The following is a 72,089-nucleotide window of genomic DNA, read 5'->3' on the forward strand; positions in this document are numbered from 1 at the left end:
GGATTGTCTGCATAGACTGAAAACGTCTGAGCTTTTTGATACGCACTTTTAAATTTTGCAAGCGAACTTCGGTTCCTTGATCGTATAGCATACCACTAGACAAATAAATGCAGGACATAGAAGTCTTGGTTTCACTTCACTTTTTCCGTACCTTAGTATTGGCCATTGATCACATGTGCCGAATGATTATCGCGAGCCGCTGAAATTCATATTTCGTGGAATAGAACACGGTGCGCCACCTCGTGGAAAACTGACGAAATATATTTTTGATTGCGAAGGTCATGTCGGTTTAAATGCATAGTTGTGCGCTGAAGGTGGCAAGCTGCCAGCTGTCAGAAAAAATCTTCAAAACGGCAGTGCCGCTTCTCAAACGTGGCGCCCTGCACACATAGGTCACGGAAACAATGACGGTATCCAAAGCCCGAATCGAGAGCCTGTACTGCTTATTTTTGGATGACAGCAGCAGCGAGAAATATAGATGTTGATTTATCAATTGATTTTGACTTTGATAGTAACGTTTCATTTTACATACGAGGAATATCAAGATGTACTGCTGAGTGAGAGCGGTTTTACCTTTACAGGTTCTATTGAGCGCAGGCACACGCTTTAATTCGACAGGAAGCCTTAGATACTGCGAAAACAGAGAATATATTATACAATAAGTGCTATGACAAACCCAAGCTGTAACGCAAAAAAATGCTTTCTGCGGGACACATGGTGTCTAGTACGTGCGTTTCCTGACTATTTGCTCTCACTCTTCTGTATGGTACAGGCGCCATGAAAAAGAGATGGAGTGATTAAGCAGGCGAGCTGGTTGATGTTACAATTCTTTGAAAAACTGGAGACAACGGACGACGAAAAAGGGGACAACAAAATAAATGTCTCAATTGAGACGTTTTGTGTGTTGTCCCCTTTTACGTCTTCCGTCGACTCCGGTTTTTTAAAAAAAAATGTATATATAAAAAATAGCTTGCTGATAGACTACAATATGGCGGCGATAACAAGATTGCTCTAACCTACAGAAACGGTGGCCGTGGGTATGGGACACACATTGTTTATCTAGGATTTCTGCCTCTAATTGTCGGGATTGACAAAATCAAAAATGTGCCAAACGTTTTTTTTGTTTTTTTTGTTTTTAGAAAAAGTTGCGTTTTAAATTTAAACTTATTACACTTTTCAACCCCACTCATTTAAGTTTTGTTTTCTTCCAAAGACTGGGAAATTGTTTGCATTTTATTCTGTTATCAGGCACCGTACGTTTATAAGATACGAAAAAATATTGTGTCAATCTGTACCGAAATTGTCCTTCTTTCCTATGGCAAGGAAGTATTTTTAAGTGCAGCAAATGTCGTGATTATGGCGCAACATTTGCCATTTAGCTTTTTTACTTAAGTTTTTTCGTACAATCATTGTAAAGTGACGTACTGATGTGTACTGGACAATTACTATACTGAACAATATATGGCATACCGGAGTATAATGGGTAGTCTTTATACTGCTCACACCCTGGTATACTGGACAATCGTTACAGTCACAGGACAACCATTACAAAGTGTCATACTGTGGTATATCGTTTTCTGAATGGTTACTGTACCAACCAGGGTACCTTCCTGATGACCCAAGTCGCTGTCCGGGACATGCTGAGCGGAGGAGTGACGGAAGGAGTGGTGGTCAACATCGCCAGCTTAGCGGCCAAGACAGGCAGCCGAGGACTCTGCAGTTACGTCGCCTCCAAGGCCGGCATTGTCGGCCTGACAAAAACAGTGGCCCTGGATCTCGCCGACAAGGGAATTCGGTGCAACGTTGTGCTCCCGGGATTCACTGACACTCCAGTTACAAGGTTCTTGACCGAGCAGGAGAAGCAGGGAATTCTCGCCCAGATTCCACTCGCTCGCTCCGCCCTGCCGCGCGAGGTTGCTGAGGTGGTCGCTTTTCTCTGCTCGCCCGAGAGCTCTTACATGACTGGCGCTGCTGTTGATGTGTCTGGCGGCTGCGGATTGTAATTTTGGCTTCGGAAGCTCCAGCGATTAATTGAATAAAAAATATACAAAGGCATGCCTAATATTATAGTGACTTCGATTGGGCTTTCGGTGCTGTTTTCTTACAATGTACCTATTTTAAGTGACTTTCCGGAAGAAAACTTTTTCAAGACTCACAGCAGCAGCCTACATTTCAGTGGGAGACCCTAGATAGAAAATCTTAGCAAGACTGGATTTCTTGTTGGAACTCGGAAATCCTCTTTGCATAGAAATGTCTGCAGAATGAATTTCAGGTTTCCAGCAAGAAATCCAGTTAGATTTTCTGTTCCATAATCCAGTTAGCGAAAAGTTATACTGTTTTTTTTTTTTTCTCGGTAGAGCTCACACTTTGATTTCCGGGGGGCTCGTTTCAAAATCGAATTACCAGCTTCACTCCATTTATTTAGTGTGTTAATACAGCCATGTCATCGTAATACGGACGACTATCTTCGAGAATTCTCTGTGTGAGTCGTCCATAATAACGACTCAAGGTCAAGTTGGCACAAAAATAAACAGCAAGCGTGGCTACAAGACACTTTTTTTTTTTTGCATCAGAGTCCGTGGGAGCCTCTGGCTCCCTTTCCCTGATCCGGCCTTCGGGCCGCGGGCGCGACGTCGGGAGCCACCTGGCTTCCGACCGGAGCGTGCCTTATCGTGGCAAGGAGGGGCAGCCATCTTGGTCGTCTACTCTCGCCACTCCTCCGTACGAGGCTGGAGCCGCCAGCGAGGAAAAGAGAGAGAGAGCGTGTCCTCTGGCCGCTCGGAGAAGGGACTTTTCCGCTGGACTTGAAACTGTTCGGATGTGCGGCCACGCGCTCTGCTGCCCCACCTCCGTCCAGGCTCTCGGGAAAGTGCGGCAAGGTAAGGACACCCTCCCCCTTGCCGATACTAGTCTTTTTATCTTTGTATTTAACCGGAGCCAATAAACCCCGGGTGTCCCTCTATTCTGCGTGTCCGTGTACTCCCTTCGTGAGTCCAGGCTAGCAGGTGCAGCCAGCAGTCGAACCCGGCGTAGCGGTGACTCTGATCCGCTTCGATGTGTTGGTTTCGCGGTCGGCCTCCTATCCAGACGCCTCGTGCCCCCTTGAGACCTCCACAAGTCTCAATTGGAGGTTACATGTTTCTTGTTTAAACTGAGCAGAAGACTGTTCAATTAAGTTTTATGCTTCCGCTTCATGCCGGACGAAGGTTTACACCCTTATAACTAATAAGTTGCGAGGAAAAATCTCTGCCCTTAATTTTCTGCCCAAGTGGCACGCAAAACCTATGAATGTTCCGGAGGTTTATCATATCTGGCCGTGAAGCGCATACGGAAAGAAAGGCAATGGACTCTTGACCGACAAACCCTCAAAAAACCGAATCCTTGTTCTGGTCCCGGGTCTTATCTTCTTACACTAGTTGAGCTCACGCGTTGGTCACGGCAACAACGGTACATGTCCGTCACGCGTTCTGAGTGCGTCTTCTTTCTTTTGGATAACGGAACCAGCAAAGTCATCGCAAACTTAGTAAAACCTTGATTAACTCGTTATTTTTTTTATTTTTGCGTTTGTACACAGTCTTTAGTGAGCTTCTGTCCATAAGAACGAGGCAAGACGGTGTTTATTTGCGCAGTTCATAGCATTACGAGTAATAGCGCGATCGAAGGCATAAAGACAGGCAAACAAAACAAAGACTGTTTTTGTATCCTTAGTTATTACGTATTAATTAGGTACGCGTCGAGTCCAAGATATCCAAGTCCCCAAAAATATAAAAATCGCCGCAATAAAATTATACTAGTATCATTCTTATACGATTTTTCTTGGCTCCACCTTGTCCCGGGTCATTTTGACCAGGACTTTTTTGAAGGATCACGTGGTTTTTTTAGAAAATCTTATATGCGGTTACCCGAAATTTTCGTCCATACAGCGAGGTGTTGTTATTAATGGGGTCAATAGTAAAAAAAGTAATTACTGTACTCTTGTGTTCTATCGCTGAACACACATGAGTGTTGCCAGGTTGTGGGTACAAAGATCATGTTTCGTATGTTTGCACCCTCCATGTGGTGCATCACTTTCTCCTAAATATTAGTAGTAATAAAAATAGTAACGAATATTTTGCCTTAAAAGACAACCTATTTAGAACTCGTGAGAACTGGACCATGTTTAACCACGACACACCAACAGATATAACACTTCTGATGTTAGCCTGAGACTGAGGCAGGAAAAGAGGAAGTTTCAAAGTAGAAAAAAAAAAAAAGGAACAGTCGAGGATACGTCTCTATCGCCTCGACTGTTCCTTTTTCTTCTACTTTGAAACTTCCTCTTTTCCTGCCTCATATTTTTCATATTCCTTCGATCATTGTTGCGGGGCGCCAAGGACGTTCATGCATACGCTTGATCGAATGTAGCGCCATCGCAGATACCATGAGCATGACTGCGCCACGTATAACAATATCCACTAGCCTGGAAACGCGGCCATTACCAACTCGGTGTTTGCTTGTATTGCGGTCGTTCTATTTTCATGCACCCGTTTACACCTATGCAAAGGCTGTTTTACGATGCAACAAAAACGTAGGGCAGTTCCGCCGCATACGCTTTCAAATAAGGCTGCGCTAGGTTATCGGGTGAAGCGCTGGATATCAAGTTCATTCTGGTGCAGGTGGTGTAGATGAGTCGAATTTTGAAACCTGGCAGGGATCGTTGCTATGGTAACCATCGCGCCGTGTCACTTTTTTCCAACTTTGGCCAATAAACGGCGGGAATTATTCGGGGTCACCTATAGAACGAGGAAAAGAAAACTATATTTTTCTGCGTGCGCAAGTCTTTATTTTAAAGATGAAACAAATCGAAAGTCAAAGTGACTCTCAACTCTCACGCCGTCGTTCGAGTGTCGTCTCTGGGGACAACCTAGCTTCCCGTTGGGTTCTCTTTTAAAAAGCCGCAGCCGCGTCTTTCCTCGATTATTGACTTTTCAAGGATCAAGGGCTGTTTTTACTCCAATGTCGACGAACGCAACGCCCGCCAGCGCAGATCGACGTTCGTCGGCCACTCCGCTACGTCACGCCGCACCGAGAGGCGCCCGAGCGACCATGTTCCTCCAGCGCGGTGCAGCGCGCCCGAGGAACTGCCCCAATTTGCGCATGCGCGTCGCCGTGGCAACGGCATCGTATCAACACTGCATTTTCGCTTCCTGGTCCGTACCAATCCTTCAATCATGCAATCGGTCGGTCATAGCTCAGCGGTCGGTGTGTTTCGTCCACGTCATATAGTTAAGCTTGAAAACAGCGATTCAGGACAGTGGTGTTAGCAGTTCGAAAACAAGCGAATGATGGGGATAACGAGTGGAAATCATTTATTTTCTCCAAAACTTCACACCATAGTTGGCGGAAGATTAAAAAAAAAAAAAAATCACGATGTCGCGGGGGTTGAAGCTATGCGCATGGCAAGTTCGTCTGCTTCATGCGCTGCGGTGGCACTGACGTCAGAATAACGCCGAGCTCTGATTGGCTCTGATAGAGGGATAGTGTGTAGACCTCAATGCTTGCTGCCTTCAGGTCTACCCACTATCCTTCCGATCGGAGCCAGTCAGAGTTCGGCGTTCTGACGTCACCGCTACCCCCTGCGCAAGAAGCAGACGAACTTGCCCTCCGCACAGTCTCTTGGCAGGTTCGCCGGGGTCGTTCCAAGTGACTCGAAGATTCCGGTGATTCCGCAGGATGCTTCGTTGAAATATTCGCTCGATATTCCGCAACGGCTTTATTCTAACCGATTTTCAGTGTGTTATCATAGTAGACTTTCACGTTGACTCAATAAACTGGCACCGAAGAGAGCGGACGATGAATAAATTGCGCAGCGTACGCGTTCAAAACTTTAGCGCACTTTGCAGAAAACATACAAACCATAGAGGATTGACTCTCCTTTTCATCGACAAACGCTACTATCGTTTACAAACTGAAACACCCGTGTTGAAAATTCATGGTCAGCTAAATAAATAGTAGGTTTCACTGGGTACGCCGTTCCCGTTCATTCACGGCTCTGTTACTATCGGGAACGGCTGCCGGTCCGTATACGACTAGCACATGATCCTATATATCACACAGATTAGTTCATCATTAATTCTAATTACCTCTACCTTTTGGCGCTTCATCGAACTTCCAGCTTTTTCAGGCACTTTATCACCACCAGCTCGTTAGGTCTTGTCAAACGTTACTAGAACCGCTCAGTTGGGAAAATGCCATAGTTTCTCTGAAAAAGTGGCGCCGATCCTTATTTCAGTACCGAGCTAATGGCGATCGCAACGCTGCCACTTCTCCCGCAGCGGCCACTCCGTGTACTGCACGGCAATACTTACTGGTTCCGTCGAGTCACGGAAGAGCCGGTGGCGCCATTTTGCAGGGCCATCTTACAGTAGCCATATAACGCAACTTTCAAGTTTCAACTTGTAGCTAAAGGGTGGCGCAGTTGTCGTATTTAGCTCGGTCTCAGTGGACTCCAGTTTGCGAGTTTCCCAACTGAGTGTTTTCGTAACGTTGTTCTTTCCTAACGAGACTCGGGGGTAGCGCATCCTCGGAGCAGTCCATGTCCATGGACACACTCGCCCGGTCGAGCTCGCGAACGTTAAATACGCTCACCAAAGCAGGGACACGATAACAGCACACGACACACGGCAACAGCGGCAGGCCCACATCCCAGAAATTAGCATCTCGCACACCCCGACTAGCCCTGACGATCCCGACAACCGGATTCTCGAATGGGGCGCTCGCACGAGTGCTTTTGGGATAGCCACCGTCGTCTGCCTGCTTTCGTCCGTCGTGAGCTACGCTGAGGTGCGCTGGGCTACGCTGCGCTACTTCACAATGCGCATGACGACGGAGCATAGACCCCTGTTCGCAGCCAGCGACGGCCAACGCGATCGGGCGCGTGTGCTCGTCGACGTTACGACGGAGTATAAGCAGACCCTTAGCATCGCGGAAAGTCGCGACGAGCGATCAACTCAAAAGGCGGTCCGGCACGGGGCTCCCGGCGAGTGAGACAGCGGAGGAACACAGGTTTTGTTGACTCCCGCATGTAAGTACTAATTGCACAAACGCGTTTTAATATGAAGCTCATCCAGTCCGAAAGATAGAAGGGTGTGGGGATCAAACCCAGGATGGCCTGCAGTACCCCAGGGAAGTGCCACCGTAGTTCCCGCGACAGCCACAGGCGGCTCTAAATCGGCGAATAAATGTTGTTGTTTTCTTTTTTTCTTTTCGATTACATTACGGGTAATGGTTTTTCGGGGAAGGTTGCGCGCTTTTCCTCACGTGAGCAAAGATAAGCGATATAAAAAATACAAACTGGAAATTGTTTCAATGTTGAAATCATTGTACTACTGCAGTAAGGGGCCCTGCAACAACTTTTTCAGTTTTTTTTTTTTTTTGTTTTCTTGTTTGCACCGAACCTGAGCGCACTGAATATGGGAACTTAGTAACTTTTTCTTTCCTAAAATTTTCTTTATTTTAGAAGTTATAGGCACATTAAAATTACAAAAACCAGCAAAAAATAACCTCCTTCATGACGTCATTGGTCCTCTGTCCCCCCCTTTTCCCGCGACCGCGCACCGCCGTGACTGGAGAAAGGGAGGAGGGAGGGAAAAACGGGGAAAGGATCACGAGAGAGCCGCCTGGGAACGGGGCAGCTCTCTCTCCTCGACTGACCAGATTACGTAGAAGTCAATTGTTCATGTTGTTAGTCGGATGGCTGTGATGTCTTTGGAGATGTAAGCGGTGTATATGACAGAAAAGTTTAGTGTGTACGATTATTGCGGAGCGCCGTTGCTTGGGGTGTTGCCTTATTCTGTCTGTGAGTGCAAAGCCAATGTTCCTGTCTTTGTGGTAGTAGCTAGGGTTCTCGGAGAAGTGAAAATGAAATCTGTATCTTCCTTGTTGTATGAGTTATTTCTACTACACCGTGCCTACCGCGACGCACCGACTGATACTACACGTTTGTTTGCTTGAGATCCTGACTCTTGCGACGTTCGTTTGGCACTTCATGCAATGCACCAAGTCCCACTGCTTTACACCGGCTGCGGCGTTAACAGCGTTGACCTTGTTTTATTTTATGCCACTTAGTTTCTTTTTGTTCTTCGTGTATTACATCCTGTTCACGTTTATGAGGAATACTGAGCATGTGAAGTTCCTTTCCCCTGACCGCCATCGCCAAATACATCGCTGCGGATTGCAAGCCGCAAGCATCCCTAACCTGCGTCTACGAATACCAATTGAAATGGTCCTACATGCTAACCGATGAATAAGAGCATGCGCGGTGAACTATGGGCTTAAGTATGGCGTCCAGCGAAATATCACATTTACAATACCTACTTGTCTCGTTTGGCCATGTTTCCATCGGATGCGTGACTGAAAATATGCACCGACACGCCGACGAGATTTTGCTTTTGGTAGATACACATACCTGAATGCAGTTTCTGTCTGCGTGTTTTAGATAGCAAAGATATTTCACATACGACGACATTCAAAACCTGGTGTAGGAAGCCATAACATGGTAGACGAATTATGTTTGCCAGTATCCGCGTCGCTATATTTATCTGCACCAGCCTACACCTGTGCAAAAGCTGTTTCGCAGTGCAGAAATACGAAGAATGTCGCATTCTACGAATGTTAAAAAAACACTGCGCTCCTAAATCGAGTCGGGGGATGTACACCGAGTGAAGGAGGATGCAGGTGCATTTTATATGAATCGAACGAGCCCAGTGTTTTCACTTGACTCGTTTTGAAATTAGCAGCAGTAGTTTTGATACAGCAGCGCCCTTAGCGACAACCTCAAACACTCTTGTCGGTCATTTAACGCTCGAGCTGCTTGAACTAGAACTGTGACCGGGTGTCACAAGCTTCCAGTGGTTCCGACAGAGGATATCAGTGCACAAAATTAAATTTCAAGCACCCCCAAAAAATATGGAAATGAGCTCACAGGGATGTCCTTTACGCGAACGCTTGGCTGTGGTGACCGGAGGCGGGGGAAATCTTGGCAAGGCAATCTGCGACGCCTTAGCAGAGAAAGGTGCTCATGTGATCGTCGCTGACATCGATTTGGCAAAGGCTGAAGCCGTGCTCACTACTCTTCCAGGTTTGTATTTCTAATTCACTTAGTAGGTTTAGATGGAGATTCTTGGATAGTGTCCAAATGAAGTTAAAGACTTCGTGCTTAAGGAAGGAGAAGAATAAATGTAAACTTATACGTTACGAAATTTACGGAGAAAGGTCCGCCAATGACGAGGCTGAAAATATGTTTAGACCTAAAAAAAGATGGCATCTGATGCGGCGCTGTGTATGACGATTGAAGTGACTCGGTGTAACAGCGCAGACTACTTCCTAGCTCTAAACATACTTTCAGCTTCGTCATTCATCAAGCTTTTTTTGCAGATTCCAGTGATTGGCTCTTCCAAGTTCAAACAAACGGGGTTTTTTTTGTTTTTCTTTACGATATATCGTAGAATAGTCGAGAGCAACAAATGATGGTAAGCGGAGTCCAGTTCGTCTGCTTCTTTTGCAGGGGTTGTGCGGATGTCAGAACGCCGAGATTTTATTGGCTCTGATAGAAATATTGTGTAGGCCTCAAGGCAGCCTGCTTTGACGTCTACCCCTGTCCTTCAATCAGAGCCAACCAGAGTTCTGCTTTCTGATGTCACCCCAACACCTGCAAAAGAAGCAGACAAACTTGCGTTCCGCATACACACCGAGCTACCTGAAAAAAAATAGAAAAAAGTAGTGGGGAGCGAAGACAGGTGGCAGCAGGTAGTTTTCTGGGATGCTTATATTCAGAAATGTCATAAGAAAATTAAATATTTGATGGAATGTGAAGTCACATAATGTTTTGTTTGTAGTTGTTCTCTATGAGCTTCTCCTTGTTTCATGTTTCGTTTGATACCGTAACTTACCCATGTATTTTCAGCTGTGCGCGACGGTCAGAGACACGTTGCAATGCAAGTTGATATTGCTGACTCAACATCAGTGCAAAACCTCTTTTCGTCACTGAAGCAATTACACGGTTCCCCCGTCAGCGTTCTGGTGAACTGCGCCGCCATCTTTGGCAGTGGCACCTCCATTCTTGATACAAGCGAGGAGAGTTTTAATCGAGTCGTCGATGTTAACCTCAAGGTAAGCTAAAACGCTTGACTGTTCTGAAAACTGCACTGAAGATTAAAAAAAAAAAAGAGTTCCTTAACGAAAAAAGGCAAGGACAGTTTGTTACCAACTTTATTACGTTAGCTTACTCACGTACGACGCTCTTGGCGACCCAGAGACTAATTGTTTTAGGAATAGCATTCGCGAATACTTCTTGCACGTCTCGAATTCAGAGATCGAGTGCGCTATGTATGTATACTTGTGAATTCTTTGGTATCTGTATGTTGAGAGAGTATTTCTTCTGAAGGACAGCCCGTTGCCCTTTTGAAAGCGTTGGGGTAAATAACTTTGTTAGAAAAGATATCATTTCGAAAGAGAGAAAAAAAAAGAAGAAACATATTGCTGTCTTTTGAAGCACGTCCTTTCCTCAGTAGGTGATGCGAATTATTTTAACCACTGATGTTATGAAATTACACTCGGTACGCTTAATCCTGACTACCTACATAAATAAATTCCAAAATGCGACACAAGCGTACCCATTGTGCAACATACTTTGCAACATAGTGCGCGATTTTTAGTTTCTCTACTTTTGGGTGGAGCCGAACTAAAAGCTAACGTGTTTGCAAAGTTTTCAGTAAGGTTGATTTTCGAATCTGAAATCTAAAAGCTTTTATTGAAAGCTCGTTTTGGCGAGCAGTTACAACCATGAAAGCAAAAATATATATTTATTTGCAAAAAAATTACCTCCATTCAGCACATCGTGCAATTACTCATGTCAAAGGTTTGGTATCGTATATAAAAATATATTTTAGGCTGGCACAACGTAAAAACGTAAAATAATGCGCTAAATATCTGAGGTTGTGGATCTAGATTCTTAACATCTGCACGTGAACTCAGCTTTTTGACTGTGTGGTATATAATCATACCAAAGGTTTCAGAGAACACTAAAAAAGGTTTAAGCAGCAGATGGTGCTATTAAAAAGCATGGAATATTTTCTTTTATTACCTCTGAGGATAGTGCTATCAGAAACCATGGAATGCTTTCTAATAGACTTTCCTATTCCCAAAAACGTGTGCATCCGTCCGTTCGTTCGTTCGTTAGTGCGTTTCCTGGTAAATTTAGCGTCGAAATTGACGTCCTGTGATATCATGGCGTAGCGTGCCAGCACGACTTTACATTGTGACGTCACATTACGTGACCATTCCGCGTTACGTCAGGTAACGTGTGGTCATGTCGCCACGTCAATTACGTCGCTAATATACGAAAACGAAAGAGGGACACAGGAGATTAAACAGACGACACAGCACGTGTCGTCTGCCGTGTCTGCTATGTAAAACTCTTTAAATTTAGCGTAACAATGCACGTGAAGTTACGGCATCGTATCACGTGTCCGTAAACCGTATCGCCACGCCAAGGCGTCAAGTCTGTGCATCACGTAAATTTATCCGCAAACGTGACGTCACGTGACATCAGAGACTCAAGTACGCTGACCAGCTTTCTGCCAGCGAAATACGGGACACACAAGGCAGGGGGAGGGGGGGATGGCGGTAGAGGAAATTTACACACACACAACGAACCGTCGCTCTGTTAATACATTTATTATCCTGTGCTGTCTATGTACCTGCAAGTTCTATTCCAGCAATTAAGCTCAAACAATTTTCACTCCCCGTGGTATATTTTTTGTGTCAAATATCCTATTAAATACGTCGGGGTTGAAAACATAAAAAATCAATAGTATCAGAACTCAATGCATCAAATGGAAATAAGAAATAGTAAATCTTTTTTCGGGTTATTTTTTCCCGTCAACGCTCACTTTTATCAACATGGTCCTACACAAAGTTTTAACATCATGTTCTTTTTTGACCGTTGTGAATGTCTTCACTAAGAAAAAAGAAATATACAGCAATTTTGTTTTTGCAAGGACACAGTGATTTGCAGATAATTACAATATTTTATCGTCAAAGCTTTGGCGAGAAATTTTTCTTAAAGTATTTTGCTACCAAGAGCAGAGGTACAGCGGCGCCTGCGCGACGGTTTTCCTGCAAGAACGACAGTCACTTCCCGCAATGCTCGGATAGAAAATGGCGTATCATTTTGAATCACACGATTACCAGCGACCTCCGCGCTTCTCCGTGCCCCGTTGTTCGGCAGCACCATGATTTGCGGAGTGAATCTTAGGACCGTGTGAAATGAGGGACATTTTGAAGATTTGGTTATTTCTTGCGGGACCCGGGACACGAGCCCTCAATGCGGGACAGTCTTGCGAGTCGCGGGACGGTTGGTCGCCCTAGTCTCAAGTTGTTCTGTCACGTTCTACCATGGCCTCCCGTGACCCCGATTTTCCCCACTCGATTCAATGGGGACATCTTCAGCAACACGCTTTTAACTGCCGAAGCAACAGCGTAATTTCGTCTAGACAAACTTTGGGCGAACGCTTATTTTACACTGGTTAGTTTCCATACCCTATGGGATCATGATGCAAAAGTCGATGGAGATTTTGTATCCTTTTGTTTCTTTTTCATCTCTTTATTACTAATGATAAGCATTATGAAGTGGAATCAAATCTATAGTTTTTTAAATGATTTGCGTATAAACCAGGGTACCTTCCTGATGACCCAAGCTGCTGCCCGAGACATGCTGGCCGGAGAGGTTACTCAAGGGGTAGTGGTCAACATTTCCAGCCTGGTCGCCAAGACGGGCTTCAAAGGACGCTACGGTTACGTCGCCTCCAAGGCCGGTATTGTTGGTCTTACCAAAACGGTGGCCTTGGATCTCGCCGACAAAGGAATTCGGTGCAATGCAGTGCTTCCTGGAATGATCCACAGTCCCGTTCCGAGGGTTTCAGAATTCTTTACAAAAGAGCGGCGACAGAAAATGTTGTTCTGGCTTCCACTTGGTCGCTTCGCTCAGCCTCGTGAGGTCGCTGACGTGGTTGCTTTTCTCTGCTCGCCAGAGAGCTCGTATATGACAGGAGCCGCAATTGAAGTGGCTGGTGGATCCAGCTCGTGATTGAAGCTGCGGAAGCTGCACCTTTTGATTGAATAAAAATGTTACGAAGAAATAACTAAATTTATTGTCCTTTAGAGACGTTCTACTACTTTAAATACTTTTCTTATCGCTCAGAATTATTTAGTAATATCGTGAAAAGAATGTCCTGTGCGCATCAAAATGGCGACGGACGTTGCGCTTAAAAACTTTCCTGAGAAAGGTTTAAAATATTGTTGGCTGCTGAGCTGAGACTTCTAAGAGATTCATTTTAAATTCTGATTATCAGCTTCACTTCCTTGGTGCGATATATGAGCACTATCTTACGTGGTATCAATCAACTGATATCTTGCACTGAAGAGACACAATTGAATATGCTTTCGAGTTGTTATTCTTCGACAATACTTGGAACATATTGTCGGGTGCCTTCGCCTAACGTTTTGTGTAAACTAAATGGGCAGGTGGATACCGTGAATGATCTTTTTTTTTTATATAGTTACTCGAGCATACTTGTGGAACACTGAGCACTGGCATGCAAACACTTGATGGAATTCAGTGATATTGTATATTTCATGAGCATAACTACAGCGCCACGTGTAATGAAATTGACTAGTTTAGAATAACGGCCATAACAAGCGACAAGGACGGTGTTTCCTAATATTGGGCTCGTTCTATTTTCACGCGTGGAAGGCGTGAAAATAGAGCGAGCCCGTGTACACCTGTGCAAAATGCGTTTTACGATGCAGCAATAACGTAGGGCGTTGCAGCCTCCGCGTTTACTTTCTGATAGGATTCGCTCGTTGCTCGAGTGAAGCGGTATACTGGAGTACAGACTTGTGCTTGCGGTGTAGGGGTATCAAACTTGTGAAAATTGGCAGCTACCGCTACTAAGGTAACCATCACGCCGTGCCAGTTTTAATCGTGTTTGTGTTTGCCGATTAACGCTAGAGTTGCTTGCGATACACGTGCAACCGTGTGGAAGGCGCTCCCAGTGGTTCCCAGCGGAGATATCCCGACATAGATTAAAAATACTAGCCCCTAAAAAATGACGACGAGGTTCCAGATATTTTCGTTCCACGCACACTCGACCGTTGTGACTGGGGGCGCACGAAATGTCGGCAAGGCAGTCTGGAATGCCTTAGCTTCGAAAGAAGCTTAAAGGGTAACTGCAAAGAAAAAAAGTTTTTTTTAAACAACCTAATTGGAACAAGCATGTCAAAAAACAATTTTCCCGCGAGAAAAAACATTTTTTTTTACAGCAATATGTATTGCGTGAGACTGATTTTAGTTTGCGGCTATTTCACTCGTTTTAAATCTCGCGCCACGAAGTTGGGATTCCGTGACGTTGAATCCCAATCGGCTGCTATACTTCTCATTGGCTAAGAGTTTTATTGACAGCTTAGATCTTGGTTGTTAAACCTTTGTTATATGTTGCAATTTCCTTTTGAGCGACATATTTTTACGTTAAAGTAATAACCCATGCGATGAGAGTTATTATTCTTTACAAAAGGTTTACAAGACGGGCACTTCCGTTTGGATTGATACCATAACAAACAAAAGCTTCGCCATTCTTTCATGGCCGCCGAAGTCTCTGCTCCCGACCTGTACGCCTGTCTCGCCTACCTCGACTAATCGTTTCGCCTGAGTGATCAGTGTTTCGTGCTGACCCAGGTGCTTGAGTGATACTTCTTGAAGTGAAGTAGTGTGTGTTTAGCAGCTGTCGCGGGTGCTAGTGATAGCAAGCGACGCGGGGTTTTGGCTTTCATAGCGCGGTTCTTTCGTTTTCCTCTTGGTTTGCTTAGCGTGCTTTTATTTTTGTTTGTTTGTTTGTTTGCGCGTGCGAATGCTGACTTTCAGAGATGTCAGATGCCTGATCCGGACAGTGAGCTTTCTAGCAGCCATGCCGCCCTGAAAGGAATGCTATTTGGCTGGAGGCAATGGGGCGTTCGCGTGCGACAAACGTGTCCAGTTATGTTCTTGTCATATCGCTATGGAGGCCGTCGAGATTCGCACCGGGTGCCCCGGGTGCATCGAATGTCCGCGACCAGACACAGCTGTTACGTAAAAAACCTGGCACAGCCAGGTGATTACGTAATAGCTGCCCAGAGAAGCCGTCGGACGTCCGATTTCTGCGTTAGCCGACAGATTTTTTTTCTCGGCTTTCGAACCATCTTACGTAAAGTTGTTTGAATGAATGCGTACTGTTATCGTAAATCTTGGCTTGTGATCGCGGCTTTGTAGATTATCTTATTCATTTTGCTGGAGTGACGCAAACGACGGGCATAACAAAATCGGTTGCATATTTCGCATACTTTGCAAAAGCACTTCCCCAGTCACCTTGCGAAAAGCACAAAATAGGGAGTCCGCACAATCCCGACTTCCCGGTCGTTTACCTGCTTTAGAGGAATTTGTACCTGCTACTAGGTATGTCTACTGAAACTTGAAACTAGGGGCAGTGCCAGAGAGCAAAGAGACAAAGTTCGGAAAGCTTGCTCGCCCTCCCCAATTTCTGAACTTTCAAGTGATTATACCGTAATAAATGCACAACGCCTCTTCCCCCCTTCCCAAAAAAAGCGCTATGTTCACTATGTAAAAAATGGACTCAGTTCATGCATCTGTGGGCAGGTAGGAAATCTTGCCCAAATTTATTCACACCGCACGATGAGCACAACACGTCGCTTTGCAAACGCACTCCAACACGAAGCATAAAAAAGGCAGATTTACACTCTAAGAAAAAAAGGAGGAGAAAGGTAGCAACAGCGACTGTTCCTCAGAAGGGTTTGGATTTGGGCTAGTTGGTTGAACATGTTTAGGGGTTAAAAGCGCTAAAAACGACGGACGAGTAGGGGAGACACACACCACAGACTGTTCCTCCTTGTTGCGGACAAGTTGCCCAGAGAAGGGATGAACGGCAGTTCAGATGAAGAAAGGAGGGCGCGTCCCTTCTGTTCAGTTGGCGCAGGGGTAAAACATCGCGCTACTGACCAAGTGGTGAAAGGTTCAAACCCCAGAGGAGCGGTTTCTTTTTTTTTTTTCGTAAAGTTTTTGTTTTAATTTTTATTTACCAAAACACACATAAACAAACCCAGACCAATGAAAGGAAAATTGAAGTCCTTATTATTCACCGAGACGTTTTCCTCCTTCTCCAGGCAGGCCGGTGAAAGCTTTCGCCCTCCCGACTCATCTTCTTTCGGTTTCGTTTTTCGACCACGTCGCGCACGTTGTTTAATAAATTAATGTTGAGTTGATTGATCTTCAGCGGAAGCGAAGGCCGCTAGTAATTCCGTCTTCTAGTCCAAACCTGCAGAACATTTCGGTTGCATTGACGTTTTTACCACTAATTTCATCAAACGAGCTAACGAAGCCGCTAGAAACAGCGAAGTTCTGGAGCAGTGCCAGCAGCGCTACATACACTGGGTAAGACGGTCGTCTCCGATTTGCGGGACACACGCGGAACTACAGCAGCGAAACCACGAGGAACTGTGTCGACGTTTTCGACGTTATGGAAATCGCGGGAACTGCGTCCAAGGCAGGCAGGTTTTCCTGCCGGCTGCCTGGTGCCTTTCGTGCTGATTTCGGTTCTGTTGTTTCGTGCCGAGTGCCAACCGGCGTTCAACGTGATTCTGTATTTCTGCGTCTCAGCAACATCGTCAACGTGGTTCTGTATTTCTGCGTGTCAGCGACATCGTGATGGCAGTGTTGGCAGTGTTGTGGGTTGTGAACAGAAGACTGGAATTATCGCCGATGTGACCGTGTGTTCGCGTATCAGTGGTGTAACAACAAGATGAGATGACGTAAACTGTCGGGCATTGATGCCGCTGGTCGGGCCGTGATCGGAGGGGGCGGGGTGTCGCAGGATGACATTCCGCTTTACATTAAAGAGTTTAAGACGACTTCAGGGATTACGTGCAGTCGATCAACGTGTGGATAGTCATGTTGGAACTCTGGTCTGAACGGTAAGCTCCTATCGTACAGTGACCAATGTGACTGTCGGTCCCCGAGAGCGATTGCGCTCTGGAGAAAAGACTTAACAATACGAAAGTATGACGGAAAGTACGTATATTTACAATGGAAGTTTAGCATGAAAAAAAAAAACAGGTAAAATCGAAAAAAAAAACGCTATCCTTTATTTTACTGTTTAAATATATTACGGTTCCTGTAGAAACTGCCCTCCAAGTGGCGCGCTGCGATGAGCGCTAGAAGTTTTCGAGCTCGCAACGGCGTAGCTCCGTACACTTAACAGTTGCCGCAAGTCGCGGCTTTGACCGCATTCAAGTTGATCGAAAAGCGATTTCTCTGCTTGTGAAGCATCACTTCCAGCTGAGTGAATATCCGCTCTACAAAGATTAATCCAAGACGGCAATTGCAGCCGTGCGCGAACAGCAGAAATAGAAAAACAAACACTACAATATAAATACTGGCTACGAAGGGCCGTGCGGGAAAACAAACTCATGGCTTTTAACCACATCCCAAGCAGCACCAGAAAGTGAATTTCGATCGGCCGACGGTTGGCCAGTGTCTGGACAGCTTGGCCACTTTAAGTGCTTGGCCACCGGAGACATAAACAAGGCCGGCAAGGGTCCGGCCACAAACTAGCTGTTTTTAGCTTGTCCGCCGGAGACATAAACACTGCCGGCAAGCGCCTGGCCAGAAGTGCTCATTTTCAGCTTGGAGGCCGGAGACATAAACACGGCCGGCAAGTGTTCGGCCAGCAGTGGTGATTTTCAGCTTGGCCGCCGGGGACATAGACACGCCCGGCAAGTGTTTGGCCACAAGTGCTGATTTTCAGCTTGGCCGCCGGAGACATAAACACGGCCGGCAAGTGTTTGGCCAGTAGTGCTGGTTTTCAGCTTGGCCGCCGGAGACATAAACACGGCCGGCAAGTGTTTGGCCACCTGTGCTGATTTCCACCTTGGCCGCCGGAAACATAAACACGGCCGGCGAGTGTTTGGCCAGAAGTGCTGATTATCAGCTTGGCCGCCGTGGACATAAACATGGCCGACAAGTGTTCTGCCAAAAGTGCTGATTTTCAGTTTTGCCGCAGGGACACCGATAATCTAAACTTTCATCGCGTTGACGAAACTTTGTTATAACGACGGGCAGCGAGAGAAGCATCACGAGCGAGTGGTTGGCAGAATATTAGTGCGTGCATCGCGCGAACACTGTTAGCGCAAGCAAACGATCACCGTTTTATTCAGTTTTTTTTTTTTTCGTTAGACTTGAAAGGCTATTGTCTTAACTAGCACTGTCGTGTGATATGTTCATTTGGAACATTATACTAGAAGTGGGAAAATATTGTGCCCGTCGTTGTTCTATGAAAATAAAATACGAAAGCAGCGCCGACGTCATCTTCGCGTTAACTATACCGCTCTGTCGCCGCGCGGCACTCTTAGTGCGAATACCACATCCGCGATTTTTCGGTTACCGCTCCACATATTTACTTCCCAACTGCACTCGAAGAAAAAAAAGTTGTAGTCGGGTGCATCGGGCGCAGATGCTCCCCTTTCCTGGAAGACGCACCCTCCGTTACCCAGCCAGTGTACCTGTATACCGACCATAAGCCCTCTTCTCTACCTTAAAAACCTATAGGTGTATCAATGCACTCAGCTTAGTAAACCGCCACGCTAGCCATGCACCCCGATCAGCTTGTGCTTGAATCGGATAAGATTGGATATATCAGACTTTGTGTTTTGGAAGAGCCTAAAGAAGACGTCTCTCATATATTGATTAAACTTAAGCTAGTCTCAGTAATGTTTCATATAGGTGCTAGGATACTGATTTCCTGAGCCAAGGAAAGCTAAAAGCTTCGGTTAAAACCGCAACGGAAATGTTCAAAATCGAGCCACACGTAAAAGAAAAAGAAAATGAACATCTCGACCTAGATGTGCAGAACGCTGGTTTTGTTGTTAACAACGTGATTGTTGGCGGGTGGTGGGCAACGCCGTGACGCTATTGACGCCAGTGATGCTCGGCCGTACTACACAGTAAAAGTTTTTACACCTTTAAGGGTGTAAAATGGGTGTTGTAGCAGCTTACACCCTCGGCTACACCTTTTTAACTACCTAAAACTAGGAATACAACCTCATAATTTTACCGAAAAAGGTGCTGTTTCGTGTTACACCCTACATTTAGTGAAGAATGTGAGAAGGGTGTAGAAGAGGGTGCTAAAGAAATAATGTGAAATGGTTTTGGAAAGCTTATATATGGCTCTGTACATAATGTACAGGTAAGATTTCTGCTTGAAAAGCAACAGTTGTTAGCAGTATAGTTTCTTATAATGTCAGTTGTAATTCATGCAAATAGCTGATAATTAATTGCCTCTTTTGCATACAATTTTTATGTTTGAAAACAAAATTTTATATATGAGTTCATATTTAATTTTCTTACAAATCACTCCATGCTCAGAAATCGGAAAGTAGGGTGAAATGCTCTATACTAGCATTTTTTACAAATATTGATTGATGGATGTGTACAGTAAGGAAATCAGTTAGTCTCGAGTTTATATCTGGCAACATGAAATCAAAATATTGTGAAAATGTTTGACAAATATTCATGACATGCTGCTAGAACCTGTCTCATGACCATGTCAACCCGAGTAAAATATTCATTTGAGAATATGGTGACATGCACAAAAACTCACACACATAAAGAGGCAAATCCCATAATAAACCAGGCCGAGACATCCCATAAAAAATGGCCTATGGTCGTTTATGGGAAATTCAATGGGAGGATATCACCCCTGTAGCTTCGCATGGTCGGCCTTAAAAATTTATAGATACAGCTACAGCCAGCTATAGAAACGTTTAGGGCCCTGTGTCTAAAGTCTCAGGACTATGTTTCAATAACAACAACAACAATAATAATAATAATAATAATAATCAATAAGTTAGTGTTTTAACAGTGTCCAGGGACATCCAATTGTTCTTGCGGGCGCAGTGCAATAGAACGAACAAACAGACGCTTGCGCGCTCGCAGTCGCACACATACACGCGCGCTCGCAGTCGCACACATACACGCGCGCTCGCAGTCGCACACATACACGCGCGCTCGCAGTCGCACACATACACGCGCGCACGCACGTACACACGCATGCACACGCGCAAACCCACGCCCGCGCGCAGACGCACACGCACGCATAACCGGAAACGCACACGCGCATGCACGTGGACGCATCCACACGCGTGCGCACAAACACACGCACGCGCCTGCACACACGCACACGCAAACAATTACGACGAAGGAAGCGTTGCTTGAGTTAGTTTCGGTTTCGGTTTACAAAAAAAAGAAAAAACCTAAAGTTTAAATAAAACCTAAGATTTACTCACTTTTTGTAATGTTTTACATTATTATTTTAGTGAAATTCTTATTGTTACTAATATAATTTATTTTGCTTAGTATAGTTCTAAAAAAAATAGCAATAAATAAAAAGGAAAAGAGACTCTTGAAGACTGCGCAAGACCATCGCTATCGCAATCAGCTTCCGTTGGGCTCGTTTGAATGGTCGTTGAAATTCTAGAAGCTTCGGAAATCTCCTTTTTTTACGTTTTAGCCGTTTTAGTGGATATTTTAAATATCTTCCTTACGAATAGCGTGTTCAAGAATAACAATCGATGACTGAGAGCTGGGAGACGCTGCGTCTTGGCAACGCCCGTAAGTTCAGAACCGCCCATGCACGACTCGTGCAAACGCCGGTTAGCAACTTTCTTTTGTTTCTGCGAAGTGGGCTGCTGTTTCAAACTTTGTCGTGTACCGTGTGCTTGCTAAGCTATGCTTGATTCTAACTATGCTTCTGCCGTGTGTTATTTCGTTATTTGAAAAGGGCGTATCTTCTTCAAAACCTGTGGCTCGCTCCGCAGTGTGAGAAAGATTCCCGCGCGGCGGAACCTTGAGCATGTTCTTTGCGCCGTTGTGCGGCGCTCGTCCGATGACGCTTCTGCGGAGCGTTCAAGTGCCGCCTGACGGCAGTTCAAGCATTCAGTCGCCGTCCCGAAGTGTTACTCACAGTTCTGACATCTTGTCCTAACAGCCGCTCGCCACCCATTTGTTTCATAAAGCGGGAGCGAGAAAAACGTTAGAAGAGCGAGCATGCAGCATGATTTTTTGCATAAGCTAATGCCTGTGCGTAGAGACGCGCGGTCGCTTCGTCATTATTCCGAGGGTAAAAGCGCTAAAAACAACGGACAAACAACGCCCTGTGTTGTTTGTTTCTTTTACTTGTCCATTGTTTTTAGAGGTTTCACCCTCGGAAATTAGGTCTCTTCGTGTTTACCGAACCGGCACACTTTTTAAGTTTACGATTGTGGGATGCAAAAAATAAAAGGAGTTTAGATGTCACGTTTTTAGTAGTGGCGAAAGCCCTTACAAAAATCAGAGCAGCTAGAAAAAACAAAAACATGAAAAAAGGCGGAAAAAATTAAAGGGGCTCTCCGGAGCTTTCTGTGATCGTCTGTTTATGTTGTTATATTGCATAGTAGGTGCAAGTTAATATGTATACAAAGTTTTAGATTACAAAACCGTTTATTAAGCAGGTGGCAGAAGAAATATATCGGGACTATTTTCTCTTGGAAGACGATCCCCCATTCCCTGCCCATCGCTAAAACTTGACCAATGGAAATGCTGCATCTCGCGGTGAATGCGAACGTTATTATTGCAACACTTTTTAAGCTTGTTGTAAATTAGAGTTTGAGAAAAACGTAAACTGATTGTGGTGCGGGAAACATAGTCCGCAATTATCGCTCCAATACCAGCGAACTATATGTTTTCTCCCCGCAAGCTTGTTGCTAGTGGGCGATGCGTCGGCGCGTCGGCTTGTCTGCTTCCCGGGGCGTCTGCAGGCGTGCGTTTGCGGGACACATGTGCCTCTTTTCCGTGGATCCCGACTCCGAAGCCAGCTTTGCGATCCTTCCACGTCGACGAGTCAAACTTTTCCTTGTCATCTGTGGAATGCGACTGCGTATTGCAGTAGCAGCGCGACGGTGCGGTGCGACGAACGACGACTGCCGAGCACAAAGTCCGGGCCCCTTGACGACGGTCCGCGCGTATTCAAGAGATTCCTCCGCGGGTCGGCGGTCGGCCGCGTTGGTGACGCGCAGTGACGCCGGAATCCTTCGCTTGCTATTGGCTGACGCGTAAAGAGATGCCCCTCCCGTTTTCCGGGCTCATCTCAGAAAGGGGGGCGTGCCGTGGACTTTGATAGCAATTTTAGTAGAGAAATCCGCCGCGCATCACCGTAATTTTATGATTTTTAGGATCCTTAGGGCCTGTAGATTGAGTTACCGCCATAAATAGATCATCGCATAACGATCCGGAGGGCCCCTTTAACTAGTGTCAAACCTGAATATTTGATGGAGTTCAAAGACTACCACCGTACCAACTCGCCCGGTTATTCTGTCAAAGAATAATAGCCAATAGTAATAAACAAATAAATGCCAACTATTAATTGGTTACAAAGACGTAATTGGTCCAGTGCAGCCCTACGCTACTCTACTCTTTTGATGATATCAGGTAATGTTTAAATGTATAGGGCAGTTCATAGCAACCATTTATGTCCGACCCATTATATTGAGTTTTTTCTTTATATAAAAGTTATATGAAAAAAAGTGCTCTTCCTAAATTAAGCCGCACCACTGAATGTACGATAGCGTGTAACGTTTATGTATGTTCTCAGCGAAAGAAAAGGATGCATTAAAAAAGGCCAATCATTTTGTTTCCTCTCTGTTAGAGCTTCTTTCACGTACACGCAAAATGTGGGTGTCTACGTCTAAAAGAGTGGAATTGACATTTTCTGCAGGGCTGGAAGGCCTGACTCAGTTCGGCTAGCAGCTTGAAACCTATGGGAACCTGGGGAACTGAACCACAAGAGTGAGAGTGACACCCGCCTTGCACTTCCTGAGCGATGGCACCATGAGGAAGGGGGAGCTGCCCTAAAGTGAATGCAATAGCAGATGGCTCGTTCCAGTGAACTCCTATACAGATGATACCAAGCAGAAAATTATTAATAAATGTGTTATTAAAAACATCGAATGTGAATGGCACGGACTTGAAGGAGGAGATCAACACAGCGCTGTATTGTGTTCAGATCCTCTGTTCCCATATTCTTCATGATTTCTTTTCAATAATTGGCTACTAACTAGTCCAGTCATCACCACTAGTCAATAAAAGTATGCTGCTATTTATTATTATGCATTAACACTGTGCTTGCAGTTGAATCGTACAGTCATTTATTAATGGTCAAAAACAAAAAGGAGGGTGCAAGCTAGCTAAACAGGCTAAACACATAATTTATTAAAGACGGGTTCTCTGAAGTATGACACAAACGCAGAGAAGTATCAAACACAGCTGAGTATTAACGGGCAAAAAATGAATAGGCGACCCAAAAAAGAAAACGCAGGAGAAGACATGAAGTCAGTTTTTACAATTCCTCTTCTGCTTGCCACCACATTACAAAGGGAATTCCTTCCTGGGCCTTATAACGTTTTACTGTCCACAACCCCTGACATACCCAAGGACAGTAAACATAAAAAAGCAACCTACTAACATTTGGGTAAATGTGGTTGAACAAACAACAGGGAATGCCTTGAGCTTTCAACCTAGGAAAGAAAAAATTGCACAACATCAAGATTAAAAAAAAAAAAACAGACGGACGCATTACACCTGTTTCTAACAAAAATATAGGCCAAGAAGCTCCTTCCACTCAATGGCAAAACACAGGGAAGGCACTAATATATTTCTAGGTTTCATCATTGTTAGTGATTCTTTCAGTATACCCTTGTGGTCACTCTCTTTAGTCAAAATTGTTTCATCATCATCATTCATTAAATCATCATCACAGTTGTGTTCTTTAAAGGGGTACGGAAACAAAAATCGAAATATTCAAGTTTCGTTTGGAAGTGAATCAAGTATGAGGGATAATAACCGTAAATGATAATCGCACGTTTGTATTTTGAACGGCTGGCTATATTTTGCGTTCCAAACGGTGCACTCCAGCAAGCGCTCGAAGAGAAGCGAACGGAGAGCGCGATGCGTCAGGGGATATCCGGCGCAAACAAAAGCAGAAAGAAAAGATTCCCCGCGTTCGTGGAGTAGCAAGGCAGGCGTGGTTATCAGCTTTGCCCTTGGTGGCGCTGGCAGCGTTGTGGTGGTGTCAATAGCGTCAGCGCGTTACAACCGAGCCGTTCGAAGTACCCGTGGCGTGACGAGCGTGTGGCTGGCCCACGTGGGCTGGCCCAAGGAGCATGTAGCTTCCACAACACTGTCAGCTTAGGGCTCAACGGGATGGGGAAAGCAACTTTTGTTCGAGTTTTAAGCGACGGGCTAATCTTCTAGGGGGAGAATGGCTGTTTCCGGTTGCACGAACGAGGGTCCGAGAATGAGGGGAGTCCTTCCTTTCCGTCTTCTTGGACCGTTTGGTACAATGCGCGATTTGTGAGTTGAGCCAGATGCGCGTAGGAGACAAGTGATAAGCGAAGCGTGGGTTGCCTGCAATCCCCTGAGACGAACAAAACATGTCACTTGATCTCCAAACAGGAAAGCTTTACATGCTTCGTTTGTGGCAGACCATGATGTTCACAATGGTTCAGCCGTGCAGTGCGATGCTTGGGGCCACTGCTTGCTCACTTAGAGTTCGAGAAAGGGGGGTGCCGTAGCACTTCCCAATTGCCCACGGGGTTACCTGCAAGGAGCTCTTTTGTATTACTTCATGAAGTGAGTTGTGTTTAGTGTGACTCATTATTTCTTTATCACATGCCTCGTATGTGGTGATGTGGCAATCCCTCTAAGTGAAAAAAGTGTAAATGTGTTCAGTAAACATGATAAGCTGTAAATCATGTACAATGTACAAGTTCTGTTATGTGTATTGGATACATTCCAATGAAATGTTCACTGGGGTCTATACTTCATTTCACCCTTCGTCCGAGCTCGGCGGACGCCGAGCTCGGACGAAGGGTGAAATGAAGTATAGACCCCAGTGAACATTTCAGCCAATCCCACGTCGGGAGAGCGTCATGTGACCTTGTACTCCACATAACCAAAACGTCGCATGATACTCTCCCGGCGACAGATTGGCTGGGGTGGCCCAGCATCCACTGGGCCACCCCAGCAGGTGCCCATTTCATGCCAAGCACCCTTTACCAAGGGTGTTAGCAAGCACCCTTTATGAAGGGTGCTTGCCTGAACGCCATAAGGGTGTTAGCCCAGGGACAAACTGATTTACACCCTTAAATGTGTAAAAACTTTTACTGTGTACTCAAGGCTTCTCTTTCCCATTAGTGCCAGTAAGCTTGTGTAAACTGAAAAATATTGTAACTGAAGAGTAGAGAGTTTTAGTAGATCGCTCCCATGACTCCGATAACGATACCCGATACTCCGCCACCGCCTCCCTTGCGCATGCATAGTATCGTTATCGGGGCTATCGGAGGTATCGGAACGATCTACTAAAACTCTCCATTGTTGCACTGTCCCTTCCCCTAAAGTTACTTCTTTTTATTTTTTACTGCTGCACTACCGGGGGATCTTAATGGTGGGACAACATACCATCCCTGAACCCACGACGACTGGAATGGTGGTCGCAACCAGCGTCGTAAGACTTAGTACTCGAAAATGTCCAATAAATATTGAGCAGACTTGCAGCAGCTTCGCGTGTCATTACTATGTAAAAGTTTCTGGGGTTGAGTTCTCAAACTTGACCTCCCGAAACTCTTGACAGTCTTCTGAGGAACACCCAAATTTTCTGGCAGTCTGTGATAAATTATGTATTAAGTGTATAACTACAGCCACTTTTGGCCAGTGACTGGCCGGAAGTCAATGGCTAGTGGCTGGCCAAACGTGAATGGCCAGTGGCTGGCCGAAAGTGACTGGCCAAAGCTGAATGGCCATTCTCTGGCCTAAAGTGAATGGCCAGCCACTGGACAAAGGTGAATGGCCAGTCACTGGCCTAAAGTGAATAGCCAGTCATTGGCCTAAAGTGAATGGCCAGTCACTGGCCTAAAGTGAATGGCCAGCGACTGGCATAAAGTGAATGGCAAGTCACCAGACGAGGACGAAAACACTGCTATTGCCGAGAACTTTGGCCAAGCTTGGGCCATCGAAAATCTGGTTGGCCATAGTACACTTGCCAGCGATGGCCCATTCACAACGCGCTGCTTGGGATTGGAGCGGCTCGATTTATTGGCTTTCAAATAATTACGGCATGATCGAGCGTTTTCTTTTTAATGAGAGATTCATCCCCTGAGCCATTAAAACTACTCTTAGATGTATGACATTGCTGGAAAAAAATGAACATGTTCGGAATATTTTTTATTCCTTAGGGAGTCACCGAAAAATTCCGTACGTTCAAAACGACCAGTATAAAAGACGGAAACGCAGGGCTTGGGTGTCGTGATCGGGGTAGTGTGCTGTTGTATTGATGTTTGCATGTGCGATGCATGTGTATGCGCTCAATATATGTTCACCTGATGCTTGTAGTGTGCGTACATGTGGTGTTGGAGATTCCCGAAGAAGAGGAAACGCAATTGTTGCGTAAGAAAATGAAAATATTTTTTGTAAAACATGAATTGGGCGGTACCTAGCGCCACCTAGCCTAGTTACTTGCGATTACTCTGCTTGACCCTGCCATCTGGTGGCAAGCGATTTAACATCCTTTTACGCTACGCGGCTACGCCATAATTTCGTGTTACCGTGCTGAAATAAGCCAAGAGGTTGCTTCGGATTTGCTTTTTTTTTTTTTTTGAGAGCGGCTTTTAGTTTTGCGGGCGAATGATTTTCACTCCTCCGTGATGTGCGGTTGACGCAACGTTTGACGAAGGAATTGTGGCTCGAGGAATAGCAAAGGTAAAGCGCCGTTCACACTTTTGCGACCGAGTAAGACTGAGAGAGACCAGACCGGTTTTTGAGCCTCTTACGACTTCTTAGGACCGGATGCGATGCAGCGGAGCTGGTCCTAAGAGATCGCAAGAGGATTTAAAAACCGGTCTGGTCTCTCTCGGTCGTACTCGGTTGCAAGAGTGTGAACGGGCCTTTAGACATAAAGAGCGCGAACTGGGTGCCGGTTGTCTCCGTTGAACATCGCAGTGCTGACGATGAGAAGACTGAGTGACTGCATGCTTTCGAAACGTAAGTTTCTTTACCTGCAGGGGTAAAGAAACTTCGGAAATAAATACAGTTCGCGGAAAGCTCGTGTTACGTTTTTATTTGCTGCTCCTCTCGCTTCGTACAATAGACTTAGTGTTCTCGTTAAGCCTTATCGAGCTCGACTTGCTCGATTCGTGGCCGCCATAATGAAATGCAGTCCACGGAGGAACTTTTGCTCCCCTTCTTAAGGGACGAAAGTTTCTCCCGTTCTGAAGGAACATATGTGTCAAGAGCGTTCCTCCCTTTAGGGAGGACTATACTGACCCTTTTTTCTAAGAGTGTAGGACAACAATTCGGAGTTCACTGCTCAATTAAAACGACGTAATTTTATTGAAAAAACTCGCAGCTTTTTACTCACGGTATGCGTCGGGAATCTTCCACATTTTGAAACGGAACGAAGGAAGATTTACTTTTAAAAACGCTTGCTGCGCCCTCCCGGACCAGTTTGACTGGATCAGCTGACGAGGACGGGACTGAATCCGCTGAACTGCAACCCCACAACAGCCAATTTGCGCTCCGTGTTAGTGTGGGTATTAACTTCCAAGCACTGCACCACACACACCACGAACGTTTCAGTTCTTCGTCGCATCGCCGTGTTGCACCACACAGAACGAGATCGCCGAAGTCAACGCATGTCGTGAACGTTGGCTTGTGGTTGCACACTCGTGGACCCTACGACTCTCTTCGCTTTCAAAGCACACACGACGATTACGAATGATACTTTCCGTCTTCCGGGAACATCACAGGGGCACTTCTCCGGTCACGTCTTCACTATGTGATCGCAAACCACGCAGCTTCTCGTGTACCGTCAAACCAAAACAATACAGGCGCCATGTTTAACGTGCGTTGTTGCCCGCTGTTGCCAGATCTTACCGGAAGTCGAGTCGCTGCGTCGTTCAACTCAGCAGCCAAGTCAACAAAAAAGAGCAAATCCAAAAGCGAGGGGCGGGGCGTAGTTCTTTGCGGGGGTCGAAAGAGCGGGAGTTTCAAATGTAGAGAGGTTCTGACTCCGACTAAATTACGTCCTGTGACGTAAATATTGCTAAAAAAAAATATTTTTTTCGCGGAACATTTGTTTTGTGACATGCTTGTCCCAATGAGGCTGTTTAAAAACACACTTTTTTTTTTGCAGTTACCCTTTAACTCGTCGCCACTGACATCTATCTGACGGCAACTGAGGCCGTCCCCTATAAAAATGATTAACACCATTTGAAGTACGTATTATCGCCAATTGTCGATTAATGTCAGTAAGCAGTCAATCCCCTGGCTGTAGATGGCAATCGTCGTATAGACGTCATCCAATCGACCTTCGTAGCCACGTTGCCACAATCAACGTTTCGCCATTATATAGGCTATTGTCAGTGTATCGCTATCCTGGTTCCATACAAACGTCAATCGGCTACTGGAGGAGATCAAAAGACTATAAATTGTATAGCCTTTTGAAATCTTCTTACAGTTCATTGGCGTTAGTATGGAACCAGTATAGCGATACACTGGTGATAGCTAAAAGCAAAGATTGCCATCCACGGCCAGCCGTGGATCGCAGTCGTCATAAAGATGCCATCCGATCGACCTTCGTAGCCATTTCGCCACTGTGAACGTTTCCTCGACTTTCAACTGACCAGCCGAAAAACTATGAGAAGTGTAGCATCCATGACCTTACCATTGACTTCGGCAGTGCGCTATACGTGCTGGCGCGATTTTAGGCGCCTACGTGGCCATATACACATAGTTATTGCTTGCAATTTGACAAGAAAACAAAGTTTGACTAACAATTTAAAGAAACAAAATGTATTTATCACAATGTCATTAAACTGACAAGTGTTTCTTTTTTTTTTTCTTCAGAAGACTGAGTTAATTATACAAACGTAAAAGATCAGTGACAAAAGGGCTTTTCCTTGCTTCCAGGCATGTCTACGAAGTCTGAGCTAAAAGAAGAAAAACATTCTATGTTAAATGGGCGTAAAACTAGCACATTCTTGTAGCACATTCCGTAACAATTTACTAAAGAACTTTGGTCATATGTTTTCTCGGCTGTTATGTTCATAAACCCCGATGTTGCTAAACTTACATTAATATATATGTGTATGAATTAGAGGCCTTATGCACTGCCTTCCCCGTTCTTATGTCCAAAAACTGCCATCCGAGGTTATCGGTATGACTACTAGGGACACACGGCTACCCGGTTCCTTTTGATTTAATTCTTTCTTTCACCTCCTTACCTCTCTGCATTGCGTTTCTTGCCTGGTGCTGTATAACACCATAAGAGATTTAGGCTCTGACGACTCCCAATGTTTCTTTACCTCCTCTATGCCCCCATGTTCTAGCCGTGTTCACTGAGTCAGCCTCCACTGCTTTGTTCTGGCATGCGGGGTGCAGTGATTTGTGTGAGGAAGCTACGGTTTAGCTCGATGGGCTCAGAACTTTTGCAGCCTTATATTTTAATATATTTTAAGTGCAACTATTGGCACACATATGGCTCTGACGCCGCACCACTGCGTTGGCACTCTTGTTGACACAACGCATGCGTAGACATGTCCACTCACACGAATCTGGTTTCTGCGCACGCATTTCCCATAGCAGTTGTGTGCAAATTCAGGCTTGCTTGTAAATAGTGTGTTACTTATAGTCCAACCATATTTTTAGAAAGTGTTGAGAGAATCGTCAACCTATAAAATAAGGCAATTTTTTGCAGCAATGAAAGCTGAGATCAAATAATTAGTGAGAGCAAAGCTTCCTGAAACATCTATAGCTATCCTGAGGGCATTATCGGTTGTTACATTTTTTCTATACTCCGTTTTACGATAACTTGGCGAACTGTGGAGGCTACGGCCTCCTCGACTCAATAAGTGCCTACGCGACACTACGTCACGGGAGCGTTTGTGTCACTGCGCCGAATGCGAGACACGGAGAAAGCGGCTGACGTCTGGTGGCCAAAACCAACAAACTTCAGATGAACATCTACCGCCGCGAGATTGCCGTCCGCTAGCGTAGCGAGCTCTTCGGGAACACCTCATGAGACAACCATAACCTCAATTTACCCGCGAACATGTGCGTGGGTGCGACGTTTTGAGCGGAAGTGGTCGATCACAGGGCCGCGATGGTTCAAACATCGCTCAAAAGCCACGTTGTACTGGGAAAATGGTTGATCCGAATTATGTATCGTTGGGAAGTCACATGGCTTCGTCTTTCTTTCGTGTCGTACAGCGTCGATTCGATAGAGATGCAATCGCGCGAGTTCAATTGCCGTTAAAATTGCCGTTAAAAGAAAAAAAACAAGACGCCTAGCACTACATTTTCTCCTGGACGGCACTGTTGCTGTGGCGGCAACGAGGTCTCCATTGCCTTGAACCTGGAGTGTCTTAACGTGCCTTGTTCCGACGCCCTTATTGGGTCGCGGGGTCCGCTGCTTCCACAGCTCACTAAGTTATCGTGAGACGGAGTATATTAAATATCCTCTATTGTGACCGCTTGAAAACGCACCAGCAGAGTTGTACAGTAATTCACAAACTGTTTGAAGTTGCAATACCTTTAACTTCCACAACACCTTAGCTAACCATAGGTTTTCAAAGTGTAAACTCAACAATAATGCCATAAGGCAGAATGGCAGACAGATAGTCGGGGACGAATGTCTCTAGGACACGCGAGCTGCACCTAAAACGCATTGCTCTGCCATCTGCCGGCGGGTCGCCTGGTTTCGAGATCACAGAAAAGCGCAAGCGCGTCCTACTGTGCCTGCCAACATGTGCGCTTTCCCGCTCTTCTGCGGCGCGGCGCCCAACTCGGAATCGGGCGCGTTGTACCACCTCGGAGATAGCGCTTCCTGACATATATCTATAGCTCAACTGAGCGATCAGCTGAACTGGTTATAAAGCAAGGTGCGTTGACACGGTGAAATGCGGCGCAATGACCCAGGCGGTATCTGGAGTTTCGGAATGTGTAGCAGACGCTCGTCAGCCGCCAGCGCTATCTCTGAGGCGGTACTACGCGCCCGATTCCTAGTTAGGGGCTGTGCCGCAGAAGAGCGGGTAAACACACATGTTTGCAGGCAGAGTAGGACGCGCATGCGTTTTTGTGTGATCTCGAAACCAGGCGACCCGCCGGCAGATGGCAGAGCAATGCGTTTCAGCCGCTGCTCGCACGTCCTGGGGAGTTTTGTCCCCGACTGTACATTTACTCGAAAAGAAGGGTCTACTTTTGTCCCTTAAGAGAGTGAAGCAGCTTACCTGAAAGAAAATTAGTGTCCCCGGGACAGAAATCATAAGAGGCTGGCCTTGACTTGCTTCTCCACATCACCGTACTCCGTGAAGGAGTGAGCTGAAAAAACAAATGAGAATTCTTATATTAAACGATAATAGCCCCTAGGAAGCTACACTCAAGTATCGGCCCCCTTTTCCTATTGTCCAGTGCTGCCAAGACGGTCATTCATTTATTGGGATGGTTACATTCGTTCACGTGCCTGCAGCTTGTGAGCACTTTCATGTTGTCATTACGTCACTGCTTGAATTCAATGTAAATGTTGAGTTCACATTAGACAAAGTTCTATGTATTATTTTTGATAAAATCTTTAGAAGCACCGAATTTTAAACGCAGCTTGGAGGACGCCCCTATCAATGATCCGCTCTTCAGTTGGTCTTGTGGAGTGCGTCTTTAAACACTTCCTCTTTTCATCGCATGGGCGGAAGCACAATCTATCCCTAAACATCAAAAATAAATTTTCCTACAAAATTAATGAATAAACGGCTGCAAAACAAAAGTTTCGTACCAACAAGTATTGACAAAATGGTGACAAAAAGAGTCTCCATTTGGCAAATATTTTTTATCATGGGAGTTCCAGTCAAGGGGTTAAGAAATAGATTAATCATGTGTGTTAAAATTTTTTCAAATCAAAAACATGCCAGGATTAAACTATGGAGTGTTTATATCTCTTTTTATAGTTGTTATAAGGAAGTGGTGTAGTCTTCGTCAGTTGCCATATCATGCAACGACCACAAAACTAAAAACAAGAATTATCGCACACCAAGAGCCGTTACCACATTCAGTATGAGATTTGTATTTTTTCGATCATTCGACTTTAAAAAAAAAATACCCTTGAAAACTGTTCAGATGTTCTACAAGCTATGAGTAATGTGCCTTATTCAAAAATTTAATAATGCACATTCAACTTTAAGCTCACACTGCGGTGGGAACTACGCCGTGACTACGCACTTACCGGACCAATAAACCACCACCCTTTCATTACCTCACCCCTCCTTCTGCACGAGGACGGAAGCGAGAACACATCGCGAAAGGCAGACATATGATGGGCTTAACGAATATGCAGCTACTACCACGCTATCAGCTCGTCATTAAACTAAGTATAGTGATGCACCACAAAAAAGAAACGGTGCTATTTCAGAATTTTTTAAAGAGAATGCACCCTCAAACAGGGGCGGACGGAGGTGTTTCCAGGAGGGGGGTCAGCGTATCATATATTTGAGAACCTCCCTCTTTTTCCCCCTCCTCTCTCCCCCCCCCCCCCTTCCTCCCTCCTCGTTTCCCCGCCCTAAATCTTTACATATGTGTGATTTCATCTCAACTCAGGCACGAATTCTGGGTCGAATTTTTAGTTTTTGTATTAAAAATACATGTTCTCGGGGCAATTCCTAGAGTAAAAGAAGATGCTAAGGGCGAGTTCGTCGGAATTTGTTCTCGTGAAGTTATAGACCGTTGAAGCTGCCAAGGTGGAAACTGACGTTTTTCCAGGTTATCGCGGGGTGCCATCTTTCACTCCATCCCATTTCCCTACTTTTTACGCTACATCAATATAACGTATTGGGAGCACTCTCGAGATATGCTTTTGTGAGGCTAATTAAGTATTTAGGTCATAAGATCCTTAATGTTTTTTGTTTTTTTTTAATTGTCGAACCGCCTCTCTGCGACGATATTTGACGAAGTTCAGCAAGCTGTGCTGTGTGACCTAATCTACATATTTTTAGGACCTTTACATCACCGTAAAACTCGAATTAAGCTTTTTATTTTGAGTATAATTTGAATGTTTTCTTCTAAATATATAGTGGGCAACATGTGCCTGAAAAACCAATATTTCGAAAAACTAACAAGTTTGGAGTCGATTTTCTAAAGAAAAACTACCTTTTAATTATATTATTTTTTATTCGCAATTAGGTAATATAGTGTATCAGGAACAAATAACGGAAATTGTAATATGCTGTTTGTATGGCCGCTATTAAGACTGGAATCTCTTGCTATGAGCGTTTTGAACGGGACTTCGCACAGGCGCTCTGGTGGGCAGAATATTTGCCTATTTAAGGTTTTCTATTTATCGTTAGCAGTTATCTGAATACCCAACCATAAATATTAATGCAATTTTGAGTAGTGCACTTTAAAACGCTTAGAATTCCGTATCCACAAGTGCGGGCACCTCAGCGCTTACTTCCTCCCAATTCGGGGAAATGCAGATCGTTAGAGAATTCCTCTGGGACTTTTTGCTTTCGGCTTTGAGTTTGAAATACCGAACTTTTAATGTAATTGACATATTTTCCTATGCCAAACAAATATTTAGTGTATATACATATGTACGATTTAGTATCTGACGCTTAGGAAGTACGGTTTATTTTGTGTACGTACGGACTTTTTTGTAAAATAAGGAGCATTTCGTAGCGTGTGAGGCTTTAAATGTTTTAGTCATGTGTTCAGGTTTCATTTCTATTTTCAGTGATTCATGCCGGGTTCCTTAGACTTTTCCCTCTTGACTTAAGTTTGTCCAGGAGTCTAGAATTTACCTATCTTCTCCGTCAATACATAGGGCGAAGCTCACATACCTTGCAAATCACTTCAGTGCCAAGTAATAAATATTGTTAGGATAAATATTGTTGCTTCACTGACTTTTACACTCAGATATTGAGGTAAGTACTAACATTAAAAAGAAAAATCTCATAACACGAGATTCGAGTCCTAATAGCGGCCATAAAAACAATATGTTGCAATTTCTGTTGGTACTTCCTGACACGCTACTACAGTACCTAACTGTGAATAAAAAATAAAAGAAATAAAAGGTGCTTTTTTAGAAAATAGACTTTCAACTTGCAAGTTTTTCTGTATATTCGTTTTTCAGGCAAATCTTCCGCGTTATATGTGCAGTGCACAATATTAAAATTATACCGAAAAGAAAGAGCTTAATTAGAGCTTTACGGTGACATAAAGAGCATAAAAATATATAGATTAGGTCACACATCGCAGCTTGCTGAATTTCGTCATATATTGTTGGAAAGAGGCGGTTTGACAATTAAAAAACAAACATTTAAGATGTTATGACCTAGATGCTTTATTAGCATAACATGAGCTTTTATAGCCGTCATACAAACAAAATATTGAGTTTTCTATTTATTTTACTTTATAAAGCACTGCAATAGGTAGCTAGAGAAAAACAATTAGCCAAGTAAAAGGTAGACTTTTTAAAAAATCAACCTCCAATTCGCAAAATTGTTGAAATAGTCCTTGCTTTACGAGAAAATACTGCCCTCTCTCTTTTACAGATATCAAGCTTGTTATCATTAGAAAGAGTATACTCAAAGATTAATGAAAATACTAAATATGTTGACACCTCATACAGGTTACCCAGACGAGCTGGTAAACTTTGACGAATATCGTCCAAAAACGTCATATTGGCAAGATTTCTAATATGTATTTCATAGAAATAATGGCGTTAAAATTATTTATCCGAGAATAAGTGTGTTCACCGGTATCTTTTAAAAAATAAGAAGCGCCAATTTTAAATTAGTGTAAGTTTGCGAGTAAGTTGATTTACTGACAGAGTCAAAAAATCTTATTTCAAGCTTTTATAGCCACCATACAAACAAAATATTACATTTTCTATTTATATTACCTTATAAAGCACTGCAATAGCTAGCTCGTAAAAAAACAGCAAAACGTTTTTTTTTTCTTTTTAGAAAATTGATTTTTAGTTTGCAAATATTTTGAAATGGTCCTGGCTTTACGAGAATACACTGCCTTTTCTCTTTTACGCACCATTTTAAATTTGTTATCAATAAAAACAATATGCGCTCAGCTTTTTTAAAATACTAAAAATATTACGATATCTCAAATAGGTAACACGAAAGACCTGGTCAAACTTTGAGAAATATTGTCAAAGGGACACACTTTGACAATATTTAAAGCAGAAGTTAAGATAAATAATCGCAATAACATTATTGACCATAAATGTTCGCTATTCTGAGAGTGGCCGAAAAGGGGTTACATTGCACGACCAAACGAAGTATAAAAGTTAAAAGGAGTGAAACATGACACCTACAGGCGAGAGAAAGATCAGTTTGCTCCTCGGGTGCTTAAAATGTCCATAACCCGAGAACGTAAAATCGCCCGTACTTGCGGATTGCACTCTCTGTCAGAAAAGGGTCTTCCCCAAAACATATATATTTTTCCTAGAAATTAGAAATTCGACCCAAGATCTGTGCCTGAGCTGAGATGAAACCACCCATATGAAGAATTCAAGAGAGTGGTCAGGACATCCGGACTTCCCACCCTCTGAATCCGCCACTGCCCTCAACCATCCTGAATCTGTAGAGGGTTTCCTGTCAAGCCCCTCGATTTGACTGGCCTGCAGCAATAAAAGGTGCACTCATCAAAACACTTTGTCGAATGTTAAGCCTGCTACCCCCTCCAGGACTTAGGGAACAACCAAAAAGCCACAGGAATGTTGAACGGATCCTGGGACAGAAAACTGAACAGCAGAATGCAGGTTTTAACACAATACACAAACTGCCTCAGTGGGCGGCACCTCAAACTAGTTACACTCTAAAAAAAGGTGTGCGAAATAAAAAACAAATTTACAGACATTTTGGTTGTCATACAAAACATATCTCTGAATGTCTCTAACCGAAAGCTGTTTAAGAAAAAAAACAGACGTTTTCTGTTTTTACCTTTTTGGATATTTAGGTATTTCTTCACTTCACGAAAAGCTGTTCTGAAAACGTATTTAACGCATTAATATTGTGTTTGTGTATATAAAAAATTAAACTATATTTATGTTTAATTTTAGTGCAAACGTTAACGCGCGCACTGCCTTCTTCGGTCTTAATTTTGGTGCGGAGCTTTTTTTCAAGATGGATGCCTGGTAGCGGTTTGCGGGCGTTGTTTTTCCAGTTTGGATAATTTCTGACGTAATTTTCACCCATCGTTGTTATGATCTCCGGGCTGTACGTACGTAGCCCGTTAACTTTCCAATTCAGTCATCTAGGAAGGGCCGGTCGCTCACCGGCCCTTCCTCGAACCACCAACGTCGTCGCCTCTCCATCAGAGAACCACTACATTTTTGGGCATGAGACACCACTACATTTTGCTGCGTCGGTTATATGGCCCAGTATCTTGCTTGGTGTAAATCATACTGCCGCGCGCGCAGCTGGCCAAGGAGGCAGAGCGGCCGTGGCCTAACGCTTATCGTGCTTGCCTCCAACGCGAAGAGGCAGGTTCGATTCCCGGGACTTACGCGTTCTTTTATTTATTCTTGCAGCTTAATGTTCTGGTGAATTCGAGAACTTTGTTGCGTGTTCGACGTGCGAATGTTCTAGTCGCCGAACCTCCTATGTCGATTGTTCCAGAAGTCAACGCGTGTACATAAGGGGATCCGCGTGGCGATCTGGGATCCGTCTCGCCCCAGCGTTCGACGCTGCTGTTACGCCGACTTCGACGCCCGCGACGCTTAGCTTTTATCTACTGCTTCCTTTATAATTTTGGGCACAAGTTTGCCCCATTAAACGTCCCAGCTTCCCCCCACTTATTCTTTGTTCCCTCCCCTGTTCCTTCGTGACAATATCCCTTTGAGTGTTATAATATTTTCAGATATTTTATTTATTTAAATGGTAAAATGACTGGGGTGCTGTGTGTTTTGATTATTTAATATGTTTGTAATGCATCTATAACAATGTTTTTGGTTAAATGTTTCCTGTTTAATGCAAATGTATTGGTCTGTGTCATAGTCACAGGTTCCAAGAAGATGGCTGCAATTTTGCTGTAATTATTATTATAATTATTATAGTTTTACAGTGCAGTGCTGGAAAAGTACTCTTTTTCAGATTTTTATTTTTACAATGTTTCAAAAGTACCTAGAGAATTGTATTAAAATGTTTAATTATTTTTAAAGGAAAATATATTTCTTATAAAATTGTATATCAGGTTTGAAAACGTAACGAATAAAAACAATTTCCACCAGAACACTTTGTCTCTATTATAGCCACTTTTTATATAAGCTGTACAATTCTCGTTGTAATGCCCTAATATATTGAGCTTAATACACTGCTTATATGAAGTGTCCCCATACTTGGAAAGTGCAAACTTTTTTGACAACAGAAAATTTAAATATTTAATGTAATTTGATAGGGGTGTATATGTTTTCCGAGTGCAGTATATATAAAAGAAAAAGAATCGGCGAAGCTTTTTTTTTAAAATCTAATTGTACTCCAATATTTTTTCTTTGTTTTTTACATATGTGCTTAAATTTAATTTAGGAACTTTTAAAGTGGAGCGAGCAGAGCGACTCCTCTGCCACTCTACCAACAAGGAAAAGTGAACGAAAACATTTTTTGAAATATTATAATGCAATAACAAAATATTAATTTGGTGAATTGCCCGTATATCATGCTAAACATAACTAACAATACCCCAAAAAATGTCTAAGCAAAAAAAAAAAAAAAAAAAACCGGAGGACACTTAGGGCTTTGTTATACTCCGACGTTAGGCGCAGCGAACGCAGCGTGGCGGCAAGGCGCATGCGTTTCTTCGACCGGCGAGCATTAACTGGATATATTCGAACAATCAGTATCGGTGTCCGCTCGCCACGCCGCGTTCGCTACGCTCGACGTTGGAGTATAGCAGAGCCTTTAAAACTGCTTACGTGTACGAAGGTGAAAGCATTATAGTTCCGGAGAAGAAATGTTTGGGAGTAATGTTTCTACGCGTATTAAAGTTCAGGACGACGTATAGGACGACTGCGAGGACGAAATCCTAGAGATCGACGCCAAGGACGGTGTTTAGGACGATCTCTTGGACAACGTCTAGGACGACGCCGAGGACGACATCTCGAACGACCTCAAGGACAACGTCTACGATGGCTTCTAGGACGTCGGGAACGACGCCTAGAGGACGACGTCTTGGATGACCTCTAGGACATCGAGAACGACGCCAAGGACGGCGTCGTCCTTGAGAATACATTTGAGCGGCGCGTGCTTGATGACGTATTCTAATGGCCGTCTTTCGGGTACAACGACGCCGCCTTTTCGCGCAATGGGGCAAGTGAGGCTTCCGCCTGAAAACGTGTGAATCTGTCAAGCAGAAGTCCCAAGGAATCTTCTAAAAGATTGAGTGCAGTGCCCGACATTTTTCTAATATTTCGTTAGCAAAATCCCTTTAAAAAAAATCCGCACCCGAAATGACACCCTCACAAGGTTGCTTACATCAAAGTAATAGAAACTTGGATAATAAAAACAAGCATGTAAATTAGAATTCTATAGAAGTAGCTAAGAAATTACTTTCCCTTAGTATATTTTTTTTTCAGCAACAGCACAGCTTTTGTAGCCATAATCACAAAGCGCAGCCGCCAGTCACTTCAACCGCAGTACTTGTCATGTACCAGCTCTCGGGCTAGCAGAGAAAGGCAACCACGTCTGCGACCTCAGACGGCTGGGCGTGGCGACCAAGTGGAACCCGGGACGAAATTCCTTGCCTCTGCTGTTCTGTCAAGAACCTTTGATTTAAAGTCTGGTTTAATCCCGGAAGCACAGTGTTGCACCAAATTCCTCTGTCGGCAAGATTCAAAGGCGCTGTTTTGGTGAGGCCAATAACGCCCGCCTTGGAGGCTGCATAGCTGCAAACTCCTTTCCAGCCCGTTTTGGCGACAAGGCTGGTGGCGTTGACCACGACTCCTTCAGTTACCCCTCCGGCCAGCATGTCTTGAACAGCAGCTTTGGTCATCAGGAAGGTTCCCTAGTATAGATGTGAGGACCACTTAGAGAACAGTGTACTCCATGCCACCTTTCAATGCATTCCATAAATAACTAGAGGTACCGTCTTCAGTGACATCGCTGCTTATACCATATTTCAATATTCAATACCTCCCTGGATCTGATCGTTTACGATGCGCTCAAGGAGGCCTGAGTTCACACGTTGATATTAAGAACGCGCTTCAATAACCTCAGAATATTTAGTGCATTCCAAAACGCGTTTAGGACAAACCCAAAAGAACTCTTCATTTGATTTTGCTTAGATCTCTAAAACTACTTCTGGCCCAAAACCATTCCAAGACGTATAGCTTTAGAAATATGTCTCATCATTAATATATGAGTGGATCTTAACTTCTCACTAAACCGAGCTTCTAAAAAAGGTTTAACTCCTCAGATTTCAAGATAAATCTGACTCAGAACGTAGCAAGCATGTTAGCTATTGGTACCGTTCCACCCAAAAGTATCGAGTGTACATTGTGTTCCAAAAGTTTTTTTTAGGGCGCAGCTCTAATAGGGCGCCCGTTTCCGGCTTGAGCGGCGTCGGCGTCGGCGTCGCCGTCGCCGTCGGCGTAACTTCGCGGTGCATTATGGGTAAATTTCCCCGCTAAGTTTAGCGGAATATTTTCCCCGCTGGCGGAAAAATTTCCGCCCTAAATTTAGCACAAAATCCCCCCCTAAGTTTAGCGGAAAACTTTCCCCGCTAAATATAGTCGTAAATATTTCAGCGTTAAATTTAGCGAAAAAAATTCCTCGCTAAATTTAGCGGAAAGCTTTTCCCGCTATATTCAGCGGAAAAGTTTCTCCGCTAAATATAGTCGGGAAAAATTCCCTGCTAAATTTTGTGGAAAAAATTCGCCGCTAGATTTAGCAGAAAAATTTCTCCGCAAAATTTAACGGAAAACTTTCCCTGCTTAGTTTAGCGGAAAAAATTCCCCGCTAAATTTAGCGGAAAAATTTCCCTGCTAAATTTAGCGGAAAATTTGCCCCTAAATGGGAGGCGAGCAGGAGAGGATGAGGGGCATAGCCTCCCTCTCCGTACCTTCCCCTTTTCCTTCTCAAGGACTGTATTCTAATTTGGCGTTACAGGGAATTGTAAACGTCTTTACTTTTTTCTTAATTTATTTCGTCAAGAAATTACATTTCGTTTTGTTTTTGTTTCGTTTTAAATCAGTATATATGATTCCGGAAGAGTGGATGACATCAGCGGTCAAAATAAAAATAAGGGCTAGTAACTTCTGTGGAAAGCATATTCTTAAAAACAAAATAGTTTTACCGTTTCGTTTTTTTTCTCCAACCGATGTTCTTTATAATAAAGTCGTCTACTCCAACATTTGCAGAAAAGAAAGCAGGTTCTAAAAAAATGGAATTTTCCGACAGCCAGAGAAACCAAAAATCCTCAAATAACCCACACCTACCCTCAATTATAGACGTGTCCAAGCAGTCACTTCTGCCATTCTGAAAGAAATTCAGTGTGTGGCGCGCCAATATCATTCGTACACGAGCCAACCCACTTAATGCAGTTGGGCGAAAACAATCGTGGTCCTTTTAGAGTTAGGTCCTCACGTTTTCAATATTCACTACAATTTCGACGGTATTCAAGCGTTTCAACTTAGTTTGAGGTTGAAGCTGATGACTCGATCAAAGGTATCTCCGCTTGTATTGACAATCGAGGCCGGAGGGGCAAATGTGCCGGCACAGTTCACAAGAATGCTGGCACGTGTACTGTAGACATCCTTAATCGACGCAAAGAGCGTCTGCACTGATGATCCGTGATATCAACTTGCATAGCAACGTACCTCCCACTCTCGCTCGCAACTGGAAGCAGACGCGGAATTTAATTTTCAAATAAAGCGTGAATCAAGCGGAAGCTCAATGAAACATCTTCAAAACAACCTCATGTATACACCGTTATGTTACTAAGGGATTTAAGTTACTAAAAGCCCTTAAACTCTTAAAAAAAAGAGTGGCTGTGACTCTCTTTGGATGCATTGGCGCGCCGCAAAATTGACTCCTCCACGACTCCAGTATGTAGAGTTCCTCGACTCTGTTTTTAAAGAGAGTCGCCACGACTCCCTGTGGAGGGGGGGGGGGGGGGGGGTCTTTGCTCGCTACAGATTTTCCTCCTTCACGTGCCCAGTTTGTAGAGTCACTTGACTCTTATTTAAAAAAGAGTCCTGCGACTCTCATCACACTGGAGTCATGGTAGTGTATGGGCGACTCCAGATGAAGTAGTACTGGAGACGCAGTCCACTGCGACTCTTTAACGACTTTTATTGAACGGAGAAAAAGAGTCACACGACTCCTTTCTGGTAGTCCCCGTGACTCTGTAACAAGAGTTGTGAGGACCCTCCTTTTATGAAGAGTCCCCCGACTACTATCGCAAAAGAGTCATGGGAGAGTAGGAGCGACTCTCCGAAAGATAGTCAGTGCTGACTCTCATTTTGTCTGGAGTATAGCAGCCCTAATCAAGTATCAGTTTGTTGAACAAAGGGAGGCATTGTGATCGTTAGGAGACTTCTTGGCGACTGCCGAGGCTCAACTTGAATTTCCCAATAAACAAGGGTAGTAACATCAACTGTGTGAACGTGAAAAAGTTGAAATGGAGACTTCGATTCCAGCGAAAAAAGCGGTAACATCAATTGTCTGCAAGTGTAAACGTCGAAATGCAGAACTGATATCTTACAATTTCCTGTAATTAAACATGGAAAAATGAACGATGATCGTCTTAACGATGCTAAACTGAATGCTGCTCTAAAAATTATCATGAAACACAACAGAAGCTTTCAGGACAGCATTGTTTTGTTACATTGGAATTTGCACACAACAAAAAAAAAGTTTTTTTTTAATCGGCAGCTTAACTCTCTATTAGTTTGATTATGCTTATCATTTAGAATTGGTTGTATATCTTTTTTATCACATGTCTAGACTATTGGCAAGAGCTGGTGTGAACGAGCATGTTCTGTTGCTTCATGCCTGCTTTGAGTGAGCAGGTGTGTGGCAATAAATTGCAGGAATCTTCAAATTTAACAATAAAGATAGCTGTTTTGTCTCAGCTCGTATCACTGCCATTTCTGCAAATGCAACTTCATGAGTCCTACCATGCAGGTACTGCAAAACAAACCTCAAGTTTTAAAAACAATTACTTTATTAGAAACTAATGTGATACATATTGTCTCAAAAGCCTGCTTCGGCTTATCAGAAAAGTATTTATCACAATAACTAGACAAATAACATCATAAGAAATAATACTAATACACAAAACTGGTTTAATTATTGAATAAGAACGAAAATAAATTACAATGACAAGTTTTGTGAAGGCTGGCTTTGCCTGCTTGGTGTTGAGGATTAAATATAATAAAAAAATGACAAGTTTCCTAAAAGCTTTGTTTGCCTACGTGCTGTTTTTCAAAGCTTTGTTTTTCGTTTTGCAGCTTCTTCGTTTATGATTTGGATCTTCAGATCAACATATGCACAAACAAAGAAAGAAATCTAACATAAGATTGGATACACAATGGAACACACAAACCTTTGTATTATAGCTGGAATATTCCCCAAATAAATATGGAAAACATTAAAACAGTAACCGTTATTGGTAATTCTTTTTCCATTTTCTAGGAATGTGCTCCGACTGCTGTCGCAACTTTCACAACTCTTACCAAAATCTTTGTATTTTTTTACCCATGAGGTGATCAAGCACAAAAAGTTTGCTTCGTCGATTTCCCCCCACATACTGACCTTTCTATGCTCAGTACATGGCTGATACCCGAGAGATTCTTGCTGAAAAGTCCAGGACGTCGATTCATAGGTCCTCGCAGACAACGCACATGCTGCCAGATGTTCGTGGGTGCTTTCCAGTGAAAAGTAAAGCCGGGTTCCCCCAAGTCTTTACTGGGTTCTGGGGGAAAAAAAGCCAATGATAAAAAATAAGTTCTGGAAGTCAGACGAAGTTGTAGGTAAGCAAAGTAAAATGGTCGAGGACATGTTAAGTACCCACAGTGTCATAGATGGAGAGTCCATGCAGCAGAGTGAAAGCAAGTGAGGCAGACGCCCATTGCTGCCTTTCTATATTTCGCTTTCCCCAATTCTCACTTGATTGTGAAGTGTTTCGTACGGTGGAACCGGTGCATCAGGTACCAAATTACTGATTTCAAATTCCTTGACTCTTCTAGAATTTCCCTTGACTATTTTGATAAAAACTTCCTGACCACTTCTGGGTCGAAGGATTATAATTCGTAAACGTTATTCAGCATAGTCGTGCCCATGAGGAACCGTCAAGCTTTGTTCCGTATCGCCGTTCCACTTTCAGTGGTCATTTTCATTGATGAAGCCAACTTTTTGACGATATCCCTGAGAATTTCAGGTTGGTAGACACCCTGATGATGTATCAGGTTACAGATGGACACCATAAAAATGCAGACTATTGCATTCAAAATTATTTTAGCCATCAGGAGGAACCTAAAATATTCCCATGGAGAGAGATAAAGAGTGGAGGGGCGGGGGAGGCTGCTGCTGCTATTGTCTACGTTTTCTTTTAAAACAATATCAATTTAAGGCTCAAAATGAACGTAAGTAATAAATCAGTAACTGCACTGGGAGCACTTGAAGCACAACGGGCACGATCCCTACTCAGGAAAGAGAAGAGGGTACCAAGTCTAGCTGTACCTGTTCTGCAGCACCCTGCATAGGCTAGGTGCTAGGAGAGACTGGGGCTTATCTACTGAGAGTGTCTAGTACAGTCAAAGAAAGAATTGTAAAATTCTTTGCTGGGCAAGCTGCTTCGTGGCTGCAATGATAAAAAAGAGTACACTAAGACAGGGACAAGGAAGGAAAGGAAGACTTTTTTTCTGAATATACTAGTTGGTAGTGAGCGCTTGTTTCTTCCTTTCTCGTCCCAGTCTTATTGTGCTCCCTTTTTAGTTGTAACAAAAGCTAGCCACGATGGAATTCAGAGAGGGCTTAAAGCTTGCTTTAACATCTATCTGCATGTGAGGGAACGCTTCATGTACAAGCCCTACTACTAGGTAGTAATCATCACAATTTTCCACCTGAGTAACAAAATAGTGCATCTCTGCATTACAAAGTATCCTATAACTTTTCGTGCGCTGTACAGATATTCCCATTTCTGCATGTTTTGCATGCAGAAATGGCGGGACACTAAAACTAATAGTAATTTGTTTATCATCTTTGCTTAGATAAACGTTTCTGAAGTGTGGCAGGAAAGAACCGCCTTCCAACATGAGCCCGAATCTGGTCTTTGGTTTGTTTTAAGTCATGGCCAAGTACTCCTAATAAAATTTTGAAATAACCAGTTGAGAAGATAGCAGATAATATTTATCTCACTTGGTCTCTAGCTTTAAAAAAATATGTTTACAGATTGGCATAGCGAAGACACCATTTCAAACAGATTTATCTTAAACAACCATAGATACATGTGATTTACCTTTAGCATTAGTAGTTACATCGACCACGCAAACGGCACGGCTTTCCTCCGCTCTTGTTCCTTCCCCTATCTTGTTTTCTTTTGCGAAGATCGGCATTGATAAGAATAGAGTAGGCCCTGACGACAGCAAACAGAGCTTGTTAGCGGTTGTCTGCACAAATTTAATCATAACACTCTAACTCTCTTTTTTAAGAATGCAAACAAAAAGATGCTCTCCTTGAAAAAAAAAAGGAGTAAAGTGGATTAGAGTATGACCATAGCACTTCTATACTAACAAAGCCTGCCAGTTCGACGACGGAGTCATAGAGTGCCTGGTCACAGATGCGGAGCGTGAGAATTTGGTAGCACAGAGCATTAAAGAGCCATTCCTCGGGGAACTTGGACGTCAGCACACAGCGTTTGCATGGCGAGGACCCAAAATATACTTTTTTCGTGTTTCGCGTCCGCTGCGGCGAGACTCTTCTCCGTTGTATGCCACTCCACCTTTTCCATTTCGACGACCGCTTCTCGTGGCAATCTGCCAGGTTTTGTCAGTATAAAGGAGGCTATGGTACGACTTATACTGGTGCTCCGTAGCGGGGCGCCATGCTGTTGTGTAATCTTTGGGCAGCCACTTAGTCCACAGAACTCTGAAAATGTAGAGGTTATTGTGATAGTGTCCAGGTGGCGCTTGGGCGCAGCCATAATCAACATCATGATTATCGGCCGTCGCACACACCCGACGGCCGATAATGCTAGAGTGTTAGAAGCGCGAGCCCAGCGCGTTTTGCCTGCCGGCCCCTCGCGCGCTCTCCACAGAAGCAGGAACGAACCAGGAACGATTTGACCCGCGTTAGTGGAACACTGCTTCCGCAGCACACTGGACTGCTGTTGTCTTCATACACCTCGGTTCCTGTACTCGGCAAAATTTACACTGGAGAGGAGGATGTTTACGCACTGCGGCCAGTCTAATCTTTGAGGCTAACTGCATCGCTTGTTTTATTCAGGCTCCCTCTGGTTTCCACGGCATCCTCGCTTGACGGGCTCTGCTATCGCTCCCTGGCCAGCCTACTATCAAGTTCGTTACCACTACGATGACAAGCTGTTAACGGACGCTTTGAGACTGTTCAGCGACGGCACTGCCATCACTGTGGAGTCACTGTGCTGCTTCGTTTTGATTGGTGCCTGTGCCCACGTGCTCCCAGGACGCTCTGCTACAAAAGAGAGTCAAGTTCGGCACTCGGCGGGATCTGAGACCAGTCTGGTCTTTGGGGCTAACTGCATCGCTTGTTTTATTCAGGTAATACCTTACGTCATTTGCCTTGGTATGTTCTTTTTCGTTTTTTTTTCTACTGGCTGCTGATCCCAAGCCATGGGTGTAGATCTGTCTGTGTACCGTGCCCGTATAGGTCTTCTCAGTTGCCGGCGTAAATCAACGACATATACGGTCAACAGAGGGTCGCGACTCTTTGAACTGCTAATATGCCTTGCGTGCAATGTTGGTCCGCGACCCAGTTCTCTGCTTTTATTTTGCCTGACGTGCATTTTAATGCAGTCTGGTGATGTGGAACTTAATCCTGGACCAGTAAGTGCTGAGTCTGCTAAAATGGATGCTATCATGCAGTCTCTTGATCTTCTGACAAAATCAACTCATGAGTACCAAACTGATAACACTTTGAGACTAAACCGGATTGAGGCAGGTGTTTCGCAGATTCGGCAGAGAGTAGATTCGCTTCAGGGTAGGGTCACTGAACCCTCCAAGGCTACCGAAGGTATTCCCTCACTGAAATCGGACCTTGAATTTGTGAAAGCTGAACTTGGGCCTGTTGCGGAACAACAAAAACTTGTTGAAGAATTAACAGCAACCGTAGATGACCTTAACAACCGACTACGACAAAACAATATTATCATCAAAGGAACCACGGAAGAATCCACTGAAACCCCTGAATAGCTAGAGAAAACCGTCAAAACGTTCCTATCAGATAATCTAAACGTGACGCATGGCGTTTTTGAACGTATTCACCGCTTAGGGCAGAAGCGTCAGGATCTCCATCGACCTATCATCATAAAGCTCTTGAACTTCCGGGACAAGATGGCTATATTCAGAAACGCTCCCAAGCTAAAAAACCTTAACATTAAGGTATGGATAGAAAACGACTATTCTCCGAAGATACGCCTCGCACGTGGCAAGCTTTGGGAGTGCGGTTCTACGTTTCGAGCAGACAGGATGAGAACCAGACTTGTGCACGACAAATTGTACGTAGGCGATAAGGTGTTTGTTTACGACTTTCAGAGCGAAAGCGTGATTGAAAAACACTATGTCGGCGGCACGCGCCCTTGACGACCTCCCGCAAGGTCAACTCATCGTGCCTCCCATGCACACCCACTTTCATTTTTGTTCACAAACTTTCGCAGCATTTTTAATAAACAAGATAATTTACTTGAACATGTGCGCATGTGAAATTTTCAGATTATTTTAGGCACAGAGACATGGCTGAATAGTGGCGTTCCAAGTGAACTGCCTCTTGATTCAGATTTTTCTATATACCGTAAAGATCGTACTCATCGCAGAGGAGGAGGCGTTTTGATTGCTATTAAAGGTTTAGAGTCTGCTGCTGTGACAGTCACTACTAATCTTGAACTTCTATGGGTTGAATTTAAAATATTGTTTCAAAAATTTGTGCTGGGAGTGTGTTATCGCCCCCCCCCCCCCCCAGCTCTGGAAGAGACTTTGTTGATGAACTTGGCACCAGCTTGGAAGAAGTGTATTTGACTTATCCTGACAACATTATCATCCTAGTAGGAGATTTCAACTTTCCCGGTATTAACTCGGCGGACAGTTCTGTTGTTCCTTCATGTAGAGTGTTTAGAATTTATGCACCTGCTTTCTGCATTTGGATTTCATCAACAAATTGCTGAGTGAACACGTGGTGATTCAATATTAGGCTTGTTTTTTATTACTCATCCTGAACATTTCTCTTCCATACATTTCCTATCGCCGATTAGAGATCATGCCCTCATAGCCATCAATCTTTTACTAAAGGTACCGGACAAAAAGAAGACCTCGAAAATCATTTGGGACTACCCTAAGGCAAATGTAGAGGACCTGAATTTCACTCTCCTCCGGGTATTCGCAGACTTCGAAAACTCACTCAATGACCGTTCAGTCGAGGTCAATCGGACTATTTTAAGGACACACTGCTTAGCTCCGCGAACCAGTTTATTCCTAAAAAGATACTTACCACAGATTCATCTCCCCCCTGGTTCTTAGTGAAAATAAAGCGCATTTTAAATAAGGAAAAGCGTTTATACCGCAAGGCTGTAAAGTTAAACAGTGATGAAATTTGGCTTCATTTTCACGCGTTTTCCAAAGAGTGCAAACGCGTAATCCAGTCAGCGAAACACAAGTTTTTTTAATGTTGACCTAAAAAAGGTACTGAATGAAAATCCCAAAAAGTTTTGGTCTATAATTAATCCTACACCCAGGGGCGCCAAACTTCCTACCATAGATCCACAAAATAGCCCATTATCATTGCGGTAATTGCTTCCAATTTCAACGCGTATTTTGGTGAGATATTTACACGCGAAACTTTTCCAGAACCTTGCCTATCCAGCTTCTAAAGCCCAACGGTCATGCAGGATATTTACCTCTCCATAGACGGAATTTCGAATGTTATTGATCAACTCCCTGTGAGCTCTTCACCTGGCTGTGACGGAATTAACTCCAGACTCTTAAAAATAACGAAATATACTTCCGCCAAATTTCTGCTCTTTATTTTCGAGCAATCCCTAGCTTTCTCCCAATTGCCGTCTGATTGGCTGAATGCTAACGTAGTACCCATCTTCAAATCAGGTAACCCGAATGAGCCAAAAAATTACAGGCCCATCTCACTGACCAGTATGTCATGCAAAATTTTAGAGCACATCGTCTTTAGCAGCATAATGTCACATTTCGATAGTAACGATTTGTTGTTCTCTAATCAGCATGGCTTCCGCAAAAAAACTGTCTTCTGTTACCCAATTATTTGAACTCACCCACGATCTTCATAGCAACATGCACTCTTGAAAACAAACTGATGCAATATTCATAGACTGCTCAAAAGCTTTTGATCGTGTTCTCCATAACAGATTAATACTTAAGCTCCTCCATCTAAACGTCAGTAGTAAACTTGTCTCGTGGATTCGGGCCTTCCTGTCTCAGCGCACCCAATCTGTGATTGTTAGTAATGTCACCTCCTATCCACTGAATGTCATCTCCGGCATCCCTTAGGGTTCAGTGCTTGGCCCACTCCTTTTCCTAATTTATATAAACGACATTGCTTCTTCCCTCTCTTCCACCGTGAGATTGTATGCTGACGACCTTGTGCTCTATCGCAAAATTTCTTCCATCAATCATTCCATAAATCTACAAGACGATCTAGAAAAATTAACAACCTGGTGTGAATCTTGGCTCATGACGATTAATCTGGATAAATCTAAATTATGTCGTTCTCCAGATCAAAAAATAAAGTCACTTACACTTACTCTATTTCATCTTGTGAACTAGAACGTGTAGCCACATTTAAATATCTAAGAGTGTTCCTTTCTGCAGACTTGTCATGGAAGTGGCACGTCGACTATATCTGCTCTAAAGCAAATAGAACATTAGGATTTTTAAGACGACATCTTTATCTCGCAGACCCATATGTCAAACTTTTAGCATACACTGCGTTAGTTCGGACGAAACTAGAATACGCGTCCATCATATGGAATCCTCATCAATTGTATCTCATTAACCAACTCAAAGCTGTCCAAAATCGCGCCACTCGTTTTATTACTTGCGATTATTCTCGAAAAAGCATTTCCTGCCCAAAACAGTCCATCTCTCCATACACTCGAAACTCGCAGAAAAAACGAACGGTTCTCTTTTATGCACAGACTATGTTTTTGGTGATCCCCCATGGTAACCAAAAACATTTATTTTCCCGGTTCATCATATTTCCTCTCGCCTAGATCATCCATGTAAAGTCGAACCCATTTTCTCTAGAACTAACGCCTACAAATACTCACCTCTCCCTATCCATTTCCGAATGGAATAGCATGCCCTCAAGCCTGGTAACGGTATGTGACCATAACCATTTTACGCAGGAGCTTGTTAAGTTGTTTGAGTGATCTCTGTATAATGATGCTTTCTCATTGTTCTCATTCTATGTTTTCCCCAATTTTTGTGAATTTGATGTACCCTCCTTATGTAATGCCTCAGATAGAAGCCCTTAAAGTAGTAAAATGAAAAGAAAAAAAAAAGTTGCTGCCGCCGACACGTACGGCTGTTCCAGAATGCTATCGGTCGGCAAGCTCGAACCTTTTGACGCGGAATCTATGTCGGAGGAGTACCAGGAACGAGTCAAGCAATACTTGATCGTTAACGCCCTATTGAAAATATTTCTAAAGGGCCCGTCAGCCTTGAAGGATTATGGGACCTCACAGGCCTTCAAAACCCTTCAAAAATACCCTTCAGGGATACCCCATAGAAAAACCCTTTAGCCCCACAGCCCTTCAACCCGTACGACCCTTTAGCCCATCAACCCTCTAGACGCCCAAATGACTGTGAACCATAGACAAAAATGCAGTTCAAAACATTATTGAAAATTTATTGCAGACATTTAGTTTTACATGCATATTATAACTCAAAAAGACGATAAAGAGCAACGCTTGCTCAAACCCGGCGCAAGAAGCTGTAGACGAGAGATTACATCAAAAAGGGACAACTGACTTCTTGATCACAAAGAAAAAGATCTTTCAAAGTACTCACAATGCCGCTGAGTATATTCCTGATGTACCGTAGTTCAGCTAATAAAACCGAGCAGGTGCACCCCACGGACACATACACAGTCTCAGTAAGCATGTTTAGCGAAAACCACGACCTCGCAAGCAGCACCCGCCGCCGTCGAGAAATCCCGAGCACAGTCACGGTTTCGTCCATGATGACATCGCGCCGGCGTCTTCGGCGTATATTTCGCTTGCTGGATGCTTCTGAAGTCGAACGGACGAAGAGGCGCAAGGAACAAGTCCGAACAGCGGCCGTCATCCTCCGTCTCAGGACCCACAGTGGCATAATCCCGGTGCGCAGGCACAACATGCGGTGGGACGCTGACCCCGACTGCCAGGCTTTGCAGCGAGTAAGTCGACACCGGCCACCATCTCCTTGAATGCGCCGAACACGATGGCGCTCGAGCGGTGCTGAAGGCGGCCAACGCCGAACTGGGGATCACCTGCGGAACCAAGGAAGAAACTGCACTGATCAAAACAGACCAAGGGGCGAGCCCTCAAAGCCATGCATGCTCACCTTCCTGGAGGAAATTGGTCCGCTCGGATAATCCGCGGCGGCTCTTGGGCTAACCGGAACCGCCCACGAGCAGAAAGAAAATGGCTACATTGGCGGCTGGCCTCCCCCGCTTGCACACACCACCCTCTCCCGCCGACCGCTGGCCTGGCTGCCCTGCACCCTCTCCCCATCGCCGGGCGGAAAGAAACGCAGTGTGGACTCTTTTTTGGGGACCGTCCCCCGTCGAGGAGCCGGTTCCCCGAACGAGCCGCTCCCGCGTGCATCCCTGTTCCTGGAAAACGCGCACTGCTCTCGGTTTTTCTTTTCTCTTTTTGTTCTTTTTTTTTAATTTATGGTTGCACGGATTTCGCCTGGAGCGGGCAAGATTGCGTTCGCCTCAAAACGCCGCTCGGTCAATACCACTCGGCCCGCGGCTCGTCAATTCTCCACATGGGGCGGTCGCCCTTGGTGGCCTCCTTGGCGACCGAACACCCCGGGCAGTGACAGACGGGTCCAGGAGCCCACTCGTATTTGATAGAAGAGCAGTAATAAAATCTGACCGTACATACATACGATCGAGATTTTCCAAATACTTATTTTTGTTTTCCCGTAGCGTACAATGAGCAACTATGTTCTAATTCTGCGAAATGTGTTTTCTCCACCTAAGCCTTTGCCCACAGATATCTGAAGAAGCCTGAAGGTTTTTCCGACCCCATTAGAGAAGTTCTTGACAGGCTTTCAGACGTTTCAAGGCACTGTAAAGGGGACTTCAGACATGTCAAGAAAGCTTCTGACGGGGCCAACGAACCCACCAGGAAATATCGGTGCACCTTTCAAACATCTCAGAAATTCCTGAAGTCCCCTTCACACCCTTTAAAAAAATCCTGAAGTCCCATCAGAGCGATTTTCAATAGGGCGATGTCAACGAGGACAAACGGCGAGCCGTGTTCCTCACCTGTTGTGGCCAAGCCACGTATTCAGTGCTGCAAAGTTTAAAGGCTCCAGTGAAGCTGTCAGAAGCCACCTTGATGACCATCTTCGATGTGCTTGGCAGGCACTTCTCGCCGAGGCCGTCAGAAGTCGTGGCGAGTTTCAAGTTTCATTCACGGGTACGTCATGCCGGGAGGCTGCAGCAGATTTTTTCGCCGTGCTAAACAAACTTGCGGACGACTGCGGCTTCGACGTGTCCCGTGACCGGATGTTGCGAGACCGTATAATAGGGGAGATAAACGATGAGGCGATACAGCGGCGGCTTTTGGAACTTCCGGACTTGACCCTCGACCTCGCGAAGAAGACTGCCATCGCGATGGAAGCAGCGACGAAGGATTCGCAGCTGCTATCGAGACCGAGACTGCCGAGCTTTGCGGCTGAAAACGCAGTGTGACATGATGCTTCTACCACATCTACTGTTGCTGATGCATCGAAATGGAAACAAAGGACAGGCGGCATTTCCTGCTTTCGCTGCGGTGGTGAGCACTTCGCCACCCAGTGTCGTCACGCAAGTAGCATCTGTCACAAATGTCGGGGCAAAGGCCATCTTTCACGAGCTTGCAAGGAGAATACGAGCTTCGGTGGCCGAGCGCGGCCAACCATGCCTCCACGATCGGTCCACGCCGTGGGCAAAAGCGTCAGGGATGTCTCGCCGCCGGAGTTCTACGAGATCTGGCAAATGGGGCCCCTGCAGTCGATGGCCAGCCGTTCCGGGTGGAAGTTTCGGTGAACGGGACTCCGTTACTGATGGAACTCGATACGGGCGCCAGCGTGTCCGTCGTGTCGGAAGAAACACTTCGCCAACGATTCCCGCCGTTGCGGCTCGACCGGCCAAGCGTCATGCTGAAGAGGTACTCGGGTGAACCATCTCCTGTGCGCGGAAGCCTCGCTGCAACCGTACAGCTTGGAGACCGCCGGTGCCAGGACATTCTGTACATCGTGCCGGGTTCCTGTCCGTCCCTACTTGGGCGGGGGTGGATGAAGGGTCTCGGCATTGAGTTGCGTGGGGCATAAGAAATAAACGTGGTGACGTCTGTTCAAGGTGTCATCGCTAAGTACTCGAGTGTTTTCAATGATGGCCTAGGAACGTTCCAGGGAGTGGCTGCAAAGATAATTATAAAAGACGACGCCAGGCCAAGGTTTTTCAAGCCTCGGCCAGTCCCGTTCGCGATGCTCGACAAGGTTAACGAGGAGCTGCAGCGTATGAAAGGGGAGGGAGTCCTGCGTACCGTGAGGATGTCGGAATGGGCCGCGCCTATTTTTCCGGTCCTGAAGCGGAGTGGGCAGATTCGCATCTGTGGGGATTTCGAGGTGACGGTAAATCCCAAGACACTGCCTGAGAAGTACCCGATTCCTAGGGTAGAAGACCTGTTTGCCAAGCTAAATGGGGGCAAGAAGTTCAGCAAGCTGGACTTGAAGGATACCTACCTACAAGTTGCGCTGGATGAAGAACCTTCAAAATTGGTGACCATCAATACTCCTCGCGGTCTTTACTAATACACGCACCTGCCATTCGGCGTGACCTCGGCACCATCAATTTTCCAGCGCGAAATGGACAACCTGTTGCAGGACCTCAAGCACGTCGTCGCCCTATTGAAAATCGCTCTGATGGGACTTCAGGATTTTTTTAAACGGTGTGAAAGGGACTTCAGGAATTTCTGAGATGTTTGAAAGGTGCACCGATATTTCCTGGTGGGTTCGTTGGCCCCGTCAGAAGCTCTCCTGACATGTCTGAAGTCCCCTTTACAGCGCCTTGAAACGTCTGAAAGCCTGTCAAGAACTTTTCTAATGAGGTCGGAAAAACCTTGAGGCTTCTTCAGATGTCTGTGGGCAAAGGCTTAGGCGGAGAAAACACATTTCGCAGAATTAGAACATAGTTGCTCATTGTACGCTACGGGGAAAACAAAAATAAGTATTTGGAAAATCTCGATCGTATGCATGTACGGTCAGATTTTATTACTGCTCTTCTATCAAAAACGAGTGGGCTCCTGGACCCGTCTGTCACTGCCCGGGTGTTCGGTCGCCAAGGAGGCCACCGAGGGCGACCGCCCCATGTGGAGAATTGACGAGCCGCGGGCCGAGTGGAATTGACCGAGCGGCGTTTTGAGGCGAACGCAATCTTGCCTGCTCGAGGCGAAATCCGTGCAACCATAAATAAAAAAAAAATAAAAAAAAAAGAAAAGCCGAGAGCAGTGCGCGTTTTCCAGGAACAGGGATGCACGCGGGAGCGGCTCGTTCGGGGAACCGGCTCCTCGACGGGGGACGGTCCCGAAAAAAGAATCCACACTGCGTTTCTCTCCGCCCGGCGATGGGGAGAGGGGGCAGGGCAGCCAGGCCAGCGGTCGGCGGGAGAGGGTGGTGTGTGCAAGCGGGGGAGGCCAGCCGCCAGTGTAGCCATTTTCTTTCTGCTCGTGGGCGGTTCCGGTTAGCCCAAGAGCCGCCGCGGATTATCGGAGCGGACCAATTTCCTCCAGGAAGGTGAGCATGCATGGCTTTGAGGGCTCGCCCCTTGGTCTGTTTTGATCAGTGCAGTTTCTTCCTTGGTTCCGCAGGTGATCCCCAGTTCGGCGTTGGCCGCCTTCAGCACCGCTCGAGCGCTATCGTGTTCGGCGCATTCAAGGAGATGGTGGCCGGTGTCGACTTACTCGCTGCAAAGCCTTGCAGTCGGGGTCAGCGTCCCACCGCATGTTGTGCCTGCGCACCGGGATTATGCCACTGTGGGTCCTGACACGGTGGATGACGGCCGCTGTTCGGACTTGTTCCTTGCGCCTCTTCGTCCGTTCGACTTCAGAAGCATCCAGCAAGCGAAATATACGCCGAAGACGCCGGCGCGACGTCATCATGGACGAAACCGTGACTGTGCTCGGGATTTCTCGACGGCGGCGGGCGCTGCTTGCGAGGTCGTGGTTTTCGCTAAACATGCTTACTGAGACTGTGTATGTGTCCGTGGGGTGCACCTGCTCGGTTTTATTAGCTGAACTACGGTACATCAGGAATATACCCAGCGGCATTGTGAGTACTTTGAAAGATCTTTTTCTTTGTGATCAAGAAGTCAGTTGTCCCTGTTTGATGTGATCTCTCGTCTACAGCTCCTTGCGCCGGGTTTGAGCAAGCGTTGCTCTTTATCGTCTTTTTGAGTTATAATATGCATGCAAAACTAAATGTCTGCAATAAATTTTCAATAATGTTTTGAACTGTATTTTTGTCTATGGTTCACAGTCATTTGGGCGTCTAGAGGGTTGATGGGCTAAAGGGTCGTACGGGTTGAAGGGCTGTGGGGCTAAAGGGTTTTTCTATGGGGTATCCCTGAAGGGTTTTTCTGAAGGGTATTTTTGAAGGGTTTTGAAGGCCTGTGAGGTCCCATAATCTTTCAAGGCTGACGGACCCTTTAGAAATATTTTCAATAGGGCGTGTATTTCGACGACCTCTTTGTGACTGGCAAGAATGACCAAGATCACCTGCAGAACCTAGAAAAGGTACTAAATCGTCTGCAGGAAGCTGGGCTGAAGCTTAAGCTAGACAAGTGCGCTTTCTTGATTCCCAAGGTTGATTATTTGGGCCCTATCGTCACCCCGGCGGGTTTCCAACCAAACCCGGAGAAAACTGAGGCTGCCCTGAAAGCACTGAGGCCTACGGATGTCAAAGTATTGCAAAGCTATCTGGGACTAGTTAATTTTTACCGGCGATTCCTGCCAAATTTCTCCAGTGTGCTGCACCCATTGAATCGTCTCTTTGTGGCAAAGACACCATGGTCTTGGGGTGCTGAGCAAAAAGAAGCTTTCCGTAAGAGCAAAGAGTTGCTGCTCACTGCCGCGGTGCTTGTGCGTTATGACGAAAAGAAAGCTGTTGTGTTGATCTGTGATGCATCACCGTACGAAGTTGGGGCTGTGCTAGCTCATCAAGAAGATTCAGGTGCTGAGCGGCCGATTGCGCTTGCTTCTCGAACTCTATCACCAGCTAAGCGCAACTACAGCCAGCTCGATAAGGAAGCCCTGGCCCTCATGTTTGGCGTGACCAAATTTCGGCAATACCTCTGGGGACGTGACTTCGAAGCTGTTACAGATCACAAGCCTTTGCTGGGACTGCTTGCTGCGGACAAGCCTGTGGCCGAGACCTGTGCACCGCGTGTCCTGCGTTGGGCGATGATGCTGTCTGCATACCGCTACAAGCTGCTATACAGGCCTGGTACAAGCATAGCGAACGCAGACGCCCTCAGCCGTTTGCCACTGCCTGTCCCTGCGCACCCCATCAAGCGGCCAGCCGAGGTGCTCATACTTGAGAACGCCTATCCGAAGGTGTTACTTGCGTCTTTTGTGGCCAAGGCTACATCAAAGAACCCGACCTTGGCGAAACTTCGAGATGCGTTGTGGTCTGGAGCTGAGCTGCAAGACCCAGAGTTGAAACCGTACGCAGGCCGAGCAACTCAGCTGAGTGTGCAAGAAAGTTGCATACTCTTGGGGTCGAGGGTAATCACTCCCGGAGTCTTGCAACCAGATGTGCTGCAACTCCTGTATGAAGGCCACCCAGGCATCGCTAAAATGAAGGCCGTGGCACGTAGCCATGTCTGGTGAACATCTTTCGACAATGATATTACTGCGACAGTACGAGGATGCCGTGTATGCCAAGAGAACCAACGTATTGCGCGGCCAGTACCAATGATGCCATGGCCGTTTCCAGGGAAGCCTTGGTCTCGGCTGCATATCGACTTCGCAGGACCACTTAACAACTGGTACTTGCTTATCGTGGTCGATGCCTACTCGAAATGGATCGAGGTCGTTCCACTGTCTACGCCGTCAGCAGAAGCCACAATTCTTTGCTTACGACTCATGTTCGCAAGTCACGGGCTGCCGGACCTTATCGTATCTGACAAGGGGCCAGCATTTGTCAGCGGCACTTTTAGGAACTTCCTACAACAGAATGACATAAGGCACGTTCTAACGCCGCCCTATCACCCAGCATTGAATGGAGCTGCGGAGCGTGCAGTCCATGCCATTAAGTCCAAGTTGAAGAAAGCCGCTAGCGGTAACTTCGCCTGTCAGCTGGCCCGCATCATGTTGAACTACAGGACTACACCGCACGAGACCACAGGATCTACGCCAGCAGAACTGCTTAGGGGACGCCGGTTGAAGACAGCGCTGACGTTGCTGCATCCAGAAATGAGGTCATCGGTGTCAGAAAGGCAGCTTAGGCAGAAGATGGCGCATGACAAGAGCGCTCGGCTGGTACCGCCTGCCCAGATAGGAGATGCAGTTTATCCGCGCAACTTTCGTCCGGGTCCGCCATGGGTCCCGGCAACGGTGATCGAGCCGCCGAGCGACCAGATCATAGACGTGACACTACCAGATGGCTGGTGTTGGAGGCGTCACCAAGAACACTTGCGTCCGGATCCCACTCAAGTCACTAAAACACCAGATCACCAGGAATGTGAATATCCGGATCTTGCTCTAACCGCAGCATCAACAGAAGCAGCACATCAGGCCACTTCCCCTGTCGAGGCTGCAGCGATTCAAGGGTCTCTTGTGGTGGACTCACAGCCTGCTTTGGCCGCTCCTGCCCAAGCTACGTCTCAAGGCATGGCTACCCCTAGCACCCCACTACCAAAGAGTAGTACAAGACTAAAAAAAACCGTGGTGCGTTTCTCACCATGAACATCGGCAGAACATCAGCTGATGCGTGCGGAGGGGGGAGGACTGTGACAGTGTCTAGGTGGCGCTTGGGCGCAGCCATAATCAACATCATGATTATCGGCCGTCCAACACACCCGACGGCCGATAATGCTAGAATGTTAGAAGCGCGAGCCCAGCGCGTTTTGCGTGCCGGCCCCTCACGCGCTCTCTGCAGAAGCAGGAACAAAGGAGGAACGATTTGTCCCGCGTTTGTGGAACACTGCTTCCGCATCACAGTGGACTGCTGTTGTCTTCATACACCTCGGTTCTTGTACTCGGCAAACATCCTAACTGTGACATTATCTGCAACGCACAAGTTTTAGTGCTGCATTGGATTGTTTACAGCAAGGCATGCAAGTGAGTCATGTTTTTTTTTTATCGGCAAAACTTTCAAATGGCCCAATTGTTTACCTCGACAAAAACTGCACGGTTCGGGTCACAGCCACGCAGGCGGCAAGGCGTTGACACCCAAGAGGTCCCGTTCTCTTCCCCTCGCTGGCTCTTGTGGTACCCTTGTCTCTGTCGACTGAAGGCACCCTACTGAAAAAAACTATATGAACCCATACGGCAAACCATATGGAATAGTATGGATCTATATGGTTCCATATGGCCAACCGTATGGAATGGTATGGATTCATACGGTTCCATATGGCTGAACCATACCGAGCCATACCATACACATATGGTTCCGTATAGTTGGATATGGCTGAACCATACGAAGCCATACCATACACATATGGTTCCGTATAGTTGGATATGGCTGAACCATACGGAGCCATACCATACACATATGGTTCCGTATAGTTGGATATGACTGAACCATACCGAGCCATACCATACACACGTGGTTCCGTATGGTTGTATAGTCTAGCCCATACAAAACTATATTCATTCATATGGTCGCACCAGTACCATATACTCAACCGTTTACGTTCATATGACTGCAAACAATTCCACCTTATTGTCACGCGCGTCGCCGACCAAGCGCTCGTGGCCGAATGTTTATCATCTTTAAATACTACGCAAGCGGCTCGAGGTTTGATGCCTGGGAGCGGGCGCGCCTTTTTGTTATTTCTGTAAATTTTGAGTTCTGGTAAATTCGAGAACCCTGTTGCTTATTTGTTGTTTGAATGTTCTATGGGCCGAACCTCCTACGCTGATGTTTTCAGGAGCCCACTTGTGTACATAAGGAGCTCCGTGTTGCGAGCCGGGGTCAGTCTCGCCCCAGCATTTGATTGGAAGTGGATATTCTGCTGGTAGCTGGCACACCAGGGAAAAGAAATGCCGGCCGTTGTCCCATATCGGTCTCGTATAAAACAAATTGTGAAAACAGCAATTCGAAGTTGTAAAGTGGCGCAGTGGTAAGGTGTCTGTTTCATAATCAGTAGAACACTGGCGACACTGGTTCAATCCTGTTACGGGTTCGGTGAAAAAAAAATATAAGATATCCTATGCAAACAAATTTATAATTTTGATAGGACCGCTAACCGGACGATAGGTCTACGCCCTGGTGACGGACTCACAGTGAGGGAAGAAGGAACACCACAGACTCCTTTCTTTCCAACCACAGGATGGTTTACTGAAAATCCGATTGACATAAAACAAAACAAACAAAACTCCCGACAGCGAGGCACAACGGACCGCCCCACAGAGAAAGCGCTCAGGCGCGACTTATCATGGAAACACGGCGCTCGTTCAAAGAACATTTTCTGCAGACTCAAAGGAAGAAAAAAACAAAAACAAAAGGGGGATAAACTATACAAAGCAATATGGGGGTGAGTGGCGCGAACCCGAGTCCGGTGAGTCATATGGGGGTGACGCAGCCTCTTGCGATGTCGACCGAACTCGGGAGGTCGATGTGCGATTGGGTGCTGTCGGCGTGGCTCCTCGGCGCAGGCACTCACCCACGAACGCACACACACTTGGGCGCCCAAAGCAGCGCTTGGACCAGGGAGCCCAAACACCTCCCGCGCTCAGCCTTCCGTCGCTACCGCAGTCCCGCCCAAACTTCGCGTTGCGTTCTCCCCCCGGCCAAGCCTTCGCGCACACTCCCTTGACTCGGCTCGGAATCAAGCCGAGGTCCTCACTTTCCCAAATTCTAGCTACAGACCCTACTTTCCCTCGCCCCCCCCCCCTAAAAAAATGTTTTTCTGCAGTTGTAACAACAAAATACATATATAAAAAACAAAAAGAAAAAAAAACGCGTCACACTGGCAAGCCTCGCAGTGAGCCTACCCCAGCTAACCATAAAGAGCACCCCCACTCCGACATCTGGAAGCTATTCCCAACATTCCGGGAAGCGAGTCGCCCATCGCTACCAACTCTCCGTTTCACCTTCAGACCGAGCGCAGTGGACGCCACGAGCCATCCCAGCCGATCCAGCGCCGGGAGAAAGTCACGTGACCTGCCGGTGGGGCGGGGCGACACAGGGAGCTCAAGGTCGCATGACACTCCCTCAACGCCACATTGGCTGGGATGGCTCCTATCGTCCGCTGTGCTCGGACGGAAGGTGAAACGGAGCAACCTCGCGAGAAATGTCTTCGGGACGAGGGAGGGGCCAGGGGGCCATAAAACAGAAAGCGGTCGAGGCGAACGAGGCCCGAACCACCCTGCCGCTCAACGCGGGGCAAGGGAGCGTCCGGCGATCGGATGTGCTTCCTCGCGAGAACTCAAAAAAATAAATAAATAATAATAATAATAATAATAATAATAGTCGAATTCTGTGACAAATCCCTATAACGCAGGGGTCTCCAAACTTTTTGGCCAAGGGGCCGGATTGGGGACCTCTCGCAGTCTCGAGGGCCGGAAAACAAATACATGTTATAAATCATTAAAAACAATATTAATAAGCCCTGATGAGCATTTAAATAGAGGAACTCAAGTTAGAGTAAAAGCGAGAAGCAGTCAAGGGGGGATTAATACATATACTTTATTTCGAAATTCAGCATATAGGTAATTGTGACATACGATAAGTGTTACCCAGATAACCCACCAGGCACAAATCAAAGCGCATATGAACTCTGGAATATTCGCACAGATAAAAAAAAACTAACGGGAACGGTAAAACTGGGATGACAATATGCAATAGTTATCACACATGACTCATATTACAATATACACGAGAACGCAAAGGAATTTTAACGTAGTTACAGATATGAAGCAGGAGACTAAGCACGGTGAACCTGATGATGACAACATACGACTATATGCCACAAAACACTAAGCAGTATTTGAGCCGGAATGTATCAGAATTTCGACACATTTACTCGGACATGAGGTGCAGGACTAATGTGAGCGGTGTAGCTGATCCTTCGGCTTTATTGTTTCGCTGAACTGCGGCTTCAAGCTTGATGAGCCAATAATTAGGAGGGACTTCAAGTGTTCAACAGACAAGTTAGCTCAGTATTTGGATTTTACGTACTTCATCCTTGAAAATGTCTGCTCACAAAGGTATGTAGTGCAAAAAAGCAGTTTATTTCAGGTTTGGAAATTGCTCAGAGCCCAAGGATTTGTAAAACTGTATAAAATTTCCTACCTTGTAGTTTTCCTTCAGAATGTAGTTTGACTGTAAGTCAAACTACCATTCTGAATAAACTACAAACTGTAAGTCAAACTACAAACTAACTCTCCTATCGAAGCCAGAAAGCCGTTCGAAAAATTGCCTCTGAAGGTATCTGAGGATTTCCATTGCGAAGAATGAGGGGAATTCCACATCAGTCTCTGTACGGAGCTTTGCACAATAGGGGAAGTGATCCCAGGTCTGGTTTCACACTTGTCTTTCGAAGAGCTGCAATTTCACCCTGAATCCTTTAATATCCATGGATACGTCATGAATAAGACGTGTCTCGCCTTGCAATCTCACATTCAGCTTATTCACGTGCTCCGTCAGGTCTACACAGAACAATTTCCAAAGCCACTTACTGTTCGAAAGCAGCGGTTCGGGCCGCTTCTTTTCTGCGAGAAATTTCCTTATTTCTTCTCTAAGGTTGAAAAAACGCGAAAGCAGTTTACCGCAACTCAGCCATCGCACGCCAAACGTCTACAAACTCCGATTCACCATCTTTTAGGAATTCACAAAACTGGCGATGATTAAGCCCATGCGACCTTATGTAATTCACGGCTGAAACCACAGCTTTTAAAACACACGACATGTCCACATATTTCCCACAGAGCGTCTGCTGAAGAATCGTACAGCCCCCCCTATCCTCCCCCCCCCCCCCCCCCCCCCCCGTCCCCCCAACGCACCGCTTGCGCGGCTGGAGCCGCGTTCGAGATTCTTCTATCCTCCGTCCACCCCTAAGCTGACAGTGCACTGAAAGCTGCATACCCGCTAAACCAGTCAATTCCCGGTCTTTTGCCACGTGATCACACCCTCTCTGCATATTATTCACGAGTGGAGAGCGAGATCTGGCGATAAGAGACATGCAGTTGACTGGTCCGGCGAACACGCAGCTTCCACCGCACTGTCAGTTTTCGTGTGAACCGAGCATTCAAAATGCCTTTTTCACTTCGGCGTCGAGCGAGAAATACGATGAGGTGTTCTCTCTTTCCGGTATGTTCGGTGCTCGTCGCGCCGTCGCGTCTTTACGCGCGCTTCTGCCCGCACTGGTAGCAGCGGGCCTATACTGGTAGCGGGCCGTGGGCCGGAGCTCAATATAAGCACCATGGCCAGCCGCGGGCCGGTCAGAAAGCCTCCGCGGGCCGGATTTGGCCAGCGGGCCAGGGTTTGGAGTCGCCTGCAACGCTTAATTTTCTTTCTTTTTTTTTTTTTTTTTGCTGAGGCATTTGGCGATATTTACACCATTTGTTTTCTACAATTAACAATGAAAAAAAAAAACAAAAAAAAAAAACGGATATTGTCTACAAACTTTGCTGAACTAAACGATAAGTGGAGGACTGTGGGGTAAGTGGAGGACAGTGGGGCATGGGCCGCCAGCGGGCCGCCGCGAAGCAGCGTGTGTGGGTGGGCCAATTGGGTTAATATTTTTCTAATGAGCAGCCGCAGACTGTCGCTGCGAAGCGGCGCGAACGCAGGCGGGGGGTTAACACGATCTCCAGTGATATACGCGCCGTCCGAAATTGCTGGCATTTTTTCCCCGGGCTGTTGTGCCAGCTGCCGCAAAATAGCCCCACCCGCGTTTGATCCTGCGGTTCTTCCTTCATCGCCGCCTGCGACGCTAGTCTTTTTCTATTTTGTTTTGGGCACAAGCAATTGCCCCATTAATCGTTTAGTTTGCTTCAATTTTCATCGCCTCATCAATCGTCATTCGTTAAATTCTGGTGGAGGTGCGGGCTAACGCAGCCCATGAAGCGTACGTACCCCTCTGAGGCTTCACAGCCGAAGCCCAGTCCCCCACTCAAGAGTACCATCCGCACAAACTACCAAGACCCAAGGAAGCCGCTGCACCCAAGGCCTAACCCCGGAATTCTGACTTTTGCCACTCAAGAACACGCAACCAACGAGGCCGACGATGGACAACCAGTCGTTGCAGACCCCGGTTGCCCCGCCGTCGTATACGTGCCTATCGCACCCCGGACTCCAACGCCTTTCTTCGGTGAGGTCCAAGAGGACATCAAGGATTGGCTGCAACACTATGAAAGCGTAGCCCGCCACAGTGAATGGACGACTGAGCAGTGCCTCCACAACCTCTACCTCTCGCTTGAAGGCACTGCGAGGCACTGGTTTGATAACCACGAAGCCTCTTTCACTACATGGAAGTCCTGCCCACCGAATTGAAGCAAACGTTCATCAACCACCACCATCGACAGTGAACGGAGGACTTTCTCCAAATAGAAGGGTGCAGGGCCTCAACGATACCATGACCAGCTTTCTTGAAGATGTCATGGGCCTCAGTACCCGAGCCGATCCAGAGGCAGCTGAGGGAAAGAAACTTTGCGTCCAGGATGGCGTGAAGGGTGAAATTTTCAAAGTCCTCGTTCGCAATCCCGACAGCCGTCGACGGTCTTGTGACTGCAGCCAGTAACATCGAGCGCACGCTGTCATCTTGTGCAAGCCATTACCATCGACTTGCTGGCGTGACTGCTCCTCCAATCGTAACATCTTTCCGACTGGACCTAACCAGTGCCGGTGCCGACGGACTTCGGGAAATTGTCTGCGAGATCGTCCGGGAAGACCGCTGCTGATCGCCCGTCCTCTCTCTCACTCACTGAAGTCGTGCGAAAGGAGGTTCACCAAGCCTTCTAGCCTTAGGCTCCTGTCACCGTATCAGCACCGGAGGAGATCACTGATCAATTAGTTACGCCGCAGTGGTCCGCCGAACACCACCACCTCCGCTTCCGTACAAGGCAGCCCCCCGACATGAAGCTCCCTCGCCACGCAGTATCCCCGACACCAGGAAGATTGGGCGCACGTCCGCCGAGAACATGCTTTGTCAAGAAAGGCTGACCCTGTGGCGAACAGCCGACCGACGCCCGCTCTGCTACATCTGCAAGGAAGCCAACAACATCTATAGTAAATGCTCCTACTGCCGACTTGGGCTGCGTGGGTTCGACCTGGACGACGACGCCCGAGGTACGGCGAACACCCTCACAACATCGAAGAGTATCTCCGATGTTAGCCATCCTCACCTCTCTCTGTTGTGAATCCACCGCCTCTCTGTTGTGAACCCCGCTCACCATCACCAAGACGTTCAGCGTGTCCAGTGCCATGACCCCGACGACAGAGCCTGTATCCCAGGGACTCCAGAACCGGGGGGGGGGGGGGGGGGGGGGGCAGGGGGGGTCCAGATTCCCCCCAAGATTTCTCAGGACGGGGCTGAGCCCCCCCTCCGACTTCGAAGAAACGCAAAGCTGTTTATTCATCTATTGTAATTACTCCAGTCAGCGAGGCGGCAGAAGAGGCCAGATCAACGCCAAATAACCTTCTTCCGCTTTGCCCAACAAGGTGGACTGTCAGAATGAAGTCAATGAAAAGGTTCGCTGAAAACCTATTTCAGGAGACACTGAACGAGCTGCTACAAACAGAATACTCGATTGCAGACAACAGCAGGGCCATTTTGAACGGTTATGGGAGGCTTCTGAAAATGTTTGAAACACTGCTAGGAATAAACATTTCTATAGCTATGTTCGGTCCATGCGAAGAGCCTGCAACGTTCAACGTTTTGCGCCGCAGGTATCAAAGAGGCTACAGAGACTCTGCGAGGCAATGTCCCATCTGCGGTCCGATGTCGCGTTTGAAGAGTTGTGGGACTGCGCGAGCTCAACTGCAATGCGGCTAGTTTGAAGGACCTGCGCAGCGCAAAGCCAACAAAACCGCCAAAAAGGCTCAAAATGAGCAACAAACCTTCTTTACCAGTTGTACTCGATTGCAAGGCAGCGTTACGGAAGGAGTACTTTGAGGCTATAGACTGCATTCCGAGTGAAACTCAATGGCGGTTTGAATAGCCTGGTATGAAGCAGGCTAGTAAAACTAGAGAGCATTTTAACGCTGATGGGGGAAGACAGTTCACTACAGATGACCCGAAAAAGGCCCTAGGAGCTGCATGCATGTGATTTTGACCTGGCCCGACTCTGCGCAGTTTTTACTTTTGCCGACTCTTTTAAGCAACCTTGATTCCCTCACAATTGACTTCATATTGAGGACACTACAAGCAAAATCCGACGAAATTCGTGACCTCCTGGACCAAGTCGTAAAATATATGAAACTTCTTCATTCTGAGCCTGCATCTGTCGTTTCGGGGGAGCGCTCGTTTAGTGCCTTATGCCGCATTAAAATGCATCTATGCAGCCGCATGATTCAGGGGAGGCTAACATGCCTCCTCATTTTGCGCATTCAAAAAGGAAGAGTGTCGAGCTCAACCTGGATGACATCATCAAAAAATTTGTCTCCAGGACCGCCGAGCGATTGGCGACCTTTAGTCTTCTTCGAGACGATCAATGCACGTGGCTTTGGGGCCTACATGTGGATCTGTTTCCTTCAGCACGCTTTTGTGCACATTTTCATAATATGCATTAAGATGTCATTGTATATATGTAATTATCTTGGTTTACTTGTTCATTTCATAGCGTGGATGTCTTTTTGAATGAGCATTTCAAGAATAATAAACGTGATTCTCTGCAAACTCAGTTTTGCAATGCTGTGTATCCCCGTAGGAATTTTAAAATTTTCTGAAGCACTGTGCGTAAGTGTTTTTGCCATATTAGTGAGTTTTGGTGGATCGTACGTAAAAGCTTTGAGGGTCAGAATGTGCATGCGCAAAAAAGCAGTACAGTTGAACCTCAATTTAACGAAACCCGATTTAACAAGCAAATTCGGATTCCCCGCGCAGCCTATCCCGAAGAATGTCTTTCTCGACTTTACGAAGTTCCCGATTTAACGAAATAATTAGGGGGTCCCGGCGACTTCGCTAAATCGAGGTTCAACTGTATTGCATTCTACGCGTGTGCATTTCTGACCCACAACTGTGTTGCGTACGAGCCATTAAAACTCCCTACTGTTGTTATAAAGCAGGAAGGAAAAGTGATTGCACATGCTAAGTAAGGAACTTCATGCAAATAATATTTGATATTTTAATAAACAGTAAGTAAGAATAAAATTACAGAAATTCGGCTGCAGCCCTTGTCTCCTATAATAAAATATGCAAAAACAAAATGCTTGCCTTCAGCCCCCCCCCCCCCCCCCCCCCTCAAAATCTACTTCCGGAGCCAGGAAAACTAGGTGCGGCAACGCCTGGAGGTGGTGTTGCCGAAGACGATTGAAGTCAAGAGCCTCCAAGAACGCAGGAGCACATCCACTCTTCCGAAGCCACGTATCGCAATGACGCTCCTGCAACAGTGCGCAACAACCTAAACGTTACTGAGGGCCACGACGCATCAGCACTTGTGGACACCGGAGCAGACTACACAGTTTTGAGTGGGAGACTCTCTCACCGCCTTCAAAAAGTGACGATGCTGTGGGATGGGTCACAGATACGAACCGCTCAAAGACACATCACGCCTGTCAAAAGATGCACTGCTTCCGTCAAAATTCACGGCGAGACGTGTCTTGTAAAATTCGTCGTTCTACAAGACTGTGCCAGAGACGTCATTCTCGGCATAGACTTTGTGTGAATACGGCGCCGTCATCGACCTTGGAGAGAACAGATTGACGTTCCGGACACCTGTTCCGCCTTCAGAAAAACCCCAAACAGCGTCAGCCACCGTCCGAGTATCTGCCGACCACGTAAACCTGCCGCCACAATCATGTTGTTGTACCCGTCGTAGCAGATTCAGCAACCTGCGGAGAAGTTGTTCTGGAAGGCAACATTCAATTGCTCCTGGGAAAACGAATAGGCATCACAGGAGAAATAACTGAACTTCAGGATGGGAGCACTGCGGTCCTCATGACGAACTTCCGACGAGAAACGCAACACCCCTTGAAAGATATCACTGTGGGCCATGTCGAGGAACTCCGGAACTAAGCCGAAATCACCGCAAGAACTGAAGGGTCCTCGTCACCTCAGCAAGACAGTATGTCACCCACCCAAGCTACGACCCATCGATATTTTCATCGGCCTACAACCAAACGTTTTGGCTAAGGATTGGGAATCTGTTGCTGTCTGGAGGGCCGGAAAATATATATGTAAATATAAATGAGAAATAAGCTTAATCAAAAATCCTAAATCAGCGCCTATATACGAAATTGAGTTAGTAAAAAAAGAAGTAGTCTAAGGTGGATGAAAATATGCACTTTATTTTGAAATTCAATATTTAGCTAATTATTATATTACACAATTACTGGAAGCCAGAAAACTCACAATGCATAAATCAATGTGCATAGGAACTTCGGCATGTTCACGGACGGCAGGAGGCTAATAAGAATGACAGAAGGGATGCTGATAATATGCAATAAGTGTTATTCACTAGCGGTCATAGCTGAGCTCGCTAATGCTGAGCATGCACTATTGGCAAGCTTCCAACATGCCTACAGGCCTTGCACTGACGTCGCATCATCCATTTCGCACCACCACGGAAGACTGAGAGCGGAAAGCTGCTCTTGTACGAATTTTGAGTAACAGGTTAGTTTTCAAAAAGAGAATAGGAACGTCTGGGCGAGTCTGGAACACACAAAGGAGAGCCCCGTTGAGAAGATAATTTCTCCCTCCCCTGCCGTGCATGCATTACGAGCAGTCACCTCAAAGATGGCATCCAGTGTATACCACATATAGATACGACACAGGACACAAGCAGAATATACAATATACAAGGTAAAGAAATTTTAACATACGTAGTTGCCCTATGGTGAACACTTTCAACTGATCTTACAAGTTAAACCTCACTGGAGTTTTGTATGAAGCTGCAGTACTCTAGGTGTTGCAGGACCAAGGCTGTGAAAGGCACCTGAGTGTGTTATGGCCTGTTCTACTAGGCATGCGAAGTACAAAATTCAGCGTTCCACACGTTTTGGACAAAATTGTTGACATGCTGTGAGAAGAAATGTAGCTGAATGTTTATTGCAGACCTTCTCAATGTTGTTCTGCAAACCCTCGTGGTTTCTGGGGTCACCTGATAAGCGGCACCAACATCCGGTTGTCCGTAACATCAGTGGAGTCGATTGCAGAGAGGCATTATTATGATTAATAAATAGGTTGAGAACAATTGGACTGGGCACACTGTCTCACGGAACTGTCCAGCACTTGGGCCACTGGAAATGGTTCCATGGTATGTACTGCACTCTGAGCGACTCAACTTCAAGACTTCTAGTATGCACACATTTAATTCGCGTTAATGAGCACCAGTGGCTCGCTGGGCAAGCCGTAGGACTCAGCTTTCACGAAAGGCGGGGCAGAACTCGCAGCATAACAGCACCTTGCCATGCTTGTGGGAGGTTCATACTCCAGGTTACGGCGTCGCCAAAAGGGTAATCGGAAAGGTACCAGGACCAGCACAGCTCTACACTTCTTAGAACGATCCTTTCTGTAAGCAGTGTTCTCCACTGTATCAATCGACAAGGTGACCGCCATAAACCGAATCGTGCATCCACGTTTTACGTACCGCTAGAACCGTCGTGGGATGAGTCTCGAGAGTGAGTAAAGGTGCATCAGCTTATTCGGGACCAAGTGCCCATTTTGAGAATTACACTGAGAGTTGAAGCAACACAGAAGGCTCGCGTCTCGCAGCGTCACCTGTAGAATGACCGTTCGGAGCGTCGGGACACTGTGAAGGTAACACCATTCACATCGAAGAGCTCACCACTGAAGGGGGGCTACCGAGTTTTTAAGAGCCACTAATCGTAGTAATCGCATTCCAAAGGCGCCGGGTTGTCGTAGATTGTCTTTCACCAGCTAGGTCATGTAGGGCTGAGGCCAAGGCTGGGGGATCCGACGCCGGAAACGTGCAGGAACCAAGCAGACGACGTGAGGCTCGCGGACGCGGTTTGTGGGTGTCGACGAAGTCCGAGCCACGATCCGAGAAGCCCTAGTTGCAGCCTTGCCTCCGAGAAGACTGGATATTCTTTCCGGCGGGCACACAATACTTAGACAGCACGCCTGCGGCTGATGCGGATCGCAAGAGGTGGATAACAGGACGACCAGTGAACAGCCAATAGGTCCAGCACGGCACAGAGCACGAACAGAGACGATTGTCGCCGCCATGTTAAAATAAAACGAGGCTGAGCCAGGCCAAGCTTTAGTTTAGTACACGCATACTTTATTACAAATAAATATATAAATGTTGAAACAGTTTTTATTTATGTTTAAAATTTGTAATGTAAGTCGATTAAAACAGGAACATTTACGTTGCGTCAAATGAGTTTCGTCGTAACACCTGTCGTCAAACCAGCGAACGTCGCCGCATCGCCATCGCCATCGTCACCAAAATCAAAAACAAACCAAGCTGCAAGTTCTCGGGCCACCGTATTTCGGGCGGTTTCAGGCCTTTAGGCTTACGGAAAAACATCGAAGAACGTTCTTGAAGAAACAAAGTGTCCCAGGTGCCGGCGTGCCCATAGAGCCAGCTGTGGGTTTCAGTCTACTTGGTGAGTACTTTTCCAGCCCTTTCTTTTCGGAACGTGTATGGCGTGTTCTTGTGTGTGCAGGCAGCGTGAAAGCGGACGTGTGCGGTTCCTTGTCGCACACATTCTTTGCGCATTGGATGACCCTCAAGCTTTTTCCAAGGAAGTACCGGAACCGACCTGTCACTGAGCGAGCAGTCAAATGGCGGCAACGGACCCAGGGGCAAGGTCCCACGGGGGCGTGGGGCGCCGAGCGAGACGCTTGGTGAGTGATCGGGGAGCTTTATCTTGAAGATCGGTGTTCAAGGCTCGAGTCCTGCAAATCGGGTGGTGGCTTGATACCACCTAGCTAGGCGGTGTGTTTTGCGGAACCCATGACTGCTGAAGGTACCAGTTTGCGTCCTAGCGCTCGTATTTGCACCCCGTTTGTTTCCACTGTGGAAGGTCGGATCCAAGTTCGATTTTCGTCCTGGGAAACTACTCGAAATATTGCGTGACCTGCGCCTTTGGAAGTACCCTCTGTATTGGTGACGTTGCTTGCGAAGAGTATAAGGAGTAATTTTTGGACTGTGGCACGGGCTTTTTATACAAAGTGCTGTATATGTAGCGCTCATTTACTAACCCTCTGGCAATACTTTATTGTGAAGGTCGGGAGAAAAAAAAAAACGCGCATTGAGTAGTGCCAAAGAAAACAGAAAAAAAAAAGGTGTTCCAAACAACTTGAGGAGATCATGAGCTGATTTTCGAGCTACTGCCTCCTCAGCTTTCCTCCTCAGTTCATAAGCAAAGTGAGAAATCATGTGGTTTTATTTCACTGGAACCCAAAGTTTTTGCAGCAGTCTGAGAGTCAGCGAGAACAAAGCCTTTGATAAAATTCACGCTTTACATTTTTGCAAGCGCCAACAGCCAAAAAGTATAAATTACGTGTAAGCGATTGAGCGAGCGAAGAGACAAGCAATGGCAACCATTTTGCTATCACTCAGTCAGTCTCGCGACAAGGTAATCGCTTGAAAGCGACGGGAGCAAGCAGTCAAGTAATTGAGCGACATTTTCTAGAAATCCAAAAACCGAGCTACAGTGACAATTCTCAGTTGCTCGTCTCGTTGCTTGCTAAACCGCTTACATGCGTTTCAGCCTTTATTGTGCGAATGCGAGAGACACGTGCCACGGGTGAGGGCTGTGTTGCCAATCATTTCATTTAATTTATTTTCACTTTAAGGGCATGGTCAGGATTCGTGCAGTGTGCAACTCGTGCACTGGCACTTACATGCCATTGTTACACAAATCAAGACAAACAAGAAAAGGAAGCTCATTAATCATACATAGTGGCAGTAAAATACTTTTACCAAGAAAAATGAATCCGTAAGCTTGCCAGAAATACTTCTGGGATTACGATGGTGGATGGTAGGCTGTTCCAGTCGCAGATGGCTTGAGAAAGGAAAGACTGATTGAATGCGTTTGTGGAACTGGAAATACAAGATGATGTTCATTCCGGAGGTGATAACAAAGAGTTCTTGAGGTCGGGGCAATGATAGTCGACTTTATGAAGGAGGCAGAGGCGAGATAGCTTTATGCCGAGCTGCAAAGAATTCACTTCCAAGTACCTCTCCTTTCAGGGCTATATTGCCATTTGCTTACAAGTGCTGCATGGGCCTCGTGCACTGGCACTTACACGCCAGTTCCAAAACTAACACAAACACATCAGGGGGTTTTAGTCGGGTTAGTCATCCTACAAAATGGTGCTGCTCAGTTAATTTATATCAAGTTCAAAATGAACAGCACTCTTCATTGATGGCTGATTCATACGACGAACTGATCCACACAAAGGAGCACACTCACAAACGACAGGCAGGACGTACCAAACATGTTCGCGGCCCCACACTGCTGAGAAACTCTAACATTGTGCGATCACACTGTGGCACAGTTGTCCCAGATCGAAATCAACATTTTCTACTTTAAAAAAAGAACTCTGCGCCACTGTTACGTGCAGAGGGAGACTTAACACAATGATAGGCTTAGTGCGAAGCACCATTAGCTTTACTAAGCAAAGTCATGATAAAAACACAAGCATAGTTTTACTCGAGGAGACTTTGGCGTAGAAGCGACGAAGTCCTGGGCTTGCCACGGGGCATTTGGAGATGCCTTCACTCACTCCGTGCTTGCGCCTTCAATACACCACAGCCACAAGAAAGTAGGGGTGCCGCGAACTTTTGGAAAACCGGATTTTTAGGTTGAGCATTTGGGGTTTGGCTGTGTCAAACCGGTTCGACAAATCTTCAAAACTTTTAACCAGATTTGACTTGTTCGCCTTTGTGGACAGCGTGGCAAGACCATGATACAAGCATGTCTAGGTCTACAAAAATTTGTTTTCACTCAAAAGGTTATTTTAATTTTATAAACAGTTGCAAATAAAAGAAACTAACTCTAACTACTGAAGAAGTTAATAACTTACTTTTTTGTACTGTATTAACTGGAATAACCAATAGGTGCTGCCCTTAATTCATCCCTTAGCCATCA

The 72,089-nt window shown here is 45.8% G+C and overlaps 2 protein-coding genes and 1 pseudogene across 2 annotated transcripts in view; 2 read left to right on the top strand and 1 right to left on the bottom strand.

Moving 5' to 3' along the window:
• Positions 1 to 2,915, top strand: part of LOC115315334 (estradiol 17-beta-dehydrogenase 8) — a 7,473-nt gene extending 4,558 nt beyond the window's left edge. The window contains 1 exon segment of the mRNA XM_040213909.3: positions 1,602 to 2,915. Within this exon segment, the coding sequence (XP_040069843.1) occupies positions 1,602 to 2,003 (402 nt within the window). The 3' untranslated portion in view covers positions 2,004 to 2,915.
• Positions 2,916 to 8,952: 6,037 nt separating this feature from the next.
• LOC115315384 (estradiol 17-beta-dehydrogenase 8-like) lies at positions 8,953 to 13,126 on the top strand. Its single transcript, XM_029974594.2, has 3 exons — positions 8,953 to 9,118; positions 9,944 to 10,149; positions 12,716 to 13,126. The coding sequence occupies exons 1-3, from the start codon at positions 8,953 to 8,955 to the stop codon at positions 13,124 to 13,126; spliced, it is 783 nt and encodes a 260-aa protein (XP_029830454.2).
• A 25,698-nt stretch (positions 13,127 to 38,824) lies between these two features.
• Positions 38,825 to 42,972, bottom strand: LOC115315400 (annotated as a pseudogene).
• Positions 42,973 to 72,089: the final 29,117 nt, after the last annotated feature.

The sequence above is a fragment of the Ixodes scapularis genome, unplaced genomic scaffold, assembly GCF_016920785.2.
Source record: "Ixodes scapularis isolate PalLabHiFi unplaced genomic scaffold, ASM1692078v2 PGA_scaffold5__190_contigs__length_132052651, whole genome shotgun sequence".
Lineage (NCBI taxonomy): Eukaryota > Metazoa > Arthropoda > Arachnida > Ixodida > Ixodidae > Ixodes > Ixodes scapularis.

What these genes read in the sequence shown, in the direction of transcription:
- LOC115315384 (XM_029974594.2), top strand. Translation starts at nt 8,953, where the DNA reads ATGAGCTCACAGGGATGTCCTTTACGCGAACGCTTGGCTGTGGTGACC. An exon ending in CGTGCTCACTACTCTTCCAG is followed by an intron (nt 9,119 to 9,943) that starts GTTTGTATTTCT and finishes ATGTATTTTCAG; the next exon opens with CTGTGCGCGACGGTCAGAGA. An exon ending in TCGTCGATGTTAACCTCAAG is followed by an intron (nt 10,150 to 12,715) that starts GTAAGCTAAAAC and finishes CGTATAAACCAG; the next exon opens with GGTACCTTCCTGATGACCCA.